The sequence below is a fragment of the Lactuca serriola genome, chromosome 1 (genome assembly GCF_051521515.1).
Source record: "Lactuca serriola cultivar US96UC23 chromosome 1, Lser_US96UC23_V15, whole genome shotgun sequence".
Taxonomy (NCBI): domain Eukaryota; kingdom Viridiplantae; phylum Streptophyta; class Magnoliopsida; order Asterales; family Asteraceae; genus Lactuca; species Lactuca serriola.
This window is the reverse complement of record NC_136408.1, coordinates 29,890,850-29,962,938: the sequence shown is the minus strand read 5'-3', so window position 1 is coordinate 29,962,938 and position 72,089 is coordinate 29,890,850. Positions and strand designations below refer to the sequence as shown.

Sequence of the window (72,089 nt, the reverse complement as noted above, 5' to 3'; positions counted from 1 at the left end):
GATACTTAAAATTAAAGAAGAATCAGAGCACAATGGGTATACTAGTGAAATCAAAAATCAACAGGAAGGATAATCGGAAATCAAAGAATCAAAAATCAGTGAATAAATCAAATGGAAAATTCATGTGAAGAATCGTAAGTTAGTAGCATTAAGAGGAAGAATTGCAAGCAATCAAGAAATGGAAGAATCGGAAATCAAATAAACTTACGTTGGTGGCAGAGACCAACCTTCAAACCATCGATTCAGCAGTTGGCCCCTTATATAATTTTTTAATAATTCTTTTTTTATTAATTTCTTAAAGATACACTTTGAAGTCAATTGTTTGTATCCATATTTTATTTTGATATTTTTGTGCTTCAGTTTATATGATTTAATCGTCTCTATGATATATACGGTGTCAAACTGCATTTTTTAAAATACTGAAGCTTCCGCAGCAACGCGCGGACGGTCCAAACCCTAGTTTACTTTTAAATCCGAAGCGAAAAAATAAATAATAAAGTAAAATAAAAGCAAACAATTAAAATTGATAAAATTATTTTGTGACAATTCACCGATAAATGTACATCATGGGCTCCATGAGATGGGAGATAGAAATCCCATCATGAGGAACAAAAAGCCCATTAAAATAACGAAGATCACACGCAGTAATATATATAGACTTTCCAATTCCATGACAATGATAAAAGAAAAAATAAAAATAAAACAATGATCAATGATTTCTTTGACTAACACCCATTTTAATATCAAATTTCTTAATAGGAGAACCATAGATACATCCCTTTATCCATTCCATCCAAACTCCATTTATTTAAGTCTTTTTCTTTACCTTTTTCCTCCAAGAAGCAATTTCACGAAGTAAGAAAAAAATCATACAAGATATTTGTATCTTCGCGTAAACGCGTATATAAACCAAAGCTTCATTATTGGTACCTGACGGACAGACACTAACAACAGCAACGGAGCATCATTTGACACGTGTCCATACTCGTGATGTGGTGACTCCATGATCTGTCCTTCATTTCCAATATTCAACTATGTTGTCACCCATAATAACGTACAAGTTTATAATGCATAGATATGTGGTTTTTTACTTTTTAGTACCTTCAAGACAAAAAAACCTCAACAATAATCGTTTAAGTTGATTATAACTTTAATAAAAAGATAATGGTATCAATAAAACATTTCAACATTGCTTTAATAATAAATTCTTAGAAAAACATATATACTTAAATTAAAACTACAATTTTTAATTTATCAATTAAAATTACATATTTTAATGAACTTTAATGTTTACTAAATAACAACTGTTACATAAACTATCCATAATTAGTCAGTAGATATCCCGTATATATTAACTAAGTCATTTATTAGGTGCATATTCAAAACTATATGTTATATTAAATTAAAAAAAATATTCTTTTTAACTTATATTTTTAAATAATTTCTAGTTTTATCCTTTTTACCAACCTCTTCAGCACTATAAATACCGGCTCATATTCCACAAATCACACACACAAAATCACCCATATTTTCTCCTACTTTTTGCATTTATATTTGTAACTAAAAAGATGAAGTCATTTGTTGCAACCTTCACAATCATGGGACTTGTAATCTTGAGTTCATCTCTCCTTCAAATCACCATGGCTGATTCAAGTAAGATATGCATGGTTCCTTTTTAACTTCTTTTCAAAGCATTAATTAGATTTAGATCGATGTGTGTAACTTATCATATGCATTGGGTTTTTAAATACCAAATATTGTAGGTTTTTGTGACTCCAAGTGTGCAGTGAGATGCTCGAAAGCAGGGTTACAAGATAGATGTTTAAAGTATTGTGGGATATGTTGTGAAGAGTGTAACTGTGTGCCTTCTGGGACGTACGGACACAAAGACGAATGTCCTTGTTATAGGGACAAGAAGAACTCTAAAGGCCAGCCAAAATGCCCTTAATACCCTTATCACAGGACATGAAAATTTCTAATGAGTGGATGCCACTATTATATATTTCTTATTCATCATCATATGATCTCTATTGAATTATGTGTACTTATGAATAAAGTTTTCTATAAAAAAGAAAGATATGCATTTGTATACCCATGTTTTGAATTTAATGAGTTGGTGGATATGATGAATTTTGTATGAAAAAATAAAAGAAAAGAAATTGAGAATGATAGAAAATTACAAATTATAAAAGTAAAAGAAATCTTGAAGCATAGGGAAAAAAGACGTAAAGGTTCACATGTTTTTGTTTGGAAGGAATTATAATAAGTTAATAACAACAAATACTTACCATAAAGCGTGAAGTTTTACCCGAATATATTTACTTCCAAGGCGTGAAGGGTGTCCCATTGCTACATTTTATACGGACTATTGAAATTGACGTATGGTCCAATATTATTTTTAGTGCAAAAAATAGTATAAATTTACTTCAATCTAATATTCTTTTTCTATATCAAATTTAGCGTTATAAATATAGAGTTAATTATTGAAATGGACGGTGTTGTTTGGCAGAAATTGCAAGTTTAGTCTAAATATTCTTTTTAACACTTCGACCATCTTTATGAATTATGATATTTTTTTGTTGCGACTTTCGTTCCTTGTAACAAGGAAATGACTATGTTGCCGGGTTTTTTTTTTTTTTTTTTCTAATTTATTTATGATTTGTTTATAATTGATAAACTAGAATATAAAATGGAATTCGGGAGTATATTACGTAATTGGATAGAATAATTAGATTTTAGGTTAAGATTTTAAGTTAATTTTTAAGTAATATGATGACCATACACTTTAACCTCACAATCTCCACATGGATTACCCCAAAATAGATTATAAAAATTACCAAGGATTTTGTCCACAACGTGTTATAGGTTTAACTTTGATGATTGTATTTGTAAATGTTAAATATTACTTTTTTTATTGGTAGATAAATACACAAAGTCGGTATTATTAATGAACTCCAACTTATACTGCTATATGAAAACTTATTATATATGACCAAAATCATAGTAGGGGAACATATAGAAAAATAAGCATGCAATGTAAAATGATTGAAATAAGAGAAGTACGATTTTTTTAAGTTAATGAACGGAAGTTCAAATAATTAAAAATGTATTATATAAGACCTGACTCATACATAGGAAACATATATAAAAATAAGTACGAAAACGTAAAAAGAAAGTTACGTAGAAACAAAAACAAACTTGAATTTATATGAAACGTACATAAAACAAGTATATTAAAAAAATTAACGAATAAAGTTCTAAATTTACGTCGAAAAGTTGACCACATCAAATTTATACCAACACATACATAAAAATAAGTATATAAAAAGTTAATTTTTTTTAAGTTAAAGAATGAAAGTTATTAATGAAAATCAGATTATGTAGAGGTGGCAAATCGGGTCACCGTGTCGTGTTTTTGTCTGACACAACACGACACGATAATGTTTTTTGTAACACGAATACGACACGACACGATGTTGTGTTTTTTTTTTAATTAACACGAAAATGAACCGATTAAAAAATTAAATACACGACAAAGATAACATCATAAAAAAATTAGTTTATTTAATTAATATTTAATCATACATAACACAAAAAACACGACAAACACGAAAAACACGACAAATAAATGTTAATCGTGTCGAATTTTAAACACGAACATGACACGACACGACATCGTGTTTTTTATACTTAAAACGAACACGACACAAACATGAATTCGAATTTCAGTTTCGTCCCAATTGCATTTCGTGTCGTGTATTTCTGTCGTGCCGTGTCAACAATTGTCATCCCTAAGATTATGTATACTACTACGGATAAACAGAAAAGTTTACCGAATGGAAATGTGGGTGGAAATATCCACTAACACATATTAATATATAGCTAGTTACATGCCTGTCGTGGGTTGCAGCGGGACCACTCCGTTTCATAAATTGAATTTTGATGATAAAAATTAGGTATCGTTGTATTTGTTAGTAGATAAAAAGATAATATATCGGTATTATTAACTAACTTCAATTTATGCCGTTGAATGAAAATGTATTATATGTAACCCGACTCATACATAGTTGTCATGTCCCAAAAATTATGACCAAAATTTTCATTTTTAATTTAAATAATAACATTGTTTCCAGAAAAATGAAGTCAAGAAAACCATAGGTATTAAAATACAACCGTCTCAAATATCATAGTATCACAAAATGCGGAATCGTGAAAGCTGTCGTGGAGACTGGAGAGTGTACAGTCAAACCTTCACATTGTCACGATCATTTGAAGTACCTGAAACACATTTAAATCCAAAACTGTAACCACGAAGCTTAGTGGGTTCCCCAAAATATCACATACAACACAACATAATAAACAGTTATAAATTATCAGCAACCATGAGAATATCAACAGTTCTGAGGACTATCAACAATCCTATGGGCTCACAGCAACCCTGTGGGTTATCAGCAAACCTATGAGTTATCAGCAACCCTATGGGTTATCAGCACCCTGCGGACTATCAGCAAGCCTGGACTTATTAGCAACTCAATAAACACACATAAGCAATCAATAATTAAGACTCATCTAGTCTATCATGCACCTTACTATGACATATGTAATATAGTGAGAAGTCTCGCCTCGCAAACAACATGCTATCACAATAGCTCTCTGATAGAGGATACCGGTACTACAAGACACCTAAACACAACATAAGAGTACCCTCTTAGTCTATACCCTAAAACTCTTAAGTTGAGCAAAGTCAACAACGGTCAAAAGTCAACGCTCAAGGTTGGTTACTGATCGTCACGTCGTTGACACTCGTTGGATACATTGTGGCAGCGTTAGGACAAAATAGTCGCAAAGTTGTCCATCGCCACATCGTGATGGTCCATCTGTCATGTCGTGAGAACTGTTATGGACAACTTAATGCTTTAAGCTCTTAATCCGTCCAAAAAGCTTTCTCCATCCTAAAACATTATAAAAATCATTGCTTTTTAGACATGTATTTCCAATGCATGTCTTGAGCACAAGTTAGGTCAAAATGAAGAAAAATGATATCAAATCTCATGCATGGATCTCATAACTTGATAACTTTCTAGATCTGGGACAATAGGTTACAAATGGACCCCAAGGACTCATAAAGTTGCTAAATTTATGAAACCACAACACTCTAACTACCTCAAACATGGAGGAAAAAGGACAAAAACCTAGATCTAACATGCTTGAATAGAAAAGTCAGAAACTTAAGGACTTACAAGAGTGCTAAAATAACACAAGATGATGAAGGAGAGGTTTGTTGGCTGAAACAATGCACCAAGAACACCTTCTTCTTGTAACATCCCAAAAAACCCATGCTAAATTTGTCATGTTTAAAATAATATAAAATACTTTTTAACAAAGTTACATTCAAGATAAACCATTTGTTCATAGACCATTATTAAGAAATCAGAGTTATAATGAAGACAATGTGGAATCTCGAATCATAAAATTATTGATGTGTGTGTACAGTCATGCCTTCACCGCCCGATAAGTACCTGAAAAATAGTTAATCCACAAATGTAAACACAAAGCTTAGTGACTTCCTCAAAATATCTCATATAACATAACATAATAATCAATTATAGGTTAATAGCAACCATGGGGACTATCTGAAGTTCCAGTGGGATAATATCATGCCCTATGGATTAACAGCACACCTCCTGGGTTATCAGCAACCTTAGGGACTATCAACAGTCCGATGGACATACAGAGGTCCTGGAGTTATCAGCAAATTAGTTCATATATAGTAATAATCAACATATATGATCTATTTGGTCAAATTTTACTACCATATAGGCAAGTACAATGAGAAGACTCGCCTTGAAAATAGCACCTAAACACCATAGCTCTCACCCAACAAAGTCTAATCCTACATGGCACTTAACAACAATAAAGAGTACCCTCTCAGTCTACAATCCAAAACCCTTAATTTGACCGAAAGTCATCCCATGTTTGGAACGACCCAATTTTCACGTCCAAAAATTTCGTTTTTAAAACATTACTTTAGAAAACATCACAATTAAAACATTGCTTAATTAAACCATTCACAACGAAAACCAAACTTGAAATCCATAATAGTTAAACAATCAAAATGTCAGAGTATCAATCCCAGGATAAACCCATAAATGCGGAAACAAGGAGTGTGTGTGATGAGCCGCTACCGCGCCTGCTCCTTCCCCTTGGATGAAGAGGTACCTGAAACAACAACTGAAAAACATAAGCACAAAGCTTAGTGAGTTCCCCCATAGTACCACATACCATCCAAGCATATTACATACCACATTCAGCTAGGAGTTACGGGCCTCACCCACACTCATGAAGATACGGGCCCTGCCCACACTTCGCTAGCCGGGAGATACGGGCCTCGCCCACTTTCTACTATCTGGGAGATACGGGCCTAGCCCACACTCCACCCTCGGAGAGATACGGGCCTTGCCCACACTAAACCGCTAACCCATAACATACAAGTATCACACAGACAACAAGTACGGACAACTCTAGCATACTGGCACGTATATCATAATCGACTAAAACAAGAGATACGGGCTCGGCCCACACTCTCGTGCTAACATTTCGTCTACACGGGTCGGCCTTGGTGCCTTAGACCCGTTCCTACTGGGAGGAGAACTCACCTCGAAGTAGTTGCTAGGCTGTGTGGGAATTGACTGTCTGCTGCTGGCGCTGCTCCGGAAATCCCCCGGCTGTAATTCCCACAACATACTCAATCAAACACTGCTAACTGCCCTTTGGGTAAAATGACCATTTTACCCCTAATCATGCCCTAAGTCAAAGTCAGAGTCAACTTTCAGTTGACCCGACTCGCCGAGTTGGCTCTCCAACTCGCCGAGTCCCTACCCAATCGATTGTCCTGAATCCCGTTTCTACTCGTCGAGTTAGGCGATGACTCGATGAGTTCTCCTTCTCAACTGATACTCAAGTCCTTCATCCTACTCGTCGAGTTGTATGAACAACTCGCCGAGTTCATCTTCATCCGATGAACACTTATGCTAAGACTCGCCGATTTGTATGAACAACTCGCCGAGTCTGTTCTTGATCTAAGAAGATTGCCTTGAACTCGCCGAGTCAGGGCATTGACTCGCCAAGTTCCTCCATGGATGAGTTTGGCTTCCAACTCACTGAGTCACACCCCGTGACTCATTACTCACACTCGACACAACGAAAAGGGGACAACTCGGAGACTCTCGAGCAGACTCGCCGAGTCATATGAATCGACTCACCGAGTCGTCGCCATGCAGTCACTATATACGCGATTTTGCTCGATTCCAGTCCATGCCATTCACAGATCTGGATTCCTAGAGCATGAATGACACGTAAAGTTTCCAACTTTACGTGTAGATACTCACCAATGAGGGATTTAGGGCTCAAAATGCCTCAAAAGGGGTAGATCTAGGGTGAACAAGCAACATGGGTCCATAAAGGCAACGGATCTGAGCTCCTGGAGCTCAAGCATGCCTATATCTAAAGGCCATTCAACTTATTACGAATTATATTGCACATACAAGCTTGGGGAAGGGCTCAAGAAAGACTTAATGGAGTAATAAACATAGAATCGGAGGGAAAACGGGTTATACCTCAAAGGAATCACTGAGAGAACACTAAGATGCTTGGCTTCCTTCCCTTCCTCTTGATCTATTCCACTTCCTTCTCAAATCCTTCAAGAACACACAAAAATGCTTCAACTCTCAAGGAAATAAGCTTTGAACGAGGGTTGGGAGCTCTGAGGGTGAATGGGGGCTGGATTGGGGCGAACATGAGGCTTAAATAGGGTGCAAACCACTGAAACTTAGGGTTTCATCCAATAGTGGTGACTTGCCGAGTCCGGAATATGGACTCGCCGAGTCGCCAACTTAAACATGTCCCGGGTCCCGACTCTACTCGGCGAGTCGGACCTATGACTCGCCGAGTCCAAGGCTAAAAGAAAAGAGAATACTCAAATAAGATTTACGTACCAGGAACCAGGTGCTACAAATCTCCCCCACTTATTTTAGACTTCGTCGTCGAAGTCTGCTGCTCGATCTTGAAACAGCTCGGGGTAATGCTCCATCATCTCGTCCACCGGCTCGCAAGTCCATTCTGATCCCTTGCGGTGCTGCCATTGCACCTTCACTAGCTCTACCCTCTTGTTCCTCAAATCCTTCGACTTCCTGTCGAGGATTGCGACTGGGCGCTCAATGTAATTCAGGCTGTCATCAACCTGTATATCCTCTAACGACACTATTGCTGAATCGTCCACTAGGCACTTCCGCAACTGAGAAACATGGAAAGTGTTATGGATCTGGCTGAGCTCGACTGACAGATCCAGCCTATACGCCACCTTGCCCACCCGGGCTACAACCTTGAACGGCCCAATAAACCTTGGGCCCAACTTGCCCCGCTTCCTGAATCGAATGACGCCCTTCCACGACGACACCTTCAGGAGAACCATATCCCCGACCTGGAACTCCAGGTCGGATCGGCACTTGTCAACGTAGCTTTTCTGCCGACTCTGAGCAGTCTGAAGCCTGCTCCAAACCTGCTGGATCCTCTCGGTCGTCTTGAGCACCACTTCGGTGCTCCCTATGACTCTCTGGCCAACTTCACCCCAGCATATCGGGGTCCTGCACCTCCGTCCGTACAACATCTCAAATGGAGGACGGTCAATACTCGCGTGGTAGCTGTTGTTGTAGGAGAACTCGGCCAAGGGAAGGTAGGTATCCCAGCTACCACCGAAATCCAACACGCATGCCCGCAACATGTCCTCCAAAGTCTGGATGGTCCGCTCGCTCTGGCCATCCGTCTGCGGGTGAAAGGCAGTGCTAAAATACAAGCGAGTGCCCAACTCGTCATGAAACCTCTTCCAAAACCTGGAAGTAAAACACACATCCCTGTCCGAGATAACCGATACTGGCACCCCGTGCCGCGCCACGATCTTCCTGATATAGATGTCGGCCAATTTCTCGGCCGATATGCTCTCCTGAATCGGGATAAAGTGAGCACTCTTGGTCAATCGATCCACGATGACCCAAATCGAATCCACCCCACGCGCGGTCCTGGGAAGCTTTGTGATAAAATCCATCGTGATATCTTCCCATTTCCACAGTGGAATATCCAACGGCTGCATCTTGCCATGCGGTCTCTGATGTTCGGCCTTGACCTTCCTGCAGGTCAAGCACCGCTCGACGTACCATGCCACATCCCGCTTCATGCAGGGCCACCAATAATCTGGACGAAGGTCCCTATACATCTTCATCGCCCCGGGATGAATAGAGAATCGGGACTTGTGCGCCTCCTCCATCAAGATCTGGCGCACACCTCCGTGATACGGCACCCACACCCTACGGTGTAGTGTCAATAGTCCTCGGCTATCATAATTGAAAGAGGAAACCTGACCCACCATACGCTCGCTCTTCTGATGTTCCTCCTTGATAGCCTCCTGTTGAGCCTCCCGAATCCGCTCCAACAGGGGAGTCACTACGGTCATCCTCATACAAATATCCCTGATCGGCGCCGCCTTACGGCTAAGCGTATCGGCCACCACGTTTTCCTTCCCCTGGTGGTAAAGGATCTCGCAATCATAATCCTTCACCACGTCCAACCACCGACGCTGCCTCATGTTCAGATTCGGCTGATCCATGAGGTATCTCAAACTCTTGTGGTCCGTGTAAATGGTACACCGAACCCCGTAGAGATAATGTCGCCAAATCTTGAGGGCAAAAACCACCGCCCCCAACTCCAAATCATGCGTCGGGTAGTTCGCCTCGTGAGGCTTGAGCTGCCTCGAAGCGTAGGCAATGGCATGCCCCCTCTGCATCAGTACCGCGCCCATCCCTGAAATGGACGCGTCACAATAAACCACAAAATCCTCTACGCCCTCTGGCAGGGCTAAGATCGGCGCCTCGCACAATCTCTGTCTCAGCGTCTCAAACGCAGCCTACTGCTCGGGTCCCCACCGAAAGACTACGGCTTTCTTCGTCAACCGTGTCAGGGGTACGACTATCTTGGAGAAGTCCTGAATGAATCTCCGATAATAGCCGGCCAATCCTAGGAAACTCCGAATCTCAGATGGAGACTTCGGAACCTCCCATCTCATCACGGCCTTGACCTTGGCCGGATCGACCAGAATCCCGTTCTGGTTGACAAGGTGTCCGAGAAATTGCACCTCGCGCAACCAAAAATCACACTTGGATAACTTGGCATACAAGCTCTCCCTCCTCAGGGTCTCCAATACCTCTCGCAGATGCTCCTCATGCTCTTCCTGTGTCTTGGAATAAACCAAGATGTCATCGATAAAGACTATCACAGACCAATCCAGCATCGGTTTGCATACGCGGCTCATGAGTTCCATGAACGCGGCAGGAGCATTGGTAAGCCCAAACGGCATCACCACGAACTCATAATGGCCATAGCGCGTCCGAAACGCGGTCTTCTGCGTATCCTCCTCTCTGACCCTCATCTGATGATAACCCGAACGCAAGTCGATCTTGGAGAACCAAGATGCTCCTTGAAGCTGGTCAAAAAGATCATCAATCCTCGGGAGTAGATAACGGTTCTTCACCGTTACCTTGTTCAGCTCCCGGTAATCTATACACATCCGATGCGACCCGTACTTCTTTTTCACGAACAAAATCGGGGCTCCCCAGGGTGAACTGCTCGGACGAATAAATCCCTTGTCTAGAAGCTCCTGCAGCTGCGTAGACAACTCCTGCATCTCGGGAGGAGCCAACCGATACGGTGCCTTGGCTATCGGAGCCGCACCAGGAACGAGGTCGATCCTGAACTCCACCTGTCACTCAGGAGGTATCCCAGGAAGCTCCTCTGGGAAAACATCTGCAGAATCTCGAACCACCAGAACCTCGCTCACTGTCGCCTTACCCGCCTCCCGGGTATCCATCACATACGCGACGTACCCTGCGCATCCCTGTTGAAGATAGCGCCTAGCCCTCGCTGCTGAACATACAGTGGGTCCGCCCTGTGGCCTCTCGCCATGAATCACTAACTCTCCCCCTCCTGGGGTCCTGACTCGCACCAGCTGTTGTGCACAATCTATCACCGTCCCCATTAGGGCTCAACCAATCCATGCCTATAATCACCTTGTTCCCACGCAACAGAATGGGAACCAAGTCTACCAAGTAGCGCTCCTCAAACAAACGCAGTACGCAATCTCGAAATACCATCGATGCTCGCACTGATCGATCATCAGCAATCTCCACCTCTAAAGGGCAATCTAACTCGCCCAACGACTTAGGAAACTTCTTGCTAAGCGCAAGTGAAACAAATGATCGGGATGCACCCGAGTCGAACAACACCTGCACTGGGATGCCGTTCACATGGAACGATCCTAATGCATACATATACACACAGAGCACATATCAATACCATAACATCATAAAAATAAAATAGAGGGAAAGAATCATACACAGAGCACATATCAATACCATAACATCATAAAATGCCCGGCTCCTCACCACTGGAGCCTCTGCCTTGCCCTGTCGGCCATCCGTGATCCGCAGGGTCGCTGGAGCTGGCGCCTTCACTGATGCTGAAACTGTCAACTAAGGGCAATTGGCCTTCTTGTGGCCCCTCTGGTTGCAGTGGAAACACAGCAACTCAGATGTCTGTATAGCCGCAACAGGAGTAGTACATTCCCTGCTAAAGTGCCCTGCCTTGCCGCACTTGTAGCAGCCTGCTGATCCTATCCGACATGCTCCCTCATGTGTCCTGTCGCATTTCCCGCAGCGACCCGGTCCCCCTTGGCCTTTCAGCCTCCCATCTGATCCCTTGGGCTTCTTCCCTGAAGCCCCAACCGCTTGCCCCGCCTCTGCTTTCCTTTTCCGAATGTGCTCTAAATCGATCTCCCTTTCCCTCGCCCTGGCAATCATGGAGTCCAAGGTAGGGCAAGTTGAAAAGCTAACATGCTCCCGGATGTCAGCCCATAGCATGTCATGACAATGGGTCCTCCTCATATCCTCATCACCCGCATACTGGGGCACCAACAAAGCCCTCTCTCAGAACTTGGCGGTGATCTCCGCCACAGTCTCCGTCGTCTGCCTCATATACAAGAACTCCCTGGCCAGTTGCTGAAGCTCGACAGCTGGCGCGAACTTCGCCCTGAACCTGGTCGAAAATTCCGACCAGGTCATAGCCTCGATAGCCGAGGCTCCCAATGTGTCCCCCACGGACTCCCACCAATCCCTAGCTCGGTCTCGTAAACACCCCACTGCGAACCTCACCTTCGACCCCTCAGGGCAGAAGCTAATCATCTGTGCAGACTCAATGTCGGCAATCCATCGCCTGGCGGCAATGGGTTCTTTCACCCTGTGAAAATCCGGCGCACCACTGCCCCTGAAGTCCTTGAAGGACAGTGTGCGAGATCCCGACTGGCTAGATGCCATATCACTCCTAAATGCCCGAAGGCGATCCTCCATCAACTCGATGATCCCTTCCTTGATCGACCCAAAGATGATGGGGGTCGACTTAAGGATGCCTCTGGTAATCTCTGACGCGATGAACTCGCGTAGTCCCTCATCCACCGGCTCGGAACCTGATTCCGAACCTGACCCCTCTCCTGAACCGCCATCTATCGGCCTCGATCGAAGTACCACCATTCTGCAATACATAATAACAATCATTAGTGATACTGATACTTCCTGAGGGATCATAACTACTTACAAGTTCCCTGGTCTTATCTTGGCTTTCCTTGGTTCGGGTACGGATCCTCTGCTTTCAGTAGTACATGCCCATACTACCTTCCACATCTACCCGTACCTTCTTCAAGGACTGCCTCGACTCCACCAGATCCCTTCCACTACGGCTGATCACTGCTATACTTATCCTTGGCTTGCCCTAGGGAAATCTCAGGCTCCACCCTACCAGGTCCTCAGCTGCTGAAGGCCTCTTAGTAGTGCCAATTAACCATTACCTGAATACCATCACATGTGGTGAGGCTCGGATAATCCTTCGAGTAACAGGCTCATCCCTACAACGGTTAGACTCAAACGAGAGCTGCGCAATAGGGCCAGATCCAGCACTCTAATATTATTTAACCCTAATCACATGTGAGGTGACGTATTCACCTAATGGCTAACTCCCACCATTCAGAGTCCAACGAATCACAAAGCAAGCAGCATTCGAACTAAGGGAACAATCTCAATCAACTCTATCTGCTTACAGGAACTGTACTAGCATACAATGCTAAACTCATACCATCAGGCATAACCTAATCAGGCTATTGTTGACGAAAACGCGTACTCGCAAGTATACGAGGTCGTGCAAGTAATATAGTTGTAAGACCAGATATCGAACCCACAGAGACTATCCTATTCTAAGGAAGAGAGAACTAGGCAATTGATTGCAAAAGTGATTGATTTTATTAAACTAAAGAAACTACTAAAATAAAATTAAACTAAATTCAGCAACGTAAAAATGACAACTAGAATAATCGAACAAACAAGGAAAACAATTAAACGATTTAAAAATTATGAGAAATATGGGGTTTAGTTGACTTATACGGGTTCAACGGTTCTTCTAATGCAACTAATTTGTTAAACCAATTATATAGAAACGAATAACTTAACACCAACAAAAGTTATCAATTACCTCTCGGTCTCATGATTCGATTTAAAAAACATTCACTCATATCTCTATGTAGTTCATGATTTTAAAAAAACATTAAGTCCAATGGTTTTGTTAAAAAAGCCCTAACACACGTCTATGTTAAGTTTAAGCGAGATAACGAAACCGCACATTCATATTCAAACGATGTCACAAATAAAGCTTCTCTCGAAGTCAATATAAGCATGTAAATATTAAATTTAAACCAAGTAAATTAACCCTAACCAATGTTGATCAAATGTTAGCCAAAATCAAAGTTACTGGTCAAAACTTCATATTTTTAAAATAAGCACACATTTGAATATGTCATTCAATTTCAACAAAATTGGTTTTAACAAAATCAACTACATTAAAATTACCATCTTACCCTAATCAACCAAACCCAAAAGATTACTACTCCATTAAACTAAAATTGAAAACAGTAAAAAAATAAACATTAAGAATCATATTTTTATTCAACGTTTAAACAACGAAAACAATTACTTTGGTGGAACCAAAAATCATTAGCAAAAGAAAATATTAAAGCAGTAAAAATCAAACAAAAGGAATAGAAGAACCATAATTGCTTTTCCTGTGGCAAGAGCTATGTCCTTGGCTTTCCCTTCTAATAAATTGCATACCTCCCATTCAAATCTATGTATATTTCTTCTCTAAATCGTAACTCTTCTGCTGTAGGTTTTTTTTTTCGCATGCGGCAGCCCTCTCCCCGTAAGAAAAGATGGACGGTAATTAAAAAATAACCCTTATAAAAGAAGCGGCTGTGGTTCTTTTCGTAGGTCTTCATCTCCCTTTGATCATCGTAAACAATTTTATATATATATATATATATATATATATATATATATATATATATATATATATATATATATATAAAGCATAAGTGCATGAATGATCCTCCAACTTTCAAGAATTGAACAACATTACCCCTAGCCTTCAACTTTCAGCTTAGTACAACTCTAGCCCTTGATCTTCCACTTTAATTCAATTTTTAATTTTCAGCTTTTTTTTTTTTTTTGTTTTTTTTTTTTTTTGTTTTTTTTTTTTTTTTGTTTTTTCTAGCAGCAAACTAACTTCAACTTCAACATCGATTATGACCAGGAAAACGACCGATTCAGCGAAAACTCAAAACTTCAAACTTGTAGATAATTGTGTCTAGTTTCCGAAACATCTTGAATCGCCTAAATCGGAGTCCCGAGGAGCCGGATATGATGAAAACAATGAGACGTGGTCAATCTGCCAAACATCTTTTATTCGTCTTAATTGCTCGTGATGAATTTTTCTTCTTTCAAATCCGTCAATTCCTTGCTGAAACCATTTGGACATTATAATATGAGTCCAACTCCCACCAAGACTCGTTGAATAAGTGGTGGGGGCCTAAGAAGCTTAGGCAATCTTGTATTCACAAGATAAAATCCGTTAATTCCTTTAAGATTTTTGAACTTCATAAGAGGAAGTCAAACTCCCACCATGACCCGTAGACTAGGCGGTGGGGAACCCATGAAACACAGGTTGCACTTGCATTAACAAGTAAAATGAATACCGTCGATTCTGATGCAAGCACAATGTGCTATATTATGGATTTCGTGCAAGAAAACCATCTCCCACCAACCTGTAGAATAGGAGGAGGGGAACTCAAGAAACTCGAGTTGCACTTGTGATGACAAGTGGTGATGAAAGCCGTCAATTCCTTTAAGAATTTTGGACTTCATAAGAAGAAGCCCAACTCTCATCATCCTATAGAATAAGAGATGAGGAACCCATGCAAGACAAGTCAAAAAACCCAACTGAATGGGTAGAAAAACACCAACCGAGAAATATTATGTCGATTACACTCATTAACGTAAATTTATCTTTTTAAGCTCAAAAAATGATGTAAACTGTAAAATCTGGGAACAATAATAAGTTTTTTAGTTCATTTAGAGATCGAAAAAGAGCACTAAACAGCTATTCTACTTGCTATCTACTCAATACTAGCATGCAATTCTCATACAGCTGAAACACATAAAGCAGGCACATAAGGCATCACTCCTAGATCCTTAGTCCTATTCTAGCATGCTGTTCCACAAAAGCTGATAAACATAACATAAACTTGTATGGGTACTTTGGGGAATACTTACTTGAGCTCGGCCGGTCGCGCACATCACACACTTCGTTCTTTCTCAAAATTCTTTTCTCAATTTTTAGAAAACATTTTCTTTAGAAAATATTTTAATCCCTCGATTTGAGTCTAGACACCCCCGAAGGTGTATCCGAATCCCTCAAACCAGGGCTCTGATACCAACTTGTAACGACCTAATTTTCATGTCCAAAAATTTACTTTTTAAAACATTATTTTAGAAAACATCACAATTAAAACATTGCTTAATTAAACCATTCACAACGAAAACCAAACTTGAAATCCATAATAGTTAAACAATCAAAATGTCAGAGTATCAATCCCAGGATAAACCCATAAATACGGAAACAAGGAGTGTGTGTGATGAGCCGCTACCGCGCCTGCTCCTTCCCCTTGGCTGAAGAGGTACCTGAAACAACAACTGAAAAACATAAGCACAAAGCTTAGTGAGTTCCCCCATAGTACCACATACCATCCAAGCATATTACATACCACATTCAGCTAGGAGTTACGGGCCTCACCCACACTCATGAAGATACGGGCCCTGCCCACACTTCGCTAGCCGGGAGATACGGGCCTCACCCACTTTCTACTATCTGGGAAATACGGGCCTAGCCCACACTCCACCCTCGGAGAGATACGAGCCTTGCCCACACTAAACCGCTAACCCATAACATACAAGTATCACACAGACAACAAGTACGGATAACTCTAGCATACTGGCACGTATATCATAATCGACTAAAACAAGAGATACGGGCTCGGCCCACACTCTCGTGCTAACATTTCGTCTACACGGGTCGGCCTTGGTGCCTTAGACCCGTTCCTACTGGGAGGAGAACTCACCTCGAAGTAGTTGCTAGGCTGTGTGGGAATTGACTGTCTGCTGCTGGCGCTGCTCCGGAAATCCCCCGGCTGTAATTCCCACAACATACTCAATCAAACACTGCTAACTGCCCTTTGGGTAAAATGACCATTTTACCCCTAATCATGCCCTAAGTCAAAGTCAGAGTCAACTTTCAGTTGACCCGACTCGCTGAGTTGGCTCTCCAACTCGCCGAGTCCCTACCCAATCGATTGTCCTGAATCTCGTTTCTACTCGTCGAGTTAGGCGATGACTCGACGAGTTCTCCTTCTCAACTGATACTCAAGTCCTTCATCCTACTCGCCGAGTTGTATGAACAACTCGCCGAGTTCATCTTCATCCGATGAACACTTATGCTAAGACTCGCCGATTTGTATGAACAACTCGCCGAGTCTGTTCTTGATCTAAGAAGATTGCCTTGAACTCTCCGAGTCAGGGCATTGACTCGCCGAGTTCCTCCATGGATGAGTTTGGCTTCCAACTCACTAAGTCACACCCCGTGACTCATTACTCACACTCGACACAACGAAAAGGGGACAACTCGGAGACTCTCGAGCAGACTCGCCGAGTCAGATGAATCGACTCGCCGAGTCGTCGCCATGCAGTCACTATATATGCGATTTTGCTTGATTCCAGTCCATTCCATTCACAGATCTGGGTTCCTAGAGCATGAATGACACGTAAAGTTTCCAACTTTACGTGTAGATACTCACCAATGAGGGACTTAGGGCTCAAAATGCCTCAAAAGGGGTAGATCTAGGGTGAACAAGCAACATGGGTCCATTAAGGCAACGGATCTGAGCTCCTGGAGCTCAATCATGCCTAGATCTAAAGGCCATTCAACTTATTACGAATTATATTGCACATACAAGCTTGGGGAAGGGCTCAAGAAAGACTTAATGGAGTAATAAGCATAGAATCAGAGGGAAAACGGGTTATACCTCAAAGGAATCACTGAGAGAACACTAAGATGCTTGGCTTCCTTCCCTTCCTCTTGATCTATTCCACTTCCTTCTCAAATCCTTCAAGAACACACAAAAATGCTTCAACTCTCAAGGAAATAAGCTTTGAACGAGGGTTGGGAGCTCTGAGGGTGAATGGGGGATGGCTTGGGGCGGACATGAGGCTTAAATAGGGTGCAAACCCCTGAAACTTAGGGTTTCATCCAACAGTGGTGACTCGCCGAGTTGCCAACTTAAACATGTCCCGGGTCCCGACTCTACTCGGCGAGTCGGACCTATGACTCGCCGAGTCCAAGGCTAAAAGAAAAGAGAATACTCAAATAAGATTTACGTACCAGGAACCAGGTGCTACAATGTTGAAAGTCAATGGTCAAACTCAAAGTCAACTTTCCCATTGACCGACTCTAAAGTCGTGACCAGTCCTTGGTCACGTCATGAGAAAGCGAGTCCAACCCGATCACTAACTTAGTCCCGATTCAACTTGATCATCCTCAAATCTACAGTCACGTCGTGATAGAGCTTCTGTCACATCGTAAGAATCCTCAAACAAAACAGTCAGGACACCAAGCCTACCCTCACGACGTGAGAACTGATCTGACTTCCTAATTGCATTAAGTCCTTAATCATTCCAACCATTCATTCATACTTTCCCAATGGCTTTCCCACTCCAAATACAACATAAAAATCAATCCTTTATGGACATAGATGTTCGATGCATGTCCCTTTCACTCTAGGCCATAATCATGGAAGAAATGGACCCAAATTTGGACTAAAGATCATAAATCATGAAAAGGACATAGATCTAGAACATACCACCTACAAGGGACCCCAAGGATCCATAAAGTTGCAAACTTTATGGAACCTTGTCACTCAAAACTTCACAAACATGGAGAAAAGGGGCAAAGGAGCCTAGATCTAGCAACTTATAAGCATATAGGTGGAAATTTGACTCATACCTAAGGTCCAACAGATAGTTGGAAATTGAGATCTTCTTATGAAAGGCTCCAAAACTCCATCTTGAAAAAGCTTCATACCAAAATCCGCCAAGAACTCCAAAAATAGATGAGAGTAGAGAAGGGAGGCTCAAAGTGGTAAAAGGGAGGCTAGGGTTTCTCTCAAAAGGCTTTATATATGAATGAGGGTGGAAAAATACCCAAAAAACATAAAACAACCCTTTAAATACATAGAAAACCCTAAAATTCATGGGCTTATGCTACCCAGTTCTCACCTTGTGACATCCTGCTTGTCACGTCGTGAGAATATGCTCCTCACATCGTGAGGATATGCTTCTCACCTCATAACAACAGGTTTTCACCCAATTTCATTCCAACTTCAAACAATCATAACTTTTTCGTTTCAACTCTGTTTCCGGGGATCTTTATATTTACGGAAAGGTATTGACGATCCCTACAACCATCTAATTGTGTTTGGCTTAATACATGTCAAACTAGAACTATAATTTATGTAAGAAGCCCGTAATATTACTTTTCTCATTTTACCCTTTTTCTTCAAAGCGCAAATCGAAGGCTTTAATCACTTAACCAGTAATTTCAACATCCAATAGGGTCTAAACTATATTCCCTTAAGCCTAAAATTTTTTCTTGATCCATTCCAAACCCGCTATCCTGATAAGAGAAACATCAGAAAACTAGGTGTTACAATTCTTCCCCACTTAAACTGTATTTCGTCCTCAAAATATGATCCGGTTAGAATTTTAACTACACTAACACAATCTATATGCTTTCTCCAACCACTTCATATAATCATTGCTTCCATATTGAACTCGAGAGACCATCTGGAACCCAACTGATGCCAACAAACAACCTAGTTACTTGAAACACTCAACGACAATAATTACCTCTCTCTCCAAACGGTAAGACCCAACTTATAGCGAAGGCACTTAAACGGGAACTTCTGAAACTGTATCTACTAACCATCTCCAACAATGTACATCATAAAATTGGAAACCCAACAGTCTAAACTTCTAGAGACATACCTGATGTCTGACGATCATCCACGTGCCATACTTACCCCAAGTCCCTGACAAGGAACACCACTAAACTGTACATTACATTACTCAAAACATTTCAATCAAGCATTCCAACCCATCTCAAATTTGGAAATCACCTCAAAATTCTTAAATACATACATGATTTCTTGACAAGTCGTGACTAACTAATTATTACTACGAGTGTAACCATGGTCAATAAAAAATCTCGTGTGACACTCAAACTCTCACAACAACTCATGTGCATAACCATCTGCCAAAACATCCAAGAGACTTATAACCACCCGCATCACTGATCTCCTGGAATTCCAACCATAATACCCTACCCCTATGTCAATCCAAACAGGTATGGGCTATCAGCAACCATGGGACTATCAGCAATCCTGAGGACTATCGACAGTCCTGGAGTGACTGACAACTCAAAAATACTTAGAACATCTAACAACCACCAAGACTTAACTAGTCTAGCATGCACACCACCATGACATAGGTAGTATAGGGATGGGTATCACAAGAAACCTCATCATGAAATGAAAACACGAGTATATTAGGAAGAATCCCATCAATGAGCTACCAAAATACCACCATGACTTCCCCAAGAAGTCAAAACTATACAACCGCCTGACTCAACTTGTCGTCCATTGAGACACCAGTGACAACAATATATTGCTCAACCACCTGCCAATGCCATACGCTTAGCAAATCAACACACAATTCATCGCTACACAACTGCCGACCTCATTCACCAAAGTGAAACCCACAATGGCTCAAGACATGTTGCGATCCCAGCCAACCATTGGGATGAGAAGTTCACAGCTCCTCATCACTTTTGTCATCACTCAACCACAAACATGAAGACTAACGAACTACATACAATAAACCTAAATACACACTACCATCATCTTAATGACCAGTAGGAACCCAATCAACATATCACTCAACACTCTTGCAAACATACATAATCCATACCATTCTGAAACACACTCTTCCATAATCCAGCTGCCATAAACACATCATCAGATGAAACATGACCACACACAGTCAGGAAGCAAAGTAGACAACTACGTGCCTGTTTTAACTTGAAAGTCGACATGACTCACTCCCAAGAGAGAACACAACACTCCTCAGGCCAACTACATTCCTTCTTAATCATAACCTTACCTAAAAGGTGACGTACCGGTAAATAAAAAAAAACGATGAACCTCAATCATTATTAGACACATTCTTCTATCGACCACAATCAAGATCCCACACCATGATGAAACTGAATATATCTTTCCAATGCGCAAACGGTCAATAAAACCTTCAATTTCGGAAAGGATTCCAAAATGAACCAGAAATGCTTCCAATATCTTGTTCGAATCACTCCTAATACCGAATCAGCCGATGTGACCAGCTGAAACTGGATCTTACGCAAACACGATCATACCTAAAAATTGAACATCATTGCTCTGGTACTCGAATTTTCAATAACTAAGACCAACTGTCATCTCAAACCACAATAAGCAACAATTTCACAACCAAGAAATTAAGAGGACACCTTTACATGGACCAAGATACAAACTTTCCTGAACTTGACTAAGGGTTGACTCATCAGTTGCACCCTTAGATGATGCAGCTTGAATCCTTTAAATAACCTCAACTACTAATGACAACGAATCAACCAACGATAAACAATGGATCGGGAACTAAACCTGACGACCCCACACATACTGAACACAACTCTCGTGAAAAATACTCCTATCAAACTCTAAAGTTGTCCGACACATCAATGACTGCCTATTCTCGACCATAAATAACCAAACCATAACACAAGCTAACCATGATCTCTAAATCTGATGCACAACTCGAGCGGCTCAACGCTCCCCTACCAAGATCCTTGGCGCTTCTGTAAGAAACTAATGACCGCAACAAGTTCTTTACTTATCAGCTTCCTGCTACGAGTACAACACAAACACATAATGGTAACTTGCTCTGCGCCTACTATTTGACCAAACCTTAACAACTTCGCAACCACATAATACTCTGACGAATCCTAGAGGAATGCAGCGAGAAACTTTCTAACATCGAACACTTGGATGATAACCTACTACTTTTCCATGTGCAACAATAAACCCCAAATTGAAATTTAGCTTACCTGAACTGCATATTTCTTTAACCCATCGCGATGAAACCATAAAAACCGAACCAACCAATGATCCTCTAAGCAGAATACCTAGTTCTCCCCCACTTAGGGTTTAAACCATCATCTACCAACATTTATAAAACCCAATCCTCAGTCCGTATTAACCATGAACATGCTCGACTTGACTCTCAGATTATATGAAGCAACACAAGATGATCCTTTGAACAAGAAAACTCTGAATCTTAGATGGAGACTGTAACGCCTGCAGATTCGGGCTAGTCAACTTAGAGACGATAAGCGTCAAAAATTACTTTTGATAGAGTATTTTTTAGAATAAATAATCTTAACTAAGTTTTAGTATATGTCACAAGGTTTCCATACATATAAAGAACGCCGAAATCCGAGTTATAACGAAGAAGTTATGACATGTCGAAGTTTCGCGACAAAACTGGCACGACACCGAAAATCGTAAAAAGTGAGTTTATGATAGAGTACTTTTTTTCCTTAAGGTTCTAAATGGAAGTTTTAGAGTATGTCTCCACCTTCACGTGGATATAAAGAACGTAAAAAACAGAGCTCGTATGCAAAAGTTATGGCCTTTCGAAGATGTCGCTGTCTGAGAGCATGACACGTGTCAGAAACCCTAATCTGACTGGACTCACGACGTGAGCATGATGTCTCATGACGTGAGAATTAAAACGGACACTAATCGAGCCTAGAAAATACCTGGGAAGTCTACGATATTGTTGGATTAGTGTCTAAGTCCATAACTATTTTGGTATGTACTTGACCCGATGGTGCATGGTCCTTTTGAGTTGCCTTCACCAAAGCAACTTGATAGGATGAATTATGGAGAGAAAGGATTAAATATGATTTATTAATATATTATGAGAATAATATATTAAAGGAGAAATCATATTGTTTAATTAATATTAGTCAATAATTAATTAGTAATTAGTTTTGTGACTAAAAGAGATTAATTAAACTTAAGGGACTGGAATTGTAATTATAAGATAATTGCAATTTGGGCCATGGATTGCCTTTTATTATAAGATGGACGAATTCTATGGGGGAAGCCCATATGAAATCGTCCAAGGCCTTAAGGAAAGGGCTCCATGGGTTGCTTAGGGCTTAAGCAACCAAATTAGGGTTTCCTTGTTAGATAACCCTAATTGCCTCACTATATATAGACCCCTTAAGGACCAAAAACGTGGACAAGCAGCCTTCTAGGGTTTCACACGTTTTTAGTCAGCCTCTATCCACTCTCCTCTTCATCCTCTTGCTTATGGTGTTTGTGAACCATTAGAGGAGTGACACTTGTGACTCTAAGCCTTCCAAAGTCAATACAAGGAGATTTGAGATTGTTATTACTGCATAACAATCAAGGTAATATTATAAACCTATTCTCATGTTAATATGATTACTTGTATGCTAGAATTAGGGTTTATAGTCTTGGATAACTTGCATGTACAATAGAGAAACCTAGATCCAAGCATTAGGGTTTGTATGAGCACATAGGATGTTCTTAGGACCAAAACCCATCAGTGGTATCAGAGCCTAGACTGGTTTCTATTGTATTGATGCATTATGTGATTGAAAAATTCAATTTTTGTGATTCTGGAGGCTGGACTCGCCGAGTCCATGCTGACTCGACGTGTCCATGCCTGACTCGGCGAGTCGGCTCGTCAGAAGGAGGGAAAACCGGGATTTCTTGTTGTTTTTGCTTAAGGATAGTTGCCTTATCATATTAGATCAATATTAATCCGATTTTATGGTATATTTGACTATATTCTTGATCTAATTGAAGATATTTATCAATTAATAAGATAATTGTTTCCTTATGTGATAATTGATTAATTATTTTGACTAAATTGGTAAATTGTTTTGCAAGAAATCATTAAATAAATCAGATATGGATAATTATGTGATTAAATGTTAATTTAGATTATTTGTTATTTGATACTTGTACTTTGAAAAGTTTCATATTTTCCCCTTTAGGTTTTATAGTTTAAATTTGAACCCAAAAGTTTTGTTGTTTTGAAATTTAAATAGTTAAAACCCTAATGTTTTGAAATAGGTTTCAAAACTTGCCCTCAAGTTTTGGAATTTAAATTTTGATTAATTGTTTAATTTTTATGTATATTTAAATTCTAAACCCTAATGTTTTGAAATGTTTCAAAACTTGCCCTCAAGTTTTGGAATTTAAAAGTTGATTAAAAGTTTAATTTAAGAATGTTAAATTCTAAAACCCTAGTATTGTTTGAAAAGTTCAAATCACACCCTTATGGTTTTATTAATTAATTAAGGTGTATAATTAAAAGAGGTTTAATAAATCCATTAAGTTTATGGTTTAAAATTTAATTGAATTAAAAGTATAATTGTTAAATTTGACCACCTAATATTTTAAAAGTGTAAAATACACCCTATACTATATATAACATTAAAAGTCTAACATTATATATATGTATGACTAAAAGTCAGTCTTACCGCTAGTAGGCCTCATTCACGAAGTTGGTCTATAAGGGGTGTTTAAGGAAATTGCCTATAAAATGGCGATTGAATGGGTATCCACTCTTACCCACCGCACTCTTGACTAGTGGAGGGTCGTTAGCCGAACGGGTAGGATAGGACGAAACCTTCCATTATAAGTATAATGATTTATTAAAGTAACTAAATGTTTTCATAAAATTCCCAATCTTAGTTACTTAGGCAAAAGTGAATTGATGCAATTCCATGAAATTACACTTTGTGCCCTTGCAAAGACGTTAGTGGAGCGTGTGTGGTTTACCGGCACACTAAATGGTTCTAAGCAAAGGTAGCAAAGGGTGACTCAATGTTTGTCATAGTTCGGTGGAGCGTGTGTGGTTTACCGGCACATCGAATAGGTGACTGTAACATGTGGGGGCACCATGTAGTTTGCATGGTTATTCACACCCGCTTTGTGATCCTCGGCATCCCAGTCACAAACAAGAGGGGCATATCGAGATTTAAACATGCCATTGAAATGTTCAATGAATCTCATAGGATCTAGGAGTTTTCATAGATTTAAAACTTAAATTTCTTTTTTTGTTTTTCATGGTGGAAATTAGTGAATCGTCATTCACTTACCTTCAAATGTTCTGCAATTTGGGTTACGGCATCCCTCTCCCGAGTTGTAGAATATTGTGTTGGGTCCTAGCCTTAGTATCTCATTTGGGTGATTTACTAAGGACTCAATCAATCAACTAACTTGAATTTATTTTCTCCCGTTTTGTATATGTCAAAGTTCGACAACTATGGTCTTCCCAAATCCCGTGGAACAAGCATTCCACATGAAGATGATATTCCACGATTCGATCGAGGAACAAGAGATCATACTTCACTTCCTCCTCCTCCTCAAATTATTCTCCCTAACCCACAAGTTCAAAGGCTTGAAAAGTTCAAGATCACTCAAGCCCTTTTGGAAAGTAAACATAAAGAAGGAAAGTCGGTGTGTGCACACGTCCTAGGGATGAAGTCACACATTGATAGGTTAAGAATGTTGGGATCCGTTGTCTGTGAGGAAATAGCTGTTGATTGGGTTCTTCAGTCACTTCCTAACTCATATAGTGAGTACTATATGATGAATCGCAATGTGACCCTTATAGATCTCACCTATATGCTTATTGCTGCTGAATCAGCAATGGTTTGGCGCAATAGAAAAGCAAAGTTGATTGGTGAATCTGCCTTCAAGACCTCTATGGATATAGACAATGGCAACGAAAGACATGCTATGATCGAAAAGTTTGATCATAAGAGAAAGGCAATGTCTGAAGTAGTTCCATGTCATGTTCCAAAAGAGTCAATTTGCTTTTATTGCCAAGAGAAAGGGCATTGGAGACGAAGCTGCCCCATTTACCTAAGAGATCTAAGAGATGGGAGAGTCGAAACATATGGCTCTAATATAGTTAAAATCCATTAGCCAACTCTTTTAAGCTTCTATTCTAGATTCTTAATACATAATGTGATAAGATTACAATTTGTTGTTTTGTAGGATCAAAGAAAAGAAAGGAAGCTTAAGGGAAGAAGTGAGCAGAATCTAACCGTGAAGGAATGGATTCCGATCGCATTTCTCGAAAATTAGATTCTTGAGCTACTACTTAGAGTTAGAATTAGATTGCTAAGAAAAATGTATTAACTTAGTTTTTCAATGAATTGCATTGTAAGGACAAAATTTTTCCGCAATAAAATAAATTTTGATTTTATATTATTTATTTATCCTTGCAATGGCGTATATGAAAAATTGATGTTTGAATGTTTCTATTATTAGCAATAATGGATTTGGTTCTTATTATGTTATTTATGGAAAGTCGAGAATTTACCAAATAGGGAGAGTTTCTCATCGCCCAAGTTTCAATTGGACAGAAACTTGGAATCATGCAACTTGGTTGCACGATGAATGAGAAATTTCATATTTGGAAATTAGACTAATTCATTGACAAAGTGTCAAGTGAAGGACTAGGAGATCAAGCACACAAAGTTGCGTGTTAATCAAATCCACCATAAGAGTAACAATGATATTCGTCATGATTTACTAAAGGTTTAGTAAATATGATTATACTTACAAGATTAAGTGTAATTATGAATTGATTGAAAAAGTTTAAATCAATAGCAAAACAAATAAGAAGAATCATGTAGGCAGAAAGATAAACGTTTCTCCATTCTAAGTAGAAGGGAGAGTAGCTTTTATGCTTTATGATAGGTATTAATGATTAAGAACCATATCTCAATTGATCCTCTAAGTGAGTTTTGGTGCAATTGTATGTTTAAGAAGAGGAATCAAGGATTGAAGGAATGGTTAAATCAAGAAGTCAATCATACTTCGTTCCAATAACAAGTCTTAAAGTTAAGATTGTGACATTGAGTGGAAAAATATTAAGAAGGTTTATAACATTCATCAAATGTGGAAAGTTGTGATGTCTTGGATAGGACAAAGACCAACTAGGACCCATTTATGAAGTGTTTTGATAAAAGCTACACTAACTCTTGAATATTTGTTTGTCAAGAAATGGTTGTTGACAAGAGATTCTTATATGTCAAGGAGTCAGTGGGAGTCTTATTGGTCTTGAAAGGTTTCAAGAACAAATCAAATATACTTTATCAATCATCACTAGCACACGAGTTGAGGTTTACAACCTATCGTGTTGACATCATTTTGTTTCTATGCCGTTCCAATTGAGTTAATTATGCATATGAGTTCTATGAGTTCTCATTTGAATGCATAAAAGGCAAGGACCTTGATCAATGAAAAGTATATTGATAAGAAAAGGTGAGCTGCTTAACTACTTGGAAGACATGGTGGGCAGTTGTGCTACCATAAGGCAAGAAATCGAGATTAAGAAAGTTCGATCCATATGAGTTTGAATTTATCGTAAACTTTGGTTTTGACAAATTCACATGGAAAGGAACAAATACACCGTTTAAATCTAAGTGTCATAAGATTTCCTCCCTCATGAAAATGATTGTGAGGAAATGCTTTCACTAAGAAAGATTTTAAGAAGATAGTGATTGTAAAATTGCATTCTTGAATTCGATTATGGTTACGGTATCCCTTTCCATAATTTGAATTGTGAGGTTTGGCAATTAGTCTTAATTGTTTAGACACACATATGAACTATCTAAGGCAAAGGTGTATAAGTTCAAGAAGCCTTGATAAAAGATTATCAAAGCATTAAGTATTAGAAACATGGACTTAAGAAATTCAATAGGTATTGTTTTTCTGAAAGTTAAGATGTTTATGAATACACGTTGAAGCTAGTGGGAGCATAAGTGTTATGTTTTATAGTAATCATCATGATAGTGGGAGCATAAAAGTTATGATTGTATGATTATTATGGAAAGTATTGCAAGTTGGCAATATTAATTATAGAAAACAAGAGTTATACCTTGCAAATTCGTAAGGGTTGTAAAGTTGTTTTGCTATAATTAAGGGAGAGAATATTATGCTTCATTTCAAATCTAAAGGATTAGGTTGAGAAATGTTTATAAATTTAGTCAAAGGTACATAGTGTGTTCTTAAAATTTCGATTATGATTATGGCATTCCTCTTCATAATTCGAATTTTGAGAAGATAGCAAATAAAACATTGTGCGTCGTATCCCATACGCTTCGGGTATAGGATCGATTGCAAATGCTTTAATGTTTGACCATTCTAAAATTTTCCAAATGTCGAGCGCATTTAGAGGGAAAAGGGACTAGAATTGATTTTGACTAAAATAACTAAACAACTATCAAAGGACAATCCAAAGTTTGACGAGGATTGGTCGCTTGTGAGTAGTTGGAAGCATACTATTGGATGGACCATATCAACATCATCACGAATAGATAAGATTCTATTAAGAATGAGTTGTCATATGGAAAATATGGAAGCGTGTCCATATTGGGAATTGAATATTGAAAATCTATGACTAGATTAGAAACTTTTATGCAAAAGGATATTCAAAGGAATGTTCTTTGAGTGAGAGACATTATATCTAAGGAATTGTATTGTAACAATCTCCGATAGAAGACTTTGTAATATCATTGGCAATAGTCTTTGTGACTTTGGTGCAGTGACATTACGAAAGGATCATTGCATAAAATGTTAGAATCTAACATATTCTATAAGTAGCAAGAATTTGATATTCTCACACTTATGAAAAAGGATTTGGAGTTGTGAAATGAGAATGATTGAAAATGTGTTCAATTTGATCTATTTCAAAAAAGTAAGAACCATAGGTAAACATTGTGTGCATGCTAAGAGCATGGGACAAGTGTAATAATTCAAGTAAGAAGTTGATTACCCGAAACGACAAATAATGAGTAATCGATATGGTGATAAATAATAGGAGTTTTATTTATACTCAAAGGTTTGAGGCCATATGGGATTAGTATTATTCTTGTGTTTCACATTTGCATGTTTTGACTTCCCGAATAATTGAATTTATTAAGAATAATCGAATTATTCGAACGGGCCACAGTCGTTTATATGTTGGAAGTAGATATGAATGAAGACTGTCGTGAATTGGTGAGTGGATTGTCTAAAGAGCATTAGACATAAGCAAATGTCTGCTGCAACGTTCATGAGTGCTTATGAATATGATTTGAGCATTGGATTAAACCCACGCTCACTTGGATCACTCCATGGATTGTATCACGAGTGATTGGTGAGACGATAACATCTTATATTCTTGAAACCGAGATGTGTGAGTTGTATCTTGCGAATCGGTTGCACATTGATAATATGTAAACGCACTAGTAACTTGGTGTTATAAAACATATTGTTGTGTATGATTCGGTGAGTGAGTGCAAGCAAGCATTGTATCAAATTTTATCCGTTCCTTTTATCCAAGGTAGGATAAAAGCGATATCTTTGGGCCCCTTGATGATTTAGTAATGACAAACGTAAATGCTCGGCCGGGCTAGGGCTAATTTGATTTGTTCAATTAGTCAGTCGTCATAAATAGGGAATCGAGATATAGTACAAAGAGAATGATTTGAAATCATATCTCATATGATATCTAGAATGAAGGAATATATGATCCCTTATCTAAGGACACGCGTATCTGATAGGATCAGAGTTGACAGCGACTTTGGAAAGCTACGATTGCAGATCAGGATCTGAAGTCATACGCATAATAGTTATTAGACTTATCCAAGTGGGAGACTGTTGGATTAGTGTCTAAGTCCATAACTATTTTGGTATGTACTTGACCCGATGGTGCATGGTCCTTTTGGGTTGCCTTCACCAAAGCAACTTGATAGGATGAATTATGGAGAGAAAGGATTAAATATGATTTATTAATATATTATGAGAATAATATATTAAAGGAGAAATCATATTGTTTAATTAATATTAGTCAATAATTAATTAGTAATTAGTTTTGTGACTAAAAGAGATTAATTAAACTTAAGGGACTGGAATTGTAATTATAAGATAATTACAATTTGGGCCTTGGATTGCCTTTTATTATAAGATGGACGAATTCTATGGGGGAAGCCCATATGAAATCGTCCAAGGCCTTAAGGAAAGGGCTCCATGGGTTGCTTAGGGCTTAAGCAACTAAATTAAGGTTTCCTTGTTAGATAACCCTAATTGCCTCACTATATATAGACCCCTTAAGGACCAAAAACGTGGACAAGCAACCTTCTAGGGTTTCACACGTTTTTGGGCAGCCTCTATCCACTCTCCTCTTCATCCTCTTGCTTATGGTGTTTGTGAACCATTAGAGGAGTGACACTTGTGACTCTAAGCCTTCCAAAGTCAATACAAGGAGATTTGGGATTGTTATTGCTACATAACAATCAAGGTAATATTATAAACCTATTCTCATGTTAGTATGATTACTTGTATGCTAGAATTAGGGTTTATAGTCTTGAATAACTTGCATGTACAATAGAGAAACCTAGATCCAAGCATTAGGGTTTGTATGAGCACATAGGATGTTCTTAGGACCAAAACCCATCAGAGATGACTATTGAAAGCTCACGACGTGAGCTTATCATTCTCACGACGTGAGAAGTAGTCCGGACACGTTTCAGAGCTATAAACGCAAATGGCAAGTCTACGGGGTGAGTAGGCATGGCTCACGACATGAACAATGAATTCTCACGACGTGAGAGACAAAAATCATCATATAAATATCAAATTCGACCATTTCATTCTTGACACCAAAACCACTTTCCTCTCTCTCGTTTGCTGAAGTTGTTTCCCTTCCCGAGCCTGACAACATCGAACCGCTAACCGTTTCTAGTTAGATTCCATCAAAGCACGCTTCAAGTGAGTGCATAGTTACTTTCATCTTACACATAGATATGAAGTATTTCATATAAAATTACGTTCTATGTGTGCATATTATCTGAATACTTGCTGTCTATGTTGGATGATTGATTTTATATACGTTTTAAATGATTTAAACTGTATATGTATTTTATATCTACAAAGTGTGTTGGGTAAAACATGGGTAGATGTAATAGTCGGTGTGTGATGAAATAAAATTATGAGAGGCCTTGATTTTGATGTTGATCCAGTCATCTAGCGGAGTATAGATGACGACCACAGACTTTTCTAGACAGTCCAGTGGAACGCTAGTAGACTCGCAACCTGTAGGTGTTTATTTGAACTTAGTGTTCACCAACAGTACTCGATACCCCACATGGTTGCCTTGTTTGACATAAATTGTCGAGGAATCCCTAAAGCAGTGTTGTCACCCCGATGAAAATCCTTAGGCTAGGTCCCTTATAATAGATGCTTTAGGGACGTAAAGTGAGGATAACAGAAACGGGTAATCGGGTTAATTGGTTTGATGAAATATATAAATTTATTTATAGTGGGTTGAAAACCCTATGTGCTCACCAGACTCCCAAGCCTGACCCACTCATTTTTTTATATTATAGGTAGTGGCACAAGAGCATAGTTGGATGACTTGATGAGGGATTACGAATTATAGGCCAGTAGATATAAATAAATGTTGTAAGGCCTATGTTGTTCTGTTTATGCTTTTGATCTATATCGAACTTGACATCCCGAGGTTTAATATAATAAAATACATTTCTTCAGAAATGTTTTGATAAATCTTTATCATATTTTCTTTTGGAAACAAATTCTGCAACACTTTTATTTGAAAGATTACTCTGATTTTATTATAAAAGCATAAACAAAATCGGTCTTTTCTGGCCGTGAAAATGGGGATGTCACAGAGACTCTAGAGACCTTTCCCCTAGCATCGCTAACTAGACTTAGTGAAATCTATCCGAACACCATTGGATAGAGTAAGCAACTTTCGAACCGAACTTGTGCCTAGAAAACCTTACACTTGGAGAGTTGATCCACAACATCATCCTCCTCTAGAAATTTCAAGAATCGCTTACATATGCTCGAAACATAGCTCTGACACACCCAACATATCTACATAACCATTTTACCCAAAATTAGAACAACTTGATGTCTCTTCGGTTACACCTGATCTTCTCGAATTCGTGATACAAATTCAAATTGCGACATGGCCTTTATCTTGGCCATTGATATAGAAGAACAATCGTGTCTCAAACATCCCTTCGTTGTGATGCAGAGATGATTTATTGCAGACCAACTTCACCTTCTTACAACAACACTGATGAGGAAATCAACATTTCCTATCTCAACCATTAAATAACCCTCATCTGGTCTCTCATCCCTTGATCATAGGACATAATAAAAAGACAACCCCGATGCATAAAGTAACACCCCTTTCCATTGGCTGACCACTCAACCTCAGGCTGCAATACTCGAGTTTGTCATCACAACGGCTTCCTTCTTGAGTCTTGCGACTCAAAATAGAACTACTTTGAATAAGGTCCCCGAGATCTCTGTATCAGCTAACTCACACAGATTTGCACCATTCAGTCCCAAATTGTCATGGACACTAAGGCCCAATCAATTACCAGTCTCATTCTCAAAATTATGACCGACATACCAATAGCGACGGAGACAACTGCAACTAACGCTAGTGCTATAACACACCATCTACCCCCCCTAGTTTCTTAGAACATTTTCAACTTTTCCTAGTTCCCATACGGATCCTGTGCTTTCAATAATACAGGCCAATACTGTTGGATTAGGTGTCTAAGCCCATAACTATAATTGGTATGTACTTGACCCGAGAGTAGCATGGTCCATTTGGGTTGCATATCACCACGACAATTTGATAGGATGGACTTTTGAGAAGAGGTTATTTATGATTTATTAATATGTTATAAGTTCTAATATATTAATATGAAATCATATTATTTAATTAGTGTTGATGAAGAATTAATTTGGAATTAATTTAATGATCAAAAGAGACTAATTAAATGTAAGGGGATTGATTCGGTAAATCAATCATTCTTATGGTGTAGGCTTATGATTATTTAGGATGGGCTAAACCAATATGGTAGTCTATGGATAGTCCATGGAGGTTTTAACCCATGGATCCTACGTAAGATGAAAAGTCATTCACATTAGGGTTTACTTGGATGTAACCCTAATCCTAGCCACACTATATAAGAAGACCCTAGGCTACTAAAATCGGCACCTAGTGATCTTTGGTAGACTATAACCGATTTTTAGTATGTATAAACTCTCTCAAAAGTCATTCTTTATCTAAGGTGTGTCGTGAACCATTTGAGGTGTCACACTTGGGGCACTAAGTTCTTAAAAGCCAAACACAACATGTTCTACAAGCTACATAAAGAGGTAAACTCCTAACTAGTATTTTATGTTGTTTATGTCAATTGCATGCTAATTGTAGGCTTAATGCTTTGGAAACAATATTGCATGTATAATTAGAGAAAACATAGATCAAAAGCATTTAGGGTTGTATGTGCACCATAGGATGTTGTAGTATACAAAAACCCAACAGTGGTATCACAACCTAGGGTTGTTTTCTATTATACTTGATGCTTATTGGTTTTTAAAGCTAGAAAGTTTGCAAATTTCATTTCTGCATGCCCAACACGACGTGACAATATTTACCACAATGTGGTGATGTATATGTGTGAAGAATTTCAAGTTTTTTTGGCCAAATTGGATTAGGATCATTACGCCAAACTGTTTTTTGAACCATGAAATATGTTTTTTGATATGGTAATGATCATGCTTGTCCAATTAAAAGATAATTGTCATAATTTTAAGATTTGTATTAGTTTATATGATTAGGCTAATTTCTTGAATATTGATGATATGAATTATCTTGTTCTTATGAGTTTAGCTAGATCATGTATGTATTATTTGATTATTGTGTTAATTAAAGTAATGATCTAAACGATTTTAATGAAATCCATAACTTGTCCTCAAGTTATGGAAAATGAAAAGTTTTTCTTTGAAAAGGTCATTAAAACTCATAGGTTATGGAAAATGAAAGGTCTCATTAATCGGACTTGCTTTGACAGATCCTTCATGCCCGCTTTTCACGCACCTATGTTGGTATCCCTTTATCACAAACAAGTCGAACTTTCTTTCTCGCTAATCATTGTTGTCCGATTAATGGAAACACAACCCTTTGACTTTATTTATCTTTTGATTTCAACCGATCAACGTCTTATTCTCTTTTTTGACAACCCCGACCTAATAAAACTTGTTCCGAGAGCACTTTTCCACCGAACAAGAATACAATGTCATGACCACCTTTACCATCTTCCGTCACCCGCAAAAACGAACCGAATCAAAGCCACCCGCGTTGACGTCTTCTCGTCCATTTATTCCGCTCCTCCGGTTAGTCTCTCTCTACCTTAGAACAAGCCTGATCAAGAAAAATCAAGGTTGCTGTTGAGATGTTTCAGCTCGCGCTAAAAAAAATCCACACCCCCTTAAACCGAACCCGGTTCCCGCTGCATCTGCCCCGGAACGAAGGGCTACAATTTTCTTAAAATTGACTCTCAAATTGGCCGCCCTACGCCTTCACGAGCCCTAAGCTTTGATACCAAGTGTAAGATATTAAATTGGTAATGCCTTGACGCCTAAGACCAAACAAAGGAGGAATAGGAAAAACTGTGATAAATGATTTTATTGCTATAGATCTCTCTCTAAACTAACGAATACATGTCATTATTTATACTAATGAAAGCAATAACCTAAACCAATACTAATACTTATTAATCAAGCAACCAACTTCCTAATCTAAATCAAATACTTAAAAAAAAAAAGGTTTCGCAAAGTACTCATGCACTCATAAATCTGATTAACCCAACATGTAACACATTTTGTGTTAGACTTTGGTTGGAGTAGAATACTTTGAAAATGTCCAATTTGATCAAAATTTGACAAATGATTTAGAAAAATTGACCATCAAAATGTGGTGGGTGTTACTATTTAGTCATGTAATTTTTAGTTGTGCAAAATTGCACAAATGTGATGATTTGAGTGGTGCTACTATCATTTTGAACATTCAATTAGTCTATGTGGCCTGACATGTAGGTCAACAGTCCAATTTTATACATGCGGTGTTGACATGACGTCCTCTTTCGATATATCAGTTCTTATCATAGTCTTTTTCGTTAGATCGTTTTCCACCAATAGTGGATTGTATTGATTAGTCGGGGCCACTTCTAGTGGAGCACCACCTATTTTACGAGATATATATGTACTACAATTGAGACTTTCCTAAGAACATTTTTCCGATGTTTCACATGAGTCTAATCGACAATCTCTATAACATGTTGCAACAATAGATGTTGGAAAGATAAATTGATATTAAATATTGTCTTACATTTTACCCAATATAATGAACTAGAGAAATTTATATCCAACCTATTTAATAGAATCCTAATATTTTGAGTTTCACAATTACCGACTGTCATGATCCATTAAAACTTAAAACAAAATATTTAGTTAGACTTGAAGTCATGTTTTTTCTTAGAGAAATAATATCAAACAACCTTTTATTGACTTTTTTAATATCATAAATAGAACTTATAAAAAGCCCATGACTTATTTTTCTTAATTTCATTTCACGAATAACAGATATCAGATTTCACAGTACGGATTCCATCTCCGGCATTACATGTCATTTCTCAAAAGGCAGATGACAAAAAAAAAAAAAAAAAAAAAAAGATTCCACATATGTTATTAGAGGATTCTTACAAAATACATTTCAAAGATATCATGGGTAAAATCCTCTACTCCAACTAAAACCCCGTTTTTACTTTCCCGTTAAATAGACTACTTAATTTTGCATATAGTTTACCAACTCGTAGATGACATGTGTAAAATGACCAATTTCACATATAATATCTATAGTATTTGATGGATATCAATAAGAAAACAAAAACTTTCCTACAAACATCAATTCATTGTTACACACTGTACTTTTGACCCTTCAAGATTCGAACACTTGCTACAAAAATTAACATAGTCCACAATGTTCACCAACTTTTTCTCATGCCCTAAATTCCTAACCTTGTAAATTAACTTTTTAGAAGACAACAACTCACGAAACAACATCACACAGACACATACTTAATTGCCTATAATTCGTGGATTAACAACAAATAATCACAAACAAACTATCCATCCATTTAACTTACCCTTTCTTCATCACCTTCTTCTTCTCCAATTTTTCCAATATCTTTTTACCATACAGATTACTCCTCATTGACGACATGTTCTTCGAAATTAGCCCACGCAAACAGTCCTGTGCGAAACCCTAACCTCACCATGAACAACAGAAGATCAATTTTGGCGTTCGATTTGAGCTACTAATCAGTAATTTAACAACAAAAGCATGAACAAACCTTGGAAACTTTTAGGGCAGATTGGATAACGAAATTGGCATAGGGGTCTATTAGAAGCAAAGAGGAATTAGGGCTTCTGATTAGTTCCAGAATGATTTGTGTCGATACATCTTCTCCAGATTCATTCAGACATTTCTCTACAACATTGCTACCGTATTTATTGCAGGAAAGTGACGCGAAATTCCCTTGAAGTTGTCTCACAAGCATTGAAGTGAACACCGGAATGTTCAGTCCCACCATGTGTTGCAGAACGTAATTCCTAAATTCAGTAACACCAATCATCTTAATCCATTAAATGATAAAGATAAAAGACAATGTTGGTTTAAAGGATTAATTTAGAGATACAAACCCGAAAGGATCTTCAGCCAGATGAACCGAATTGGCCATAATCTCAGCGACTAATCGTGTTCTAAGTTCTCCACGAGAGTGTTCTACACATGCTTGAAGCACACAGCATCCACTTCTATCTGTTGCTACTTTATAGCACTCATTTGCTATCTCAGTAAGAATCGGCTGACAAAAATAATGGCGAAAATTACTCTCATTTATTGAGTCTTAGTTACAAATTAGCATATAATGATAATGATAATGAGTTACAAATTATATGATAATGATTATGGTACCTTGATAATATCGCTATGGAAATGAATCAGGCAAAACTGAATAACGTGATGACCGTTTGGATCATTGGCCAATAAGGTGGCGCCACGGTGTAGTGCGTTCATTATCAGCTTAACCTGAAATGGATCTTTCAAGTTTTCCAACAACTTTTGCACTGCTCTTGTTCTATAGAATTAGCAAATGAAGAAATATCATTACATGATGTGGAGTTAATGAAAGAAATCGAAGAAGATTAAAGTAATTGAACATACCCATGTGGATTCATACAGACGAGGATGATATTGGTTGGGATCTTGGTTAGTGAAAGAAGTATTTTCATTTTCTGATCATTGTTACACAGAGTGACGAGTTTTTGGACTACATAATTCCCAAATTGATCTTTCATTAGATCAGTAATGGAGTCGACCAGCTCGGAGAAAACCATTTCCACTTCTTCCGTTGTTGGTGTTTCGAACATGGCTTGTAGTATTCTGCAACCATTTTGATCCTTAGCCAGGGCATAAATCCTTCCTCTCAGTTGTTTCAAAGACGACGACGAACTCAGAAACTGATGGGTTTGAAAGGGAACCCTATAAAGATGATTGTTGTTATAATAAGGAGTAAGGTGTTCATCTGACCACTGAAATTTCAGTTTGCCATTGAGAGGAAGAAATGGTTTATCGGAATTGGCAGCAGCATGGTTTGATGAACATTTGGGGAAGGAATCGAGTTGCTGAGTTGAGTAAAGGAATTTCTTGGAGCTCAAGGGAGACTTTTGGTCAAAGTCAAATCCAGAAGAACAATGCCTCTGCAAATCATTCGCATCGTTGAAAAGCTGCTGCTGCTGTTGATGACGACGAGGTTCCACCGGAAAGTGATTGGTAAAGCCCTCATCGGAATGCATCAGTCGAGGACTACCAATGGGGTGAGCAAAACCCTCGCCGACGCCAACGGAAGAGCTGATTTGACTGCCGAGAGACCTCGGGAGGAACGGCTGACGGTCGGTGTACTTCGCCGGCGAAATATTCAGTAGTGAAAAGACATTTGATAAGCTCTGATCGACGTCAATCGAAGCAGGTAGGTTAAAAGTCATCTTTTGGTCTTCAGACGCCGAAAAACAGTGGGCGTCGGACACAAACGACGGCGGCAATGATCGAAACGGAACCCCATTTGTGAGATACTGCTGGTGCTTCGGGATTTGCATCATCTGTGCGTTTCTTTGATGCTCCATTGGCTCAAAATCGACGAAAAGAACGAGGTTTCAGAGTCTTGGAATGAGGGTTTTAATGGGGTTTTGAGAAATTTCAATTTGGTATAAGATTAAGATAGTGCGTAGTCGATGATTTGGGGAGATGAAGCAGAATCGGAAGGGAATGGCTGTATCGTATTATAATTATAATATATTCATATATAAATGATTGATTGGGTATGATTCTAGAGAGAGAAAGAAGGGGTTTTAGAGAGAGAAAGAGAAATGCATGCAATATATGGAAAGATTTGTTGAAGCGTGAAGGGGAAGGTATAACGAACGGGGGTTTCTTTCATCCAAAAACTGCAACCTGCCGTTATGTAGTGGGCTGGGGGTGTGAGTCTACCATCTTATAGTGTGGGTCCCACCACACAAAGAAAATTCTTCCATTTTTTTTTTATCTTCATAAATCATATTTGTAAACTAATTAATTTAAAAAAAAAAAACAATATCATAAATTTATAAACTTGTATAAGATTGCAAAAGGGTTAAACATCATTTCCAAATTTCGATTAAATGGAAACATTAGATTACAATGTCTTTAGCATAAAGAAAATAATGTTTACACTAACAGAGCAAAAATATTTAAGCAACTCAAACCTCTTAATTAACCAATTATATAAAATGTGGCATCCCTATGTCGCAAACTAATTTACTCGGTAGACAGACAACTCATCAATAAGACAATAAACCTCTCATCCAAAAATGTACCCTATGGTTTAGAAAAGACACTACACGTTCGATTTGTTTGTTGTCAAAAACTGCAACATTTTTATTTTGGGCAAGTCTTTAAAGTAATTTTGTATTGTGGCTCACACATTTTTCCCGTATTAACGAGTATTTTAATAGTTTGTAAAAGGCTACACAACAATGTTTCATAATTTCAAATAATATGTTTTTTGTTACAAAATACCGTAATATTATTCTAAAAAAATATCCAAATAACGTAACTGATATTACCATCCTACTTGCATGTCAAATGACTATTTTTTAGTCATTTTATCCGATTGACCAATTAACCATTTACAAAGTAATATTTTCAAAATAGAGATAACCTTCAACAATTTCTTTACAAAAGACGAAAACAACATATTTAAGTTTATAGTTTAAACAAACATCATTGTATACATCTAATGGTAGTGAGTAAGGTTGTATTATTGTAGTTTTGTACTTCAATATATTTTAATGCCCTAAGATTCATAAATTTTGATTGTTGGATGTTCTGATAGTAAAATTTTCATCTTGAAAATTACAAGTACAATATATTTTTAGTAGTTAATATAATACATATAAAAAAAATATACACAAAAAATAATTTCTTTACTAGTAATATGAATCATAAATACGTCCTAACAAAATAAAATATTGGAAATTTTAATTTAGTGCTCGACTGTTCAAGGGAAAAATTGTGAACTATAGCCGTTCTCGAAAGCCAAAGATTTTTCCGGTTTCATTAACCGAATGAAACTTTTTGAAGATAATCATTATTGTTCGTCGGTTTTAAGTTGTATTTCAGTTTAAGATATTTTGAGCACTTGGTAACCATGTTACTTTTTTATCTCTTAAATGTTTACATGTATTTAAAAAACTAAAAATAAAATAAAATCCATGCTATTATTGCTCCAGAATTTAAGAGAATTATAGATAAAATTAACTATGAAAATGTTGGCTTTGTAATCATTTGGTCATTCAACGTCAAATTCTAAAAACCTTAAAGTATCAAAATTGTGTCCACTTATCACTAAGACAAGTTATAACATGACGTCCATATGGTATTAACATGACGTCCACCTGTAAAAGATTTTATAATTTTTTTTTTTTAAAATTAACTTCATTATTATTATTATTATTAATCCCAAAATTACCACCATCAGTCCATCACGACCACTACCACCATTGTCCACAGCCATTTAATTTTGCAAATGTAGATCTTTACTTGTCATTATTGTTCAAAGAAAATCAATAACACATACTAAAACTATTTCATAACAAAGAAGGATAATCTTTTTATATTTCACACTATGTTTATGTTTATCATGTTCATCCAAACCATAAACATATATGTAGTTTTGATGGTTTATTTATTTAAATACTCAAACCCTAAGAATTTGATGATATACAAAACTTGTGATAACAATCTAAACATATAACATATCTAAAACCCAAATGGAGACAACTTTAGTATATTAATGTTTAAATTAGTACCTTTAATATTCAACTTTAGTATATAAAATATCTAAAGCCAATACTTTGAGATTTTATCAATAATCAAATTTAATAATAACCATAATTTGGAGGAAAAAAATAGTATACCTAGAACACCACAGGAAAAAAACATCCAATCCAATCCATGTGGGCAGTCTGCCACCCGCCACTCCTGTAAAAAAGCAAATATTGGTACTATGCCTTATGCCTGCGCATATTATCTCCGTATTCCGTACTCTACAAAGGCAATTCCCACGAACAAGGATTTTATGGATTCAGGCTTTACCACATTCCTCTGAGTCTGCGATGCCATGCTTTATCCAATGGACCGATACCTTCTTATTATTATTATTTTTTTTTTTTGAAAGAGTTAAAATTTGTAAAACTTATACACATAATCAGTTGCAGGCTAATAAAATTAACAGTTTTTGGAAATTAATTAACTATAAATATATTTGGGAATTTTAGAATAGCTTGGCTTTATGTTGTGTCTTCTTCCAATGTAGTGTCCTTATCTTTTTAAAAAAAGATTAAATTTAAAAAATATTATAAATGTAAAAAAGGAGGCAAGGCTTCACAGTTCCGACCACTATTTTTAGCATACATTACCCAGTGCTTTTAAAAGTTGTTTTGTATTTTCTCTAAAATTAATATTGATATAGAGATTAAAAAAAAATAAAAAACGATTGTTATATGAATAAAGGCAGATTTTTTTTAAAACAACAAATAAAATTATATTAAAAGGCCTAGGCCATATCAACTAACTAGTTGGAATTTACAACAAATAAAATTATAATAAAACAATTTCAATTCTGCCACGACTTTTTCAATCATGCAATCAATTCAGATATGGTTATTTGAGACGCATTCTATCTAAGCAGGTATTGAGAAAAACTAACAAACTCTAGTATAATTTCTTTTACCTAAATTAGTTAATCAAAACAAGTTTTTTGAATTAACCCTAACTTTTTACTGTTCAATTAAACAAACTTTTAATTAAATCAGAAAAACAGTTTTATGTTCTGTGTAAAATTCCTAGCAATACACAATTCTTTTCACAATCTTGGAAGCGTAACAATATGATTTTTTTTCCAGTTTATATCAAAGTTAAATCCTTAACACGGAACCAATATGATACTTGTTACATTACCAGTTGACAAGAACAACTCCAGATTCTATTAACTGATTAAATGAAATGATAAAACCTTAGCTAGATGTTCAGACTAACAAGAATTTAAAATCAAACATTCATCAAGTTTGAAACTCAATAATCATGATAGAAACACAAAAAGAAAACCAGATCTGAATAATAATCACATAAAAAATACTAGTCTCTACAGAACCGAAAACTAAGGTTTAGCCAGACATGGTCAAAAATGAAACTAAGCTAAATAAAAGAAACATTTACTGATAATTCTAGATAAACTAAATGTGTGAGATGATTCACAGCTTCAGATCTCCAGGAGTCGCTGAAAGGTATCAGAAATCGCCTTTAGAAATGATTTTTGTTGTCTGGAACCATCTAACCTTCTAATATGATGATAAAGGTTGTATTTATATGCGAGATGGAAGCTTCTGGAGAAAGAAAGAAAAAATGTGATTGCAGATGTCAGATATGCGATCGCATAAAATGTGATTTTTTTCCAGATTTGCCCCTAAATGATGTTGTATGCTATTTATGAAGCTTTTGAGGTTGCAACACAAAATGCAATCGTAGAAAGCCTTTATATGATTGCAGATTTGAGGGTTTTTTTTCCAGGATTACGTTTGAATGAAGTACGAAGCCATTTCTGAACTTTTTGGGACTCCGACATGTTTATGTGATTGCAGAAAAAAAAATGCGATCACTTCTACGATCGCATTTTTGGCTTACGAGACCGTAGATGTCGTGTAACATTCGTAAAATTCTTGAAAATTTTAAACTTTTAAAATAAACCCAAAACCATCATTGTTTACAAATTGTTTTCAAAATAAGTTTCACATCAAAGAAATCCCAAAATCGTAAAACAAAATATGAGGAGGTGCACGATCACGCCTTCGCCTTCCCGCGATCCTCTGAAGTACCTGAAAAATAATCCAAAACTGTAAGCCCAAAGCTTAGTGCAAATAGCACAAATATCATAACAACATGTAATGGGCCCACAACTTAACAGACTAGATTACCCCTGAGCCCACAACATAATTTTGGTTTACCCTCAGCCCACATCTTATGTCTGGCTTGCTTCCCGGCCTGATTAGTCCTTGGATTGAATACCGCTAAGCCCTCAATACGAGTCTGGCATGCCCTTCCCGGCCCTCAGCTCCTATCTGGAATACTCATGACTAGGGATGAGATTTAGAATCGGAAAACCGGACCGGAACCGGAACCGTTAGAACCGAAATATATAGAACCGGTTCCGGTTCCGGGTTTAAAAATTGGCTTTATCCGGGTTCCGGGTACTCCGGGTTTAGGTCCATTGGGTCCGAGTAAACCGGGTCTAAAAACCGGAACCAATGTTTGGAACCGGAACCACTTTTAGGGCCGGAACCGGTTTTTGTGAAACGTTTAAAAGATGCATATCTCATCCGTTTCAACTCCGATTGATATGCGGTTTTTTCCAACATGTAGTTTAGAGTTTGTACATGATTTTAGACTATAAATTTGCCATTTTTAGTATTATATTCATTGACTTACAGTCCTCCAAAATCGAGATATCAAAGCTGGAAGTTTTTAGTTTTTCAGTTTTTTTGTATTCGGTGAAAGTTTTAAAACATGCATATCTAATTCGTTTGAAGTCGGATTGACATGTGGTTTTTTCCAACTTGTAGTTTACAGTTTGTACATGATTTTAGACTATAATTTTGTCATTTTTGGTTTAACATTCAATGATTTACTGCCCTCCGAAGTCGGGATATCAAAACTAAGAATTTTCAACTTTTCAACTATTTGTTTTTGTACTTTGTGTTATGTGAAAATATTAACACATGAAAATCTCATTCGTTTAAAGTCGGATTGACATGCGGTTATTTCCAGAGTGTATTTTAGAGTTTTATACATGATTTTAGACTATAATTTTGTTAATTTTGGTTTCATATTCAATGAGTTACAGTCACCCAAATTCGGGATATAAATATAAAAATTTTCAAAGTTCAACCCACTAAGTAGTAAGGAATTACAAAAAAATTCCGGTTTTTTCGGGTTTTTTGGTTCTAAACCCACTTTATCCGGTTCTAACCTACTCACTTTGATGTTTTTGGGTTTTCCGATTCTAGACCCACTTTACCCAGAACTGTACCCGGAACAGAACCGTAATCGGTTCCTATATACCGGTCCGGTTTTCGGTTCTACAAAATCCCGTTAACCGGTTCCGGGTTTTCCGGGTCCGGGTCCATCCGGTCTGGGTTTGGACCCACTTTCATCCCTACTCATGACTCCTCAGTATGAGTCTGGCATGCCCTCCCTGACCCTCAGCTCATATCTGGCATACTCCAAGGTTTGTTGGCTACAACACAGAGCAGTACAACCTCAACCCAACCTACACAATATGTCAACATATATATCATATAATATCATATACAGATAAATAGACTGTATCACAGGCAGTCCTATAGATTTATCAAACTAGCATATCAAGACTAGCATGCATATGTATACCATACTCAACATATCAATAATGTCAGGTTATCAAACCAAATAGGCCGGCCTTGGTACCTTCGACCCGAAAGTACAGTGAGGAAAACTCACCTCACAAGTAGCTGAACTGATAAGATCTAACTTCGAATCTCAGCTCCCGAATCAAAGCCTACAACCATCATGACCAACCCATCAAATCTCAAAATACCCAAAATGCCCTCAAAAGTCCAATTTGGTCAACCATGGTCAAAGTCAAAGTCAATGGTCAAGTTCAACAGTCTATGGTCAAAGTCAAAGTCAATGGTCAAGTTCAACAGTCCATGTTGACCTAACTCGTCGAGAGCACCTTATGAACTCGTCGAGTTTTACATTACTCAGAAAGTCGGGGAAAACTGTAACGTCCCAATTATATAACCCCAAAAAAATTTTGTTTTTAAAACATTAAATTAAACCATGAAATCAATCATCATATTCTAAAACCAAGAATCGCATGTCTCAAAAAGTCAAAGAAAATATATGAAATCAACTGATGTCAAAACATATCAAAAATATCCGAATAAAACTCCCAAGATAAACTGAAGCTGTGGTGTGTGCCATGTCATCATCCCGAGCTCTTCCCCTTACTAGTGGAAGTACCTGAAACCAAAACTAAAACTGTAAGCGCAAAGCATAGTGAGCTCCCCCAAACTACCACATACCATACAACAACATATAAAGCAACTACTGGGCCTTGCCCACTGCATCGGACTGAAGTCCGGAAACTGCATCGGCCGAAGTCCGGGACTAACTAGGGCCTTGCCCTCTGCATCGGACCGAAGTCCAGAAATTGCATCAGACTGAAGTCCGAAAACTGAGTGAACATAGCATTGGATAAACATAACTACAAGCATAAACAAATATATTGCATACTGCATCGGACCAAAGTCCGGAACACATAACACAAATACATGCTTGAATCACAAATACATCAAGAACACTAAACTACTGCATTAGATCGAAGTCCAGAACTACTGCTAACTAAGCGGACCGACATTGTGGCCGTAGACCCGTTCCTACTGGAAGGAAACTCACCTCGTAACGTTGGCTGTTGAGATGCTAAATCTGAAACTGGCTGACTGCTGCTCCGGAACTTCCCGGCTACAAATCCCATAAACACTAAATCAGATACTGATAATTGTTCCACTACAAGAAATTTGGGTGTTTACCCACACACGTTATGTGTGGGTAAATGCCTTATATGTTTTGGTAATTGTTTTTACTCACACATAAATTAAATGTCGCTATGTGTTGGCTCATGTCTGTAGATAAAGATCGTTACCTACACATTGGTTATGTGTGGGTATAGAACGAGCTATACCTACACATTAATGTGTGGATAAAACTAGTAAGTATGTGGATAAAAGTATTGCAATTTTTTGTGATGGTTGATGACATGTCTAATGACATGGACAATGATGTGGACTACATATGTGATGTGTCAAGTTACATGGCATGTTACCCACAAAGAGCGGGTGAAACGTATCATAACATATTTGTGGGTAAACATACTTTTATGTGTAGGTATTGGTTTTGATATGTGTAGATAAAAAATATAGTTAATACAAATATTACTATTAATATTATAATTAAAATACAGTAGATGGATGAACTAAGCTAATACACAAATTAATATTAATATTGAAAAGTAATACATAATTCCTTAGTAGAAACATTACATCATCCAACTTTAACCTACCCTGTCAAAACATAAATATAACCTAATAATAATGTCGTTAAAACAATTTTAACAGTTGCTTCTACCATATCTTCATCAGCTTTTCTCAAGTCGAGCTACCCACATATTTACTTGAACAACACCCTGCAAATAGATTAAATCATGTATTTATAGGAGACCTGAACCATACACGGAGAGTAAGTGTTATGGCTAGTTGGAGGATAAAATTGTTGGTCATCCTTGTAGATGGTTGAACTAAGCTTGCTTGGTTCTAAGAGACCATGGTTATGCTGTTTCACTATTGTAAACTGGATTTCCTTAATTTTCATCCTTGCTTCTTTCTGTTTTGCAGTCTATTCCAAAGAAAAAAGACCGGTAAAAACAACACGTATTTCACAGCATTATATGTGAACTGAGCTCGGTACCATGGGAAAATTAATACCGACCTGGTTTTGAATGTTTAGGACCCCTAAAATCCTGCTTTTCAGATGACCCCTATGTATCTTGATGTGAGATGAATCTTTTCCTAAGCCCTTTTGCCCCTGCAATTAAAATAATAGAATTAATTTATTAATAAACAACTAAAAATTAAGATGGAAAACAATACAATACAAACATTAAGCAACAAATATCAAGTGAGATAGCAACAAATGAACTTTGTATTGCATATGCAATGAAAAGTCCATTTCAAATTCTAGAACTGTACCTTACTCCAAAAAACCAAAAAATAAATGATAGAAAATTATGTACCTTACTCCAAAAAACCAAAAATAAATGAACATCATGCACATTGTTCAAACATTTTTTTTCCTTTTCGCTCCTGGACAAAGCTAGTTCAAATTCTTCCTGCACGTATATACGTAATCAAAATTTGTGTTATACTTGAACAAATGACATTAAGTATAATGATATTTCTGCAAAATAAAGTGAAAAATAAAGCATTGAACATAAAAGTAACAATTATAATGGAAAGTGGAAAATATTTGTAGTAACTATATTAGATGTAAAAATTAGGTTTTCATACATAAACTTCTACAAACAGATGAACAAAATGATTCACTAAGACAGTTTTATATTTTTAGTAACAATTTTACTTTGGTTACCAATAGAATGTAAAGAAAGCTATTCATAATTTGCTCTACATTTGGTCCAACATAACAGTGGAAATTGGTACCTGAATATAATATTAAAAAAAAAAACATTTTCATCAACAATACACTTCTAGGCGATGCTAAATCAGAAGTATATATATCAGTATGAATTAAATCTAAATGATACCTTGATTCCCTAATGTGTACGAAACATAGAATTTAAAATATACAAGTGGTTTAGCAACAAACAAGAGCCAATCAAGATCTTTAATTTTTAACGAAAATCAAAAGAATACAAATATTCAATTAGGAGATTTAAATGATGATATTATAAGAAGATAGATAGGGAAAGAAAGAGTGGAAAACTAGAAGGTAAAAAATCGAACACACGTATAACAATAGAGAAAGAGATATCAAGAGACATGGTTAGTCGTGGGAGACAGGGCAACATAGGTAGTAGGCAAAAGAGTCGAAAGAATCGTGGAGCGGGGCTATGGGAGGCATGGAGATTTTAGGTTTTATGAGTGTGGAATAGTGGAATTTAAAATTTTGGAAAATTCAAATTTGGTGGGAGCAATTATGAAATTTAAAAAAAGGCGGAGGCGAGATCTAAATTTAGTGGAAGCCAAAATTAAAATTGAAATACAAAAGGTCTTGTAATCTAATTTATTTTAGAATTAATATGTAATTTTTTTCAATTGATACACATAATACAATTTTATATGAGATGAGTGGATACCTAAATTTCTATATCATTTTGTAAAATAAGATAATTTTTGTTTACGTTATTTAACTAAAAATTTATGAATAAATATTATGCGTTAGCCAAACTAATAGTTACTTACACTTATTAAGTTTAAAATATATATAGCTACTTTACCCACACATTAATAACAAATACAACATGTGTGGATATATAACATGCCACATCATTCTCATAAAAAAAAAGTAAAAAAATTGTTTACCATAAATAACTACACATTTTTATATATATATAAATTATATGTCGGTAAAACTTAACAAATTACCCACACATATATAAATTTTTATTTTTGTGTAGGTAATGTGTACTCACACAGTGACGGAAGTTATTATATGTGTAGGTAATTGATCTCGCTAACAATCACCAATGTTTTAGAAAAAAAATTGTAGCAAAATAAAGTGTTCATAAAACATATTATCTACACATATTAAATGTTGACTGCTATTAAAAAACTAATATTTTCAATTACCCACATATTTCAAAAAATGTGTAGGTATATACCCACACATTAACATGTGTAGGTAAAATATGTGTGGATAAAGACCTAAAATTCTTGTAGTGTTCTCAGGGTAAAATGACTATTTTACCCTTGGTCAAAGTCAACATCTTGGTAAAAGTCAACTTTCAGTTGACCGGACTCGCCGAGTTGGGCCGCCAACTCGCCGAGTCCCTAAAACCTTTTCTGATCCTCTACCCGCTTCAACTCGTCGAGTTTGGCAAAAACTCGACGAGTTCTTCTTCCATACTAACATCAAATCTAACTTCATCCGACTCGCCGAGTTGTATGAACAAGTTGTCGAGTTGTATGAACAACTCGTCGAGTTCTCCTTCATCATATGAACACGTCTAGACTGTGACTCGACGAGTTGTATGAACAACTCGTCGAGTTCCATGGATGCCATTACTATACAGTCGATTCCAGTCAATTTCATTGCATCCAATTCATAGATCTGGGCTTCTAGGGTTGGTTTTACATGTAAAGTTTCCAACTTTACATACATGCACACGAGAATGGGGCTAAAACACCAAAATCATCCAACAATATGCACTTAGGGTTTGGAACAAGGCTATATTTGCATAAAGGTAGCTACATTGAGCTCCTAGAGCTCAATAACATCCAGATCTATGGTCTCCATCCTAAGGAGAGTTCAATTCTCGAGTTTGAATCATATAAAGTTCCAAGAGAACCATAAACAAGCATAAAAGAGGGTTTAATGGAAGAATAAGCAAGGTAATAACTTTATTACCAGAATGTGTAGCAAATGGAAGCTAGATTCTGGATCTCCTCTCTCTTCTATCGGTCTTCTTTCCTCCTTTCTTTTCTACAACTTCCAAGCTAACACAAAACACTTAAGCTCAACAATGGGGACTAGGGTTTACAGAGAAATGCTCTAGAGGTGCTAGTGGCTGGGGTGGGAGGCTATAATGACGTTTAAATAGGGTGCAAACCCTGGGATTTAGGGTTTCATCCAGACTGGCGGACTCGCCGAGTTCGAGATACGAACTCGTCGAGTCGCCCACTAAAGACGCGTGCAAATCCCGTCTCTACTCGACGAGTCGGGCTACTGACTCGTCGAGTTCCTCTTAAGAAAAGGAAAAAAATACTATATTTAATTTACATACCATAAATGGGCATTACAGAACCCTAGCTAACTCGCCGAGTTGGCTTGACAGCTCGCCAAGTTTTTCCCAGCCTAACACATTCAAATGATTATGCGATTCCAGGGACTCTAAGGCTCAGATCTGAACTCCAAATGTGTCTAAAAGGATAAAGTTTCCAACTTTATCCTTTGGGGCTACTCCAAATGCTCAAAAACCCTTCCACAATGCTTGAAAACTCAAAGGCTTAACCATTAAGCACAAAATTCTTGAGATATGGAACCCAACTTTTCCAGAAGAGAATCTAGACTCAAAAATAGCCCAAAGTTTGGTGCTTTATAGACATGAATGTCCAATGCATGTCTTGAACCCAAAATGGTTCAAAAAAGAGAAATATGACCTAAACTCCATCTATGGCATCAAAGCTTAGCTAAAGACCAGATCTAACTCACTTTAAGGTCACCTTGACCTGGAGATTCATAAAGTTGCAAACTTTATGAAGTCCATCCATTGCAACGTCCAAGAATAAAGAGAAAAAAGGGACAAAAATCATGATCTAGCTACATAGCTAGATAAAAGATCGGATTTTGAATACTTACAATGGTCCAAAAGAGTGCCAAACTAAAGATGAGAGCTTAGCTTGCTAGATCCTTGCCTCCTTCTCCCAATCTTCTCCTTCTTTTGCTTTAAAATGCCACACTAACTCACAATATGAGATGTAATGAAGATTAGGGTTTACAAAGCTAATAATAGGGTTTGGAGGCTGGTAAAAGATCAGCCTCAAGGATTAAGGAGGTTATATAGGATGCAAACCCTAAAATTTAGGGTTTCTCAACCAGCCACTAACTCGTCAAGTTTTCCTCACCAACTCGTCGAGTTGGTCCAAAAAGATGCATGACCCAAAAGCCTTCAATACGTTGAGTTGAGGCCATCAACTCGCCGAGTTCCAAGGGAAACTTGCCTTTTAAGGAATAAATCGCATACCAGGAAATCAGGATATTACATTTGGCCTTTTTCACACACACAAAAGTCGTCCAAAATTTTGTCTAGTTTCTGGAACATTTTGAATCTCGTCAATTTGAGTTACAAGTAATGAGATATGGTCAAAATACTGATAGGGGATCAAAGCTGCCAACAACATCCTTTAGGCTTTAGAATGTAGCAATTTGTCTTCGTATGATCAATTCAATAGAAATTTTCTTGACCAAAACATCTTCCAATAATTCTTCATAAGCCTTAATAATTTCCAAGCTTCATTTTAACTCCAATGCTCCATCAAACGCATCTAAAGCTGCTCCCAAAGTACTGCTCCACTAGAACTATCTGAAAACGACACAAAAATGCGAGCAGTATGGAAATTCTGATAAAAGACATGAGTTGAACATTATTTAAAATGATGACATGCAAATGTACAAAATATGATGCTAAATGCTTATAAAAACTACCCTAAAAGATGCATAAAATGACACTTATCAGTAAGAGGCTGGTTGATTCCTAAGATTTTGAATACTAAAGATTACTTTTGACCATAGGCACTCGTTTTCATTCTTTAGTCTCCATCACCATTTTGTAAGTATGGTCACATTTTGAGCTTTAAGAGCACCAACCCCAAGACCACTTTCTTTTTTATCTGCCACTACTTTTGCCCATTTAACCCAATGAATCTTGTTTTTCATGTCCGTGCCACCCCATAAAAATCTCATCCTCATCCTTTCTAATGTATCCAATATTCCATGTGGAGCGTTAAATAAATATCAGTAGTAAGTAGGCAAGCTCCCTAATACCGATTTAATCAAAGTCAATTGTCCTCTGAATGACAATGCGTTTGCTTTCCGATTTGACAAATTTGATTGAAATTTCTCCACGATAGGCTTCCAATTATTATTCAGCAACATATTGGCTCCAATCGGAACCCCAATGTATGAAAAGGGGAAAGAGCTTTTCAAACATCCAATAATTTGGGCCATATCATGGAGTTTAGAATCTGAAGTTCGTATGCCAAATAATCGAGATTTGTGATAATTTACTTTGAGGTCGGAGGAGATTTCAAAGCATTTTAGAATGCGCGATAAGTTCTTTATGCTACCCATATCCCAGTTTCCTGCGAAGATGGCGTCATCCGCGTAAAACTTATGTGAAACTATTGGCCCACCACGAGGTAGTTTTACTCCTTGAATTAAGGATTTATCACATGTGTCTTGGATAGATACGTGTAGTCCCTCCATGTCAAGGATGAATAGAAAGGTGAAAGTGGGTCCTCTTGCCTCACTCCCCTTGTGATTGGAAATTCTTTAGTGGCTGCTCCATTAACCAAGATCGAAGATCTAGCTGAAGAGAGACATTCGTTGATCCATCTCCTCTATTTACTTCCAAACCCCATTTGCTCCATCACCGAATCTAAATACCCCAAATTAACTGTATCAAATGACTTTTCAAAATCTACTTTGAACAAAACATTTGTTTCTTGTGATTCTTATCCTACATAACAAATTCATTTATAACTAGCATACCATCAACAATGTTCCTGCTATTTATGTATGTTGATTGAACTTCTTCCACCATATACCCGATAAATCCTTTCAGCCTATTTGCGAGGATCTTGGAAACAATTTTATAAATGCATCCAGTTAGGCTAATGGGCCTATTATCAGTTAGAGATATTGGATTTTAACTTTAGGGACCAGGGTGATGAATGATGAATTACAGCTAGGGGAAATTTTACCAAATGCCTCAAAATGCTTGATGTATCTCACTATATCGTCTTTCATTAACCCCCTTTTATATTTTATGAGTTTGAATGTAATACCATCTGGTCCTGGTGCTATATCAAATCCACATCCCCAACACTACGTCAAATACGTTTGTGTTGTGGGAAGCAGAACTTATCAGCGATGTTATGAGAACAACACTAGCTTATGTACAAGAAAATGAAGCCGAAAGTTAGCATACAAAAATTAGAAATCCTCCATTATGGAGAAATTGTGAAGACGGGAAAAACCAACTTGTGCATGACTATTTTGACGATGATGCAGTATATGTTGTGAAATTCAGACGTCGGTATCAGATGAGTAAAGAATTATTTCTATGCATTATTGAAGATGTGGGAATCGATTTCCATATTTTAAACAAAAGATTTATGTAAGAGGCCGGAAAAGATTCTCAACAATTCAAAAATATACAGCTGCAATTTGTTAACTAGCATTTGACATGGGACCAGACTTATGGGATGAGTATGTGAGGATACCAGAGCGAATGACCCGTGAATGTTTATACAAGTTTGCTAAAACCATGATTATTCTCTATCATGATCGGTATTTACGCAAGTCGGCAATTAGCGTCGTCCACCAATTGTATGTGGCACCTGAAAATATACATGGGTTCCACAGAATGCTTGGTAGCAATGATTATATGCATTGGGGGTGGTCCATGTGCCCTAATTCATGATGTGGTCAATTTATGAGAAGTGATCAGAAACAATTGATAATAATTTTAGAAGCGGTGACGTCTCATGATATTTGGATATGGCATGCATTTTCGATCCAAATGTCGAAGGAGTAGGTATTGGTACACCGACATACATTCAAATAGAGGGGAAGTATATGACTGACTTGGATACCACAACCTTCATGCTGATTTGGTGGAACATATATTCAATGCTTAAGTGAATCTCGTTGTCGACGATTTTAAAGACGTTTTTTTCGACGATATAGACGACGAATTAGTCATGATGTGCGGCTGACGTGGTAGGCTAAAAGTGTGGTGAGTTGTTGTACCATACAAGGGGAGGCTATGTATAAGTAATGTGGGTCAAAGGAACCACACAATTTTTTTAATTTATCTAAGATTTTTATAGAAAATTTTTAATGACCTATATATATATATATATATATATATATATATATATATATATTAACATAGAAAATTTTCTATAGAAAAATTAACGAACCATGTGGTTTTATATTCTAGACTTGTCACTGGTATCACACCTACCGGACCGGTCTCATAAGCATTGTTTTCCTTATAATTTTGGAAATCTTCTTCGAATTGAGTTTGGAAGAGTCAACAAATGTTTTAATAAATGAGCATGCATAAATTGTATGGGTTAATAAATGAACCCATGTGTCTCGGCTAAAGTCACCAACTATCGTAATAGAAAACTTATATCCATGTTTCGAAGATTCCCAAACATCCACATGTTTCAAATCAAAATGTTCTTTGGAAAATGAAAGACGTTTTGAAAAATGGCAGTTGATGTTGTTTAGCTTGAAAATACACAACATACATATCAATAGAAGTATTATGATAATATGAAGGAATGAGAGAAAGTGTTTGAAGTTTATTCGATGGTATATGTCAAAAGCTTCTATGCGATAACAATGTACCATAATTAGAACTTGATACAAATGAATTAACATTTGTACGTGATTTGAATGCAGAAAAAACTAAAAGACAAGTTTAATTTATTGGAACGATGATAAAAAAAACATACAAAACATTGAATCTTATACCAAGGATGCCAAGTACAAGTTTATACTTGAATGAAGGGTCATAAATCATATACCTAGGTAAACAACATTGGGAAGGGGTCAATAGGCTTCTTTATTTGAAAGGTACTTCTGAAGTCGCTCTATGTTTCAGCAAAAATAAAGTGGTTTTGGAAGGATTCGTTAATGCTGATTTAGGGGAGTGCGTGGATTTGGTAAAAAGCACTACTGGGTATGTTTTCATTATCAGATGTACAACAGTGAGTTAGATGTCCAGGCTTCGGAAAAGTATTGTCCTCTCAACTATGGGGGAAGAATATATCGTCATTACAGAAGCAAGCAAAGAGTTGATATGGTTGAACTGGGAGTAAAACAAGAAGAATGTTTTCTCCACTATACAATCAAAGTGAAGTACATCTTGTGAAAAATCCGGTGTTTCACAACTGAACGAAACACATAAGACATGATTTCATTTCATACAAGAACAGATAACTAATGGTACACTAAATTTGAAGAAAAATACCAATATGAAGAATCCAACGGATATGTTTAATAAGATGGTACCAACTGATAAGTTAAAGTTGTGCATGGCTTCAACTAGGCTTCCAAAAACATGAAGAGGAGGCAGGGACTAGAGTGAGAGAGAGAGAGAGAGTGTGAGACAGGGAGAGAGAGAGAGAGAGAGACGATTGCTATAGAGGATACAAACTTGGTTGCCAGCAAAATGATGATCAAGCCTCCAAGTGGGAGATTTTTCGATATGGAGACTTATCATCAGATCTGGAATTTTTAAAGACTGAAATTTTTTTGGGCAGGCCAATTTATTCTAGGGCTTTTTTTGTGTTTTTAAGTCGGGCTTTTCCTTTTAGATGTTTAGGTCAAATCTTATCATTTATATTCTTATGAAAGGCCATATCTGTAACATTGTAGCAGAAAAAGTGTGTGTGAAATAAAATCTCTCTCTCTCTCTCTCTCTCTCTGGTTCGGTAGTGGATGTAGTCTATCGCAAGATAGTGTGAACCACTTAAATCTTTGTGTTTTATGTGCTTTGGTTTGATTTTCGTTTATGTTTTTTCATGTATTATTCATATCTGTTTTCTTAGTATTTTTATTCTCAACCTAATAGGGATGCATGGGACAATGTAAAGATCGTCCTAAATTTTAATTATTTTGGTGAAATATGAAGAAAATTTATCAAATCCATGAGAAACATAGTATATGTAAAGTCCCAAAAGATTTCTAAGTAAAAAATTTCTTTTTAAGAACCAACAGAACATCATTCATTCATTTCAAAACCCATCAAATGTGATAATGTATAAAATAATTATCAGAGTACAAATCAGGTCATAAAATGTAGAATGTTGGTGGATGCGGTGCCATCATATTGAGCCCTTCCCTTTTGAATTGGAAGTATCTGAAACCATAAACATAAAACTGTAAGCATAAAGCTTAGTGAGTTTCCCCAAATACCCCATACCATACATACATTACACTTAAAACATAATTGGGTCTATTTCACCCCCTTTCGACCTCTTTCAACCAGTATTTGGTCTATTTCAACCCCTTTAGTCTCTTTCAACCAGTACTGGGTCTATTTCACCCCCCTTCGATCTCTTTCAATCGGTATCGTGTCTATTTCACCCCTATAACTAACCATACAATCATATTAGCAAGATTCACAAAGACAACAAGCATATACATGTATAACAATAAGTGTCACAAAGACAACTATCACCCTACAAACATAATCTAGTAGACCGACATTTATTGCCTTCGACCCATGAGTACAGTGAAAGAACTCACTTATCTAACGATGATCAACTACAACTGTTACTACTGCTGCGAACACAGATGCTACCAACTACCTATATGGCCATATAAAGTACACCCTTAGCTTTTCTTCCAAGACTAAGGGTGTAACCAAATGCCGATGCAAGTCAAAAGTCAAAGTCAATGGTCAAAGTTGACTCGCCACATCGTGGTCCACGGGTCTAAACCCAATGTGGACCTAAGTTAGAGAAGTCAACACGCCATAATCCTCCATGCTGTGACCTTCCGTGGCCACAACGTGGGCCCAAGATGACAAAATAGCCGATCTGACCCCAGTCGACATGGCGTGGTGACTTGATGCCACATTGTGGTATTTGGGTTCTAGACATCTTAATGGATTAAGCTGTTTTCTTCAGCCCCCGAGCTTCCAAGCCAAGACTTAGTCCAAAACATGGTCTAGAAGGATAAAGTTTCTTTACCCATTAGGACCATCCAAAAGGTCCAAAACTCAAAATCTAGGTTCCACAAGGCATGAACTTAACCATTAAGCACTTACTCCTTTAAGTACAAAGTCCATCTTTTCTAGAAGTGTTTCTAACACTAAAACCAACATAAAAGTTGGTGCTTTATAGACATGCATGTCCAATGCATGTATTGAACCCATATTAGGTTAAAAAGAGAATTTATGACCTAAATCCCATGCATGACTTCAAAATACAACCAAACTACATATCCAAGCCACAAACTACACCAAATGTCCCAGAGATTCATGAAGTTGCAAAGTTTATGAGATCTCACCATTTAATCTAACTAGAACAAGAAGATTATGGGACAAAACTCAATATCTAGCAACCTATCATAATAAAAATCGAGTATAGGACATTTACAAAGGTCCAGAAAAGTTCCAAGGTGAAGAATGGAGACTTGCTTGCTGGATCTTAGCTCACTACTTCCTCCATCTTCCTTTAATAGCTTCCAAGAACAACAATAAGAGCTTCAACAATAGACGAAAGAGATTAGGGTTTCTTCAAGGCTTGAGGAGGATGAGGATGAGCTAACTCTAGCTTCCTCGTTCCTTTAAATAGGGGGGAGGGGGACCTAAAAAATTAGGGTTTACCATCAGGTGGCTGCCACGTCGTGGACACATGCTGCCATGCTGTGGCGGATAAAATAAAACACGCGTTATAATCTAAACTCACCATGTTGTGGCAACCTTAATTATGCCAAAAATTAAATATAAATTACCTCAAAAATTCAGGTGTTACAATATAATTGTTGATGTGTTTGATATATCAAAGAACCATAATTTTGGACATAAGTGATGATTTAGTTCAGTCTAGATCTCATGTGCTGTTTCAAGAAAAAAGAACATTGTCTGCTATATTCTTAGTAAGCGAATTCATAATCCAATCTATGACCATGAAATTAGAACAATATCTACAAAATCAAGTTTGTTTCCAACAAAAATAAGTATGATCATCGAACGTTTATAGGAAATGAATCCAACGCCATTGAATACATTAGAAACAAGAACAAAGCTCATATTATTAGAAGAACATGTGCAACAAGGGCTTGAAACATTGATAATGGCGGATTCATTAGCATACGAAGAATAACAAATGAAATAGGTGCTTGAAATTAACATTAAGAATGTTTGATTCATTAGAATTTGATTCTAACATGATTATGATAATGAATTCAAGTGGAAGAAATGATCAATTTCTAATTTAATACCATGTTACAAACGATTTTGGGAGAATTTCTATTTCATTTAATTTATCTACAATGATGAAGTTACTATTAGACAAACGAAATGTATAAACGACTAAACCTAAGCTAGAAATAATAAACTAACTTTTTTAACAGAAGTAAGAGAGTAAATTACTAAAATTCCCTTATTGTGTCTTAATTAGAAAAACCGAAGCTAACAATATAATAGCATTCTATTTCCTATTTGAGAAAATTTGTAAATATATACAATCCATAGTCAATATTTAAAAAAAAATACAACTATAGAGTGAGCGAACTTGAAACTTCCTTAATATGTACACAAAACTCTACATAATAAATACTTACAACATCCCTCTACAAATCTCCACCATTATCGCGTTGGGTCAAGCTACATGTACATGATCTGCATGCAAAATACAAACCCAACTATTAGTGACAATGATACTAACAACAATGACTATAACAATGACACTGATAGTAACAACCAAGTAGTTATTACCATGTGAAATCAAATACCAAATGAACGAACCGTAAGCAACATTCAAAACACAGACCACAAAACCAATCATGAATCCATCAACTTGAGACACGAAAAACTCTATCAAAACACATCCATTGATAGCAATCACAATCCAAGCTACAAACCATACCACCCTCTACAAACACAAATTAACCAATAACCAAAAGATCACAGCATTAAACTTTCTTAAAAATAATAATAATAATAATAAATTCATACCTCCATGGATGGTTTAATCCTAAATGGTCCCATGATCCGCTCACATGACACCAATCGAACAAGTGGGATAACAGCAAAAGGAATCTGCATCCCTTGAAGCACATTAACCCATTGATTAAGAACATCTAACGAATCTTCTGATCTATTAAAGTAAATTGCTACAATAATCGTTGGCACAATCGCACAACTCCTTGTGATCAAAGTTCTTAACCATTTTCTCATGTCAAGATCAAGAAACCCACCCATGATGAACTGCCCGGCATAGGTGCCCGTTAACGTGCTACTCTGCCCGGCTGCTAAAAGCCCGATTCCCCAAATGTAAAAGATTGGGAAAACGTCTTTTCCGTATTTTTCTTCAAGATAATACCCTGCGTTCAATAGGCCTATAGTGTTGGCCTCTTTTGTGTTGTAAAAAGCCTTGGCAAAAATGGTGGTGACAAACATGTTGATCATGAAGGTCACGAAAATGGCAAGTGATGATTCTATTGTGTAGTAATACAAAGCTTCTTGGACTTGACCCTTTTTTTTGGGGTCAATTTTTCTTGATTGTACGACTGCAGAATATAAGAAGACATTATGAGGTGTTATTATGCCACCGAGTAATCCCACAGCTTTCCGAATCGTTTTTGACCCAACTCTCGGAATTAAAAGACCTGCAGATTGTAATTGGTTTTCAGTCAAACAATTTATCGAACACTTTGGGCTGAAAACAAACCGATGGAGTTCGCTCAATTAGAAAAGGTGGATTTTGATATAAAGAAACGATGATTTTTATTGTGATTTAGATTGTATGCAAACAATTTTCTTTTGATTGTTGATATTATATTAGCTGGGTCGATTTGTTTGCAGCCATCTTTGTGACGAAAGTAGGCGATGGAACCTATGAGTAGTTCTTTTCCGCTAGGACTGGTGTCAGCAAACATCCATGCAAATGAGAGTGCCATTATTGTAATAAAAGAAGCAAAAAGAGCTTCCAGTTTCCTCACTCCGTAGCTCTCAAGGAACAAGAAAATGAAACTGATCATGATGGAGCAACAGAAACGCGGTTAAAACTTAATAGAACTACCAAAAGAATCTTTGAAAGACTGAAGAGCAATAAAGGATAGATTATATTGAGTATCTCATAGCTTAAAGAAATAAAAAATCTTACCAATCAGAAGCTGTTATCAAGACACCAGCCCAAAGTGGAACAGCCCCATTGCTTAATAGCTTAATGGCAATGGCACTCCCAATCACCTCCTGAATGTCAGCTGTAATCAACGCTATCTCGGCCATAAACCATAGAACCAGAATCGCCCAATAAGGGTACTCATCCCTGCAAATCTCCGCCATGTGCCGCCCCGTCACCACCCCAAGCCTGGCGGACAACAGCTGGATCAAAAGCCCCATCACGGCGGACCACAAAAGCAACCACAACAAAGAGTACCCGGAGACAGCACCAGTTTGCAGATCCCCCTCTAGGTTTCCCGGATCAAGAAACGCTGTGCTCATTAAAAACCCGGGACCGGTGAATTTCCATAGCTTCTTCCAGGAGAACGGTGGTAGTGGTGGCAATGCCGCGTGATTTGTCACCGGGGATGTTTCAATGTGCAAGAGGTGGCTGCCGTGTCGATATGAAAGTTGATCTGGTTCGTCATCGGATGATAAGAGACGGTCGATTTCTCGATCAACGTTAATGTTATCTGCGTCGTAAGTGTAAATATCGTCGTCGTCATCTTGTTTCAAAGGTGGTGGATTCCCCATCGAAGAAAGCTTCCAGATTATCCTTTCTCGTCGAATCTAACGAATTCGCATTGGCTTTTACAAATCCCCACTTTCATGGAACCAAATGTGGGCCCACCTCCAAAGCTTGATGATGGTAATTACCGTTGGAGTCGAAAATTCCATATAGAAGGCAAACTATAGTACTATACTATGAGATTAGTATTAATTTTTTAAATATTAATTGCTACATTTTTATTTTAAATATTTGTTATAACTACAATCACAACTGATAAAAAAAAAAAAAAAAAAAAAAAAACTCAATCAAAAGAAGGGAAACGTTTGATTGTTTTAATTAGAAGCGTAAAATAATTCTCATATTAAACCCTCTAAATTTAATATATTTCTTCGGAATCTTTTCTAACAATTAGATTGGATTTTGGTCGGCCATTCTTTCTTGACCTCAAAAAAAGTCAAAGGCTAGGGATGAAAGTCAAGTTCCATTCACCCAGGTGTTTGAATACTTCTTTTTTATTCATTCATTTCTGTTTCTTTTTTATGGTTTAGAATTAGGGTTTCTTCCAAACCTACGTCTCTTGTCACCTTACAAAACATGCATGCTTACATATATATACACCATCCACATATTCAAAATTTCTCTCCATTCCCATGATCATCAGCAATCGAACATCATCCAACAATTTCAATGGCTACAAGGCTCCACTTTTTCACCCTTGTTGTTGTACTTCTCATCACGTTAATCTTCATCGGAGTAACTCCTCAAACCAATGCTGCGAGGGTTTCTAAATATATGATCAAAGATTTTGAAAAAGAAAATCGTAACATTTCCAACACTGTGCCCGATGGATCAATAAAGAGAACGCGTCCGGAGCCACGATCGCTGGAAGAAAAGGATATGAAGAACCCTAGGCCTGGCTCACGTCCACAGAGACCGCTACATAGGGGAATTAAAAACTCTGTCCGAAGTAGTCCAAAAACCGAAGGTGGTCCTGAGGACATGAGAGCTAACCCTAACCCAAGGGTAATGGGACATGGTACTTACAGGGTCTGGAGGTCCCAGCCAAGTGGAATGGGGGAGGAAGAAAATATGGAAGGAAGGGAAGTCATTATTCCGAAATCACAACGTCGTCATCCCTAGATGTAATTAATGAAGGAGGAGATGAGGGATTATTCATTCATAAACGATCGATAATTAGCAGTATGCAATTAATCATCAGTTACCTTGTTTTGTAGTCACAATTTAATGAGTTAACTATAGCTTATAAATTGAATTGAATTCGAATCTTATAGTTTTGTCTAGGGGTGAACGCGGTGCGGTTATTAGCCAAAACCTCACCACTAACCGCAAATGCGGTTAATCCAATTTCAAAACCGCATGGTGCGGTTATTTTTGCGGTGCGGTTTTGTTTTTTCTGTGTTGCGGTTATTAACCGCATGAATTTGGTGTAGTTATTTTGTGTGGTCTTTAACCACAGTTTATAGCTTAAATAGTTTTAAGAGTTCAAACATATTACTTGTAATAAAAAAAACCATAAGATATAAGACAATTAACTATTTAACTTAAACCACAAACAACTAATATCTTAAAAATGTCAAATCAATAGTAATTAACAATAAATATCTTAAAATTGTCTAATTTCATCCTTTTTTCAAAGTGAAACATAAGAAAAAACCAACATTTTTGTCTTCTAGTAATGTATACGTCTTCAATTCATGAAACTTGTCTTATTTTTAATATTTAACAAACTAATAATTGATAAAAAAAATTGTATATAATATATGCTGTGTGGTGCGGTTTTTTTTTTTTTTTTTTTTTTTTTTTTTTTTTTTTTGTGGTTTTTGGAAACTAATAACCGCACTGCACCGCAAATTTGCGGTTTTTGAAAAACAGAAAACCTCACCATCGGTTTTTATTGCAGTTGCGGTTTTTCGGTTGCGGTTTATGCGGTTTTTGCGGTTAATTTTAGTTGCGGTGCGGTTTTTGCTCACCCCTAGTGTTGTCCACAACGATGCATATATATAGTGCGATTGAGATATTATGTTGCTGAAAAGATGATCAAATAAACTTAAACGATTGAGGTTACCCAGCACCAGGAGAACTTCTCTTCCAAAAGATAATCTGATCCATCTTAAATAAACAAAAGTTGCCAACATATTTTGAGGAAATCGTATAGGCCATCATCTGCCTGTCCGCGGTCCACACAATCTTCCATTTATACTAAAGGAAATAATATTTTCCATTATATTTAGTAGATAACTGTTTCATAATGTTTATCTTTTCTTATTTTTAGCCTAACAAACTCTACCGGTAATTGAAATCTATTTATATCCCTCTTCCTTCGTTGAATGAAAGTAACGTGACAGATGTTGTTTTCTTCTTGTTTTTTGTTTTCTTGATGGTATCAAATTAAGCACGCTATTGCATCCTATTAAACAATGTCGGACAATCTGGGATGAAATCGTATCTGCCTCACCAAGATGAGGGCAATCTGGGATGAAGTCGTATCTGCTTCACCAACACTAACTTGTATCCGTGGCAAGTGCACTTGCAACATTGGAAAAAGATTAACATAATCTAAAGACAAAGAACGCGAGCTTCTGTTGGGACTCGAAGACACCTTTGGAACTATAAAAATGCCGATCCTTAGCACCAAACCTATGACATCACTTGAGCCGTTTATCACCTGGTCTCAGAAGATGAACAACAGTGAAACATATATGTTGCAAGAAAAGTCAATGTAGATACTACATCATATCAGATACGTGCTCAGAGCATCGTTGATAAGAGCCAGTTTGAAAAAAAAGTACACTAGTAAAGAGGGAATGAAGTGCAAGCATTGCGGGATAAATGGACACACTATTGATGGATGCTTTAAGAAGATTGGATATTCGGATTGGTGAGATACATGTCGCAAAAGTGTTGTTGATCAGAAAAGGCCAAATCATCCCAAACCAAAGATAGCAAACACTGAGGTGGAATCCAACCCCATACAAGGTATTCGCCTGGAACAGTACAAGAAGCTAATGAAGTAGTTGAATGATGTGCAGAAACTTGAAATCAACATGGTAGGTAATTTGGATTTTCGGTTGCCTTGGGTAATCGATTCAGGGGCAACAAAACATGTTGCACGTCTGAAGTCGAATTTCACTAACCTAACACACCCAAAGGATGGAATTCCAGTTAGCATTCCTAATGGTGATAAAGTTCTTATTTAAGGAATCGGAGAAGTTCAATTACCCATGTAACGCCCCAAAATTCAACCCAAAATTTTCAATTAAAAATTTAAGTGTTTATTCAAATCACTACTACAAAATCTTAAATAGGACTATTTAATCTTAATACATTTATCAGAGTATCAGCAAAAGTTATCACGTACACAAGTCTCCCATAGAGCTGTGCCCCTCATTTATTATAAGAAAACCTGAAAGCATTTCAACCACAAATTGTAAGCACAAAGCTTAGTGGGTTTCCCAAAATACCACACATAGCACATCACAAATAAACAGCTATGGGTTATCAGCAACCTTGGAGATTATTCGAAGTCTCAGTGGGCAACAACACGCCTCGTGGGTTATTAGCAACCCTGGAGACTACCCAAAGTCTCAGTGGGCATACAGCATGCCCTGTGGGCTATCAGCAACCATGGAGAGTACTTAAGGTCTCAACATACACAGTATCACATATAATAATAACAAAAAATAAGACCCAACTGGTCAGCACGTACATACACAGACAGTCATGCAAGAGTCACAAAGACAGCAAGTGATATGAGCATATTTAGTTCATATTAAGTATAGATTTTTTTATCATTTATTAGCTAAATTATTGCATATCATGGACAAAAGGTACTTAAAAGTGTTTGAATTATGTTTTCAGTCCAAAAGTGAAGCTCGGAAGCAAAAGGACGCAGGAGAAGCAGTTGGGAGCTCGGGAATTGAACAAAGAAGAAAACCACCAAAAAACAGCACCTACTCGGCGAGTAGGGTCGTCTACTCGGCGAGTCTGAGCGAATATTCGAGAAGATAAAGACTCGGAGTCCTAGAGACCTATCGTATACGGGGATTGAGAGATGGACTCGGCGAGTCGGCACCTGACTCGACGAGTCGTTTCGCATATATAAAGATAACTTCTCAGAACGATGGGGAGCATTTTCTGGAACCCTTCTGGAGAGGTTAGCTGCGATTGAAGAGTCAGAAGAACCTTGGAGAACGAAGATACAACCTAGAATCCAATTCCGAAGGAGATTTGAGGCAAATTTTCATCATTCTACTTAATCTTTTGTTTTCCATTATGGCTAGATAATTAGAATCTATTTGTTTACTGTTATTTACCTCAAACATGAGCTAAAACTCTTAAACTTCTGTTTGGGGATACAAAATTGAGACTATGGTTTGATTATTGGTAGGATTAACTCAATATTGGTGATTTTTGTTATTTTTAGCTTGCTAAAGAACCTTGTGTCTGAATGATAATTAATTTTCTGTTAATAGGAAGGTAATTAAATAGTATGAACATCTTTTGATTATCAACCTCATATGTTTATGTGACCACTTTATCATATGTCTAGGATTAATGAACATGAAACTAGGATTAATAAGAAAATTAAGTAAATTCATGTGTGAGCTTGTGTGATGACCATCAACAAGAAATTAACTAAAGGACTAAATTAGTTAATTATTGCAAGTCTAAATTAACCCGAATAATTAATCTAGTGAATTCAATTAAATTAGACAACTGATCACTGTTTGAGTTAGTTATTTCACTAAGGGTTAGTGTAGTGAACACGAAGCTAATCATTAGAGTCGGTAGCCAATAAAAGAATTAATCCATTGCACCATTACCATGAAATCAACCATAGGATCAATTGAGTTGAACTAAACAGAAGTTCCTTCCCATTATTGAATCTAGTTAATTCTTTGTTTTTCTAGTTTTTAGATTAAGTGATAGTTAGTAAGTTTCTAGTCTTGTAAAACTAGAGAAAATCCTTACTTATTAATTAAATTAGATAGAATTAGTTTTTAGTTTTAGTTTACCGTTTCGTATATTCGATACCCTACTTATTTAACTATACCATAATTGATAGGTTCACTACCTTTGTGTGTTTATTTTATAATTAAAAGTAGATTCAAAACTAAGTGAGCTTGCACACATCAAGTTTTTGGCGCCGTTGTTGGGGAACGGTTCTAAAGTTAACATTAAATTCTATTTTTATCGATCCTTTGTGTAAGATTTATCTTACACAGAGTTAATTCTTAGGTAATTTAGTAATTAGTATAAGTTTTAATAGAAATCCGTTTTCAAAAGTAATTAGAAAGTTTTTATGTTTTTGCCTTCAACTCGCCGAGTGCACTCGTGCCGACTCGGCAAGTTCATCGCTGATTCACAGTTTTAATTTTTATTTATTTTTTTGTTCTTTTTACGCGTTTTTGTTTTGTTTACAGTTGTTTCATGACCTGAGGATCTGATACACCTGTGGTCCCTCCTCTTGAAGATCCGGAATCCGCACTAAGGAGGAGCAATGGCAAAACCGTTGGAGAATCCGCTTCTTCAAAGAACTCGCCACTCAAGAACCTCAAGTCCGTTTTCAGCAAGAAGAGGAGTTGCAAATCAGGAGCATCCAGTGCCTCTTTGACAATCGAAGACCCAATTAAAGAAGACACCGAGTACAAGATCGAGGAAGAAGAAGAACCCACATACGAGCACGAATCCAATTTTGAAGACGATTTAGCTATCACTATGGCTAATATCGATGAAGTCCCCATGGGGGAATGGAAGAAGAGGATGCGCGATGACACTGGCCCGGGAATTGTGCAGCCCGCAATTCCCGCAACCGCTACTTTCGAGCTAAAGTGCTATATTCTCGCTCAACTCAAGGAGATTCCTTTTTATGGGAAAGACCACGAAGACGCCTACAAGCACTTGGATGAAGTAAATGATGTGGTTGACTACTTCAATGTACCAAATGTGCCACGCGAGACCCAGCTACTTCGCATGCTTCCAGTCACATTCAAGGGTGCTGCAAAGGATTGGCTCAAGTCACTTCCTCCCGGATCGGTCACCACATGGACCAAGATGAAAGAAGAGTTCAAAGACCATTTTTGCCCGCCTTCCAAAATAGCTAAGTTGAAGAAAGCCATCGCCAAATTCGAGCAACAACCCGGGGAATCTCTTTGTGAAGCTTGGGAAAGGCACAAAGGTCTTCTTAGAAATTGCCCACACCATGACCTTAATAGCCGACAAGAGGTCTCCATTTTCTATGATGGAGTAAATGTCACCACAAGGCAATTGCTCGATTCACAAGGCCCGCTCACTAAGAAGCCACCTCCGGTAATCAAAGAGTTAATTGAAGAATTCTCTAAGCATTCTAGAGAATACCACAATCCAAGAAATGAAGTAAGTCGGGGGGTAGTGAACTCGGCAAATGATAGCATGGCGGCGGTGATAGCTAAGCTCGATAGTCTAGATAGAAGGATGACAAAAATGGATCAAACAATCCATGCTATTCGAGTTGGATGTGAGAATTGTAGAGGGCCCCATCTCACAAAGGATTGTGACTTAGATGAAAATGGAAATAAGAAGGCTCAAGTGTTCTACTCAAGCGGCGATCAATACGATGAGAATTGGCAGAGACCGAAGAAGGATTGGCTCCCGTATGAAGAATACAAGAAGGCGAAGGAGGAGAAATACAAGCAGAAGGAGAGGGGATTTTATCAAAAGGAAGAACCGGTAATGGAAAAGAAAGCCGATTTAGAAGAATTGTTCACTAGATTCATAGTCGCGTCCGAAAAAAGGCACAATGATCATACAAGCAGAAGGAGAGGGGATTTTATCAAAAGGAAGAACCTGTAATGGAAAAGAAAGCCGATTTAGAAGAATTGTTCACTAGATTCATAGCCGCGTCCAAAAAAAGGCACAATGATCATGATGCTGCTATACAAGAGACTAGAAATATGCTAAGGAATCAGCAGGCATCTATTCTCAACATTGAGAAACAGCTGGGACAACTTGCACATCAAGTGAACGAAAGAAGACCGGGTCAACATCCAAGTAACACCGAAAATAATCCGAGAATGGAGAATGTGAGTGTTGTGACTTCCAGCTATGAAGAAATTTTCACACCTGCACAGAGGATCTCCAAGGTGAATACAGAAAAGGTAGAAGAGTCGGCTCCGGCTAAACCCGACCAGACTCACCAAGTCACTCTAATGGAATCGACGAGTCCATGTGCAGATGACAAAACTGTTAGGCCCTACAGTCCCTCTTTGCCATTCCCAATCAGAGCCATGCCTAGTGAAAAAGTTAGAGCATATAAAGCTTTCATGGAGCATGTTCGAGCCCTTCAAGTCAATATTCCATTTGTGGAAACAATGCTTTAAACACCCAAGTACTTTAACTTGCTAAAGGGTCTCTTTGCTGCTAGGAAGGATTTAGCTGAAGTCGCGGAGATAGTATTGAGTGAGCTACCAGAAAAGAAGGGCGATCCGGGGAGCATCATAATTTCTTGCCAATTTGGGAATGTACTTGCCACTAAAGCGTTGACCGATTCGGGTGCAAGTATCAATTTGATGCCTTTATCTTTCTTCAAGAAGCTGAATTTACCGGAGCCAAGGCCTGTAAATATGAAGATCCATTTGGCGGACAAGACGACAATTCATCCAAGAGGCATGTGTGAAGATCTTCTTATTAAGGTCAACAAATTTATCTTTCCCGTGGACTTTGTGGTACTTGATATGGAAGAAGACCCCAAAATTCCAATCATTTTGGGCAGGTCATTTTTGAATACCGCATGTGCATTAATTGATGTATGTGAGTCCACACTAACATTGAGGGTAGGAGACGAGTCAGCGGTATTTAAAGCTTTACCAGAGATCAAGCAAAAAGAGGAAAGAAAAGAAGAGATCTCATTCATTGACTTGGATGATGAGATACTACAAAGCGAACTTGCACTTTTGCAAGAACAAGATCCAAGCAAGCTTTTGCTACCCTCTAGAGGTAATGAAGATTTTGACAAAGACTTGGATGAGATAGAAAAGCTATTGAAAGGAGCAGACTCGGAAAACACAGTGGAAATTGTGAAATATGATCCGACTCGCCGAGTCGATTTCCCAGACTCGACGAGTACAGTCGAAATGACCAACAACTTGGACGATTTTGATCTGCTTGTTACCAGCCCCCTGCATGTGTTGGACATGAAGATTTTCCCTCATTCTTTAGAAGAACAAGAAGAAAAAGGAGAAGTGGATGGTGAATTCCAACACGTTCATGTAGCATGCCTTGACACGATTATGCAAGAAGAAGAAGATATTCCACTTGAAGATGAGGCAAGCTTTAGAGAAGAAGAAAAGGCAAGGGATAGGAGAGATGATGCTGATCAACCATTCCTCACCAAACCTAGAGCACGAGTTTTCACCAAATATGAAGTAATTAAGTTTAAGGAAAAGGAAGTAAAGGTGCAAAAGAATGGGGTGAAGAAGAAAAAGATGAAGAAAAGAGAATTTAATGCAGCTGAGGATGATGCTATAAGGAAGAAGAAAGAAGACTTGAGATGAGCTTACAAGAAGAAAATTCATGCTTACAAGACGAAGTACAAACCGCAGAAGATTAGGCGTGCATTCCCGATGCAGGAAGATGAAGAAACATAGATGGGAAGGAGTCCAGCTAATGACTCCTTAAAAAGAAGCACTTGGCGGGAGGCAACCCGTTCTTTTTAGAGTTTGCTTTCTTTCATCTTTTTCGTTTTAGTTTGGTTTTAGTTTTAGGATTTTATCTTCCAAATCATCAGAAATGATTGCTTGAGAGTGCGTATGCACTAAGTGTAGGGTGGAATAAATTTTTAATGGCAAAATGATTTTATTTTCTGAATTGTTTGTAAGAGACTCGCCGAGTCTGACCATGACTCGACGAGCCGATTCAGATTCCAAATGAGTTTAAAATCGCGACCAGACTCGGCGAGTCTGACCCTGACTCGACGAGTCGGTTTTATTTACAGAAAAAAATTAATTTAAAATTATTTTGACAACCGGTAACTAGGGTTTTTAACCCTAATGAAATCAGTTCCCCCCCTTCACTCGCCGTGCGCCTCCATTTGTGCCTCTCTCAAGCATTCATCAACCTCTTCACTCTTTCTTCAAGATTTTTGGTTTCCATCAAAAAAGGTACTTAATTTCTTCCTTAATTCTGTTAAAGGCATGATTTTTAGATGATCTAGGGTGTCAATTTCATAGTATACCCGATTTTTAGTTATAGTGAATTTTTAGGGTTTTGATTTTACATCAATTATGTTGTTTTGGATGATTATTATTTCCCTAATACATCTTAGACATGACCCTGGACAAAACCCTTTAAGGAATTTTGAGATTTCATGGTCGAATTTTGACCGACCCGTTGACTGACTTGCGTAGTTCATGCGACTCGCCGAGTCGTTCATGGACTCGCCGAGTCCAGTCGGGGACCCAGGTGTAATCTATTTTGATGATTTTCTATGTTTTCTGGGTTTTGTGTTCTTTGTTTTGCAGGGACAATGTTTCACAGAGGACAAAGCTCAAGTGGACACCAAGGAGATTTTCCTTGGTTAAATTTTCCTCGAATTGAATCGACTTCAACAATGTCAAGATGGAAGAAGAAGTTGGCTGAAGTCAGAAAGAAGGAGATTTATGTACCCAACAGGGTTGATTGGGATTGGTTGAAAAGTGTTCGGTATGAGGAGGAGTTAGCACCTTATCTTTTGAAGGAATTTACATACGAGGGGGAGACGATGATTTGCGATGGATGGAGGTGTACCGGGAACTTTGCTTGGAATTCTTTTCTACGGTGTCTTTCTGTGGAGGTGACGATTGTTATCACCCGGCGAGTTTCAGTTTTTGCCTTGGGGGCGAGTTTCATCAGTGCTCCGTTGTTGATCTTGCTTGTCGGTTGGGTATTTATGACCAGCCCTTGGTCTCGACTGCTATTTTTCGCGCCTTTTTTGGAACACTCTCACAAGGTGTTCCCCGATGGTGTTACGAGTACGGGTTGGTGGAATACGATCGCCAACAAGTTGTACATTCCAAAGTCAGCCCAAGAAGGAAGTATTTGGTCACCCACGCACCGTCTCATTCACCGCCTTATCTCCACCACCATCAACCAACGGAAGGACGACAAAAAGGTTTCCAACCTTGATGTCTTTTACCTTTGGAGCATTATCACACCAGACACCTTTTGCAATATTCCATGGTGTTTGGCTTCTTATCTGTCGGAGGGTGCGGTCAAGGATTGCAAAACCTCCATAATTAATGGTGGCATGTTCGTCACCCGGCTAGCCAACTCGTTTGGGTTGATGACCCGTGGTGCGTGGAATTTGATGACGGAGATTCCTACCCCTCCATTTAATCCCATTCTTTTTCGAAGGGCTAGGATTATTGAGGATTATGGCGGTGGTCATTATGCTATCCCGCATGATGATTCGGTGGTTGGTCCCGAGGCGCCGGGAAGGAGGGTTAGGCCGAGGCGAGAGCGAGACGTGGAGGAGGAACCGCCGGTAATTTCGGTGGAATATGATGAAGTCCCAAAGACTGGTATAATGTTGAGATTAGGAGAATGCAAGATCAAATGGCAAGGAGTCTTAATTTTAGCAACCAGTCCAACATTCTACTTTTTGACCACTTCCATATTCCGCATATCGATGGTGGTAACTTCCCATACATTCCATCTTGGGATGAGGTGATTAATGCAAGGAGGAGTGGCTCTAGTGGAAGTGGAGCTGCGCATGATCATGATGATGAGGAGGAGGATTAGTTTTTTTTATGAATTGTTGAACACTTTTTATTTTGTTTAGTTTTTGTTTTTGTTTGGTGTGTTTGAATTTAAGACTTTTATTTTATGCTTGATGTTTAATTGCCTTGATGATTTTCAGATTTTGGGATTTGGAATGCTTGCATAAAAGGGTCTAGATTTTGAAAAAGAGAGAAAAATAAAGAGTGGAAAAGAGTCAAGAAAGGGCGGAGTTAGAGTTAAGGTGTCGAGTCCGGTCCTTAGGGACGTAAGTGAATGAGTCTAGAAGTTTTGTGAAGTTTTGAAGATTTGTCAAAAGCTGGAACAAATGCAGAATATAATTTTTTTCACCCAGCGGCCTCCTCGTCGAGTGCACTTAACTGACTCGACGAGTCGCCTTGTATTTTTGCACTTTCGAAGCTGTCCGCGACTATACTCGACGAGTCGCTTATATGACTCGACGAGTAACTCATTTTTATACCAAAAAGGCTGTTGATTCGATGCTGTTGAATATACCACTTGACCATTTATTCTTCCATATCGATTCTTGAAGAGTTTACACTATTTTTCCTGCCTATTTGGAGCTGCCCACATGTGATTTGATACCCAAGACGTGGATGAGCTTTTTCCATGACTAAAGTCAATTGAAGATGGAGTTGAAGAATAGAGATATCGACCTAGCGACTGCTACCCCAGGGGAGTTTGTTCCAATTCCCTTTTTATTTTGTTGTTCTTTATCATGCATAATATGCAATGGGGACATTGCATAAATTAAGTGTGGGGTAGGGGGTTGATGTCATATTAGTAAATTTAGAATCTTAATTTAGGTCTAATTTAAAAATTTTGCTTACCAAAAATGTGACTTAGGGATTAATTTAGGAAATTTTGGTAAAAAGTAATTAGGATTCCATGTTAGAGTTGTGTAGATGATTGCATGAAGACCCAAATGTTTAGTTGAGCCTATATACGTTCTAGTGCATTTGTGGCTTCCTTATTCCAGTGAAATCATGGGACAAAAACACGACCTCGCTTAGCCCGAGGGATGCAATATGTTTAGCATCGTATACCAGAAATGTATCCAGGAAAATTATTATCGTTAGCCAATAAAGGTTGAGGTTGAGCGCCCCTGCTTAAGCATGTAGGTTTGAGTGGAAGAAGTGAGGTACATGTTAAAAAAAGAGAGAGAATTGCAAGAAAAGTTGAAGAATTTTGGAGCAAATAAAGTGAAGTTCAAAAGATCAAAATTCCAAGAAATTCAAAAATTGAAGATACCAAAAATCAAACAACAAAGGTGGTGAATTCAAAGAAATCAAAGATTAAATTATCAAGGAAGTGAAGAATTCAAAAGAACTCCATAGTGGTGTCATAAATTGTAATTCTAGATTATGTATGCTTGGGTTGCTCAACTAAAAATACATTGAGGGTAAGAGGTTTTCTGCGGATGGATTCGGAGGGATACATAAAATGAGCATAGTTCGGGGTGAGTGGGCGAATGTTTATGAGGATTGTGAGTATTTGGAGTATGGGGGTATTTAGGAAATTTTAGACACAAATGTACGCGTTGCGGTCTTGGCATAATGGTTGGGTTAGATTAGAGTTGTCATATGTGATTCTAAAGTGTTAAAATTCAATTTTGCTTGGGGGCAAGCAAAAGTCAAGTGTGGGGTATTTTGATATGAGCATATTTAGTTCATATTAAGTATAGATTTTTTTTATCATTTATTAGCTAAATTGTTGCATATCATGGACAAAAGGTACTTAAATATGTTTGAATTATGTTTTCAGTCCAAAAGTGAAGCTCGGAAGCAAAAGGACGCAGGAGAAGCGGTTGGGAGCTCAGGAATTGAACAAAGAAGAAAACCACCAAAAAACAGCACCTACTCGGCGAATAGGGTCCTCTACTCGACGAGTCTGAGTGTAACAGCCCGAATTTCCAAGTATCTTTTATGCTTTCAATTTTTGTTGTTTTGTGAGGGTACTCGGCGAGTTGGAGCTCAGACTCGCCGAGTAGGATCGCGGTTCTGAACGCGGGTTCGCGCCTGGACTCGACGAGTCCAGGGTATGGACTCGGCGAGTCCGCGCTGTTTTATGAAACCCTAATTTC

General features: G+C 37.7%; 2 protein-coding genes and 1 non-coding gene across 3 annotated transcripts; all 3 read right to left on the bottom strand.

The window, feature by feature from the left end:
• Positions 1-35,379: 35,379 nt before the first annotated feature.
• Positions 35,380-38,045, bottom strand: LOC145067876 (pumilio homolog 12-like). Its single transcript, XM_079014915.1, has 5 exons — positions 36,828-38,045; positions 36,579-36,741; positions 36,305-36,468; positions 35,956-36,214; positions 35,380-35,867 (listed from the first exon to the last, which is right to left on the bottom strand). The coding sequence occupies exons 1-5, from the start codon at positions 37,784-37,786 to the stop codon at positions 35,745-35,747; spliced, it is 1,668 nt and encodes a 555-aa protein (XP_078871041.1). The 5' UTR covers positions 37,787-38,045; the 3' UTR covers positions 35,380-35,744.
• A 19,462-nt stretch (positions 38,046-57,507) lies between these two features.
• On the bottom strand, positions 57,508-59,486 carry LOC145067869 (metal transporter Nramp2-like). The gene is made up of 3 exons (XM_079014908.1): positions 58,664-59,486; positions 58,394-58,530; positions 57,508-58,166 (listed from the first exon to the last, which is right to left on the bottom strand). Exons 1-3 carry the CDS (start codon positions 59,254-59,256, stop codon positions 57,508-57,510), a joined length of 1,389 nt encoding a protein of 462 aa, XP_078871034.1. The 5' UTR covers positions 59,257-59,486.
• A 5,870-nt stretch (positions 59,487-65,356) lies between these two features.
• On the bottom strand, positions 65,357-65,463 carry LOC145080796 (small nucleolar RNA R71). The gene has a single exon (XR_013695380.1). It is a non-coding gene; the product is annotated as a small nucleolar RNA R71 (small nucleolar RNA).
• Positions 65,464-72,089: the final 6,626 nt, after the last annotated feature.

Coding starts and splice junctions, on each gene's coding strand:
- LOC145067876 (XM_079014915.1), bottom strand. CDS start 37,786: ATGGAGCATCAAAGAAACGCACAGATGATGCAAATCCCGAAGCACCAG. Junction 36,742..36,827: donor GTCTGTATGAATCCACATGG/GTATGTTCAATT, acceptor CTAATTCTATAG/AACAAGAGCAGTGCAAAAGT. Junction 36,469..36,578: donor TCCATAGCGATATTATCAAG/GTACCATAATCA, acceptor TATTTTTGTCAG/CCGATTCTTACTGAGATAGC.
- LOC145067869 (XM_079014908.1), bottom strand. CDS start 59,256: ATGGGGAATCCACCACCTTTGAAACAAGATGACGACGACGATATTTAC. Junction 58,531..58,663: donor TTGATAACAGCTTCTGATTG/GTAAGATTTTTT, acceptor CATCATGATCAG/TTTCATTTTCTTGTTCCTTG. Junction 58,167..58,393: donor CGGAAAAGAACTACTCATAG/GTTCCATCGCCT, acceptor TACAATCTGCAG/GTCTTTTAATTCCGAGAGTT.